This window comes from Haematobia irritans, chromosome 3, assembly GCF_050003625.1.
Source record: "Haematobia irritans isolate KBUSLIRL chromosome 3, ASM5000362v1, whole genome shotgun sequence".
NCBI lineage: Eukaryota > Metazoa > Arthropoda > Insecta > Diptera > Muscidae > Haematobia > Haematobia irritans.
The window spans coordinates 50,780,488-50,852,576 of NC_134399.1; the positions used below are offsets into that span (position 1 = coordinate 50,780,488).

Genomic DNA, 72,089 nt, shown 5'->3' on the forward strand with positions numbered 1-72,089 from the left:
GTAATTCAGTAAATTTCAAAAACAAGTAATTTTCAGAAATATCACTTTTCCTAACAAGTTCCTGTAACAAATATTTAAATCCAAAAACAATTTTTATTATTTTGTACAATGTATAGTTTAAGAAATGTCTCATATTATATAGTTTTAAGCTAAAGTTTTAAAATATTAATATAAGATTTGAATATTGATGTAGATAATATATCGTAAAATTTTTCTTTAATAAAAACATAACAAAAAATCTAGTCAGATTAAGCAAAGTTGTTTTTATTTGAATCTCGGATTTTAGGCAAGTTATCATAAATTGGAATACTGAAAAAAAAATTGGTTGGTACACCTTCTAAATCATTTCGTAATATATCATAACAACAACAAATGTAATATCCAGCTATATAACTTAAGAATACATGATTCCTGTTCTGATAATAGTACGATTAGGTTTAGTTGGTAGTTTATAATTTGAAATATTTATTTAACAGATGTTACTACACAGGCATGGCAATGGACTGCCTTCCGGGATACCACTGAGAGAAATTATTCTTTATAACAAGTTATGGACTATGAAAATTTAAAAAATTAATAATTTGATGGATATGGGAAAACCATAAAGTAGTCCCATGTTGTTGGGCGCCAAAATGTGACAACCTGCTGCGCAAGGATTTTGAATTTGGCGTAACGGCCAAATTCTTGTCCAATGCTAAGCGGATCCGGTACGGTGGTCAAGGCTGCGGCTTAGCTCGTCGGATGGGGTGGTTCTTTCCGTTTTATTGGTTGCACATTTAAATTTATTTGAATGTACCGGTTGTTCTGTTGCACCAGAGCTGGGAGTGGCGAAAAGTCTAAAATAGCAATTATGCTTAGACAGCCCTGGTGTTTTCTTATAATCTCCCCATGAGAGAAATTTATTATGTATAGATGTGTGTGTTGCTCACTCTACCAGGTGGTGCAGGGATGGGATGTTGAATCTTCAGAACTGGGTTATTGTCATGTTCTTTAAGACATTTTTGTCTTAAAGGCTTGTCTGTTTATTTTGTCCTAATCTGACTTAATCTACATCATTTTTGTGGGAGAAAAGAGATGTTGTTCTTCTCCCTGGCCGCCCGCCCCATATGACATATTTTGTCATCCGTGGTATTCTTACTGCCATGTTTAAAAATACCCCAAAATTCGAATTGCCTTTTTTTACATTACATGGCCGTTACTTTTTCAGCCTTGTTTGAAATATTTAACGCATATTTAAATTACTTTTAAACACGAATCATAACATTTATTAATAGTTGAAGTTTCTTTCCATATATAATATTCTTAAATTGATAACTAATAATCTTTTAACAATTTTAATATAAAACAAAAATATTTTTTTTAACAATAAAGTAGATATATCTTAGCAATGATTATTTAGTCTTTATGCTCTTTTTTTAGCTCAATTTCATAAATAAATCATCAAAAAAGAATTGTAAACAAATTTATCTAAATCTTTTTATTTATTTTATATATATAATATATATATATATATATATATATATATATATATATATATATATATATATATATATATATATATATATATATATATATATATATATATATATATATATATATATATATATATATATATATATATTATATATATATATAAATATAAATAATATATATATATATATATATATATATATATATATATATATATATATATATATATATATATATATATATATATATATATATATATATATATATATATATATATATATATATATATATATAGATTAAATCAAAAGGTATATATGAAAATGTGGAAATATTAATTTATTTTAATTTTACAGTTTTCTTTCTAAAAGTATTGAACTTTATAGACAAATAAATTGTCAATCAGTTGAATATTTTAATAATTTATGTAAATTATAATTTTTTTTTTTTGATGACAAGATTATGAAATAAGACAATATAAACTAAATTTTTAAATATTATATTTTTCTAATATTTATATTATATTACCCAATAAACACAAACGTTTGAAAAATACTAAAATTCAATAATTTTTCAAACATTTTTTCAAAGGATTAGGGTAATATTCAAGTTGAGAAATTGTTGAGAAAATCGCGTTCTCAACAAAAAACAGACATTACCCTCAACAGTAAAATTCAACACAATAGCAATAATTTCTCAATTGTAATCCTCAAATTGAAATGCATCGCTATTCAATAATTTCTCAAACAGTTTTCAATGTGAGAAAAATAAAAAATTACCATTGTTGCGAATACTTTCAAACCACAATTTGTATGAAAGTCAATCCTAGTTCTAACTGAAAGTCAATACTAAATTTCTAGGGATTTTGTAAATTTTATTATTTTTTTCGTTAACAAATATATAATCTTAAAATTAACATTAATAATATAAATAATAAACAATCAAAATGTAATTATCTTATTAAACGTATTAATAAATAAAACTATGAATACATCTTTAAATATCTTAAACATTTTTACATGTATAATTCCATTTCCTCCATAATGTTGGTGTCATTAATATGCTGGCAATTTGAAATAATTACTATCGAGGAACTTGCTGGCTTGTGTGTTAGAATAGATTCCAGCAAGAGGAAATCACAAAATATCAAACTGATGACGGGATGTAAATTGATGTAATGCACATTTTCATCCAGAAGTTCTTGATATAGGAATTGTTGCACTTTGGTTTAATTGATTGCACTTTGTAAGTTTTCTGAAAACTTTCTTTGTTGTTCCCTTTATCGGTTTTTCATCGGTCAACATCTTCCAAGAATATACCATCCAATGATTTTAGTTTTCTGCAAAACAATCGAGTTTTGTGATTTCCATTATGTTTTCATTTCACTTTTTATTTTGACTTACCAATTTGTATTTCTTCCAACTGACCACGTACTTCGTGATTTCCTCAAAAACGTTGGTCTTACAAAATTGTTGTTATTAAAATACTGGCAATTTTCAGGAACTTGATGTCCAGATAATTGGAATAAATTTCCAGCAATTTCAATTCACAAAATAACAAATTAAACCGATGATGCGATATAAATTAAACTATATCACATCGATAGTTTAATTTATATCGCATCATCGGTTTAATTTGTTATTTTGTGAATTGCGAATTATCATCCAGTAGTTGTTGATATGGAAAAGCATAAATACCAAGTTTTTTTGGTTGCACTTTGATTTATGGAAACTTTCTCTTCTCGATAAGCCACTACCATTTTTCATCGGCCAGCCTCTTAAGGTGTCCAAGAATCAGCATCCAAATATTTTAGTTGTCTGCAAAGAGATTTGAGTTTAGTGACTTCCTTAAAGTTTTCATTTCGTGTTTTAGTTTTACTTACCAATTATTATAAGCAATTTCAATTGATTATTAAACAATTTCCACATTTTTGTATTTTTTCCACGAACTTTGTTGTCCAAAGTAGTATTGAAAACCATGTGGTTTTTTCGTTGCATTTCAGGGTAGTGTTTTGTCAAAGTTTTCTCCAATTATCTTCAACACATTTTCAAAGTTTTCGTCAACATTTTGCCAAACTGGTTGTAATTCGCAAACAATTTGAAGATGAATTGAAGATGAGCTTTTTCAAGTCAAGTTGAATTTATGTTGAAAATGATATTTACCCTCAAACTGAAGAGGTGTTGCATTTGAAAAACGCTCATCCTGTGTTTATTGGGTATATATATAACGTTTATATTTTATCATTTTTAAATTAAAGTTATTTTTTTATATAATTATTTGTATCTAGTTTTTTTATGCCTCTTTTTTTTATTTCATGGGAGCAAGATTTTCTAAAGAAATCACAAAAGTAATGAAAAAAAATTTATTAAATTAATTTAATGTTGAATTCAAAATATTGAAAATTATTGGCATACGCTGTCAATAAAAATGAATATTTTATACGCAAAAGGAAAGTAAACTATACAAATTAAACAAAAGCTTTAAAGTTTTGTTTAAGGATTTTATCTTATATATTTTTTTTAATATTACTTTTTTGAGATTTGTAAAGTGATATTTTTGCATATATATTTTAATGTTTAAGTTTTTTTTTAAGGAACCCAATATTGAATTTTACTGACAAAAATAATCAATAAAATTGAATATTTTCAATATTAAAAAAATAAGTATTAAAATCATCTTTCTTGATTATACATTTACATTTAACAATTACAATAATAGAATAGTACAATATATAACAACAATATTTTTACTTAGATTTTTTTTAATTTTTCTTTTTTTTTGCATGTGTTTGAATAATTTTGTTACGTTACATATTATTTTTATTGTATCTTCGAATTTGTGCTCTGTTTCTGTCAATATAATGTTCTCTTCGTTTTTTTAGAGTGTAGTTAGTAATTATTTATGTGATTTTGAGGTTAGCGTAATTAAAATTTGATAAGGGGTGAGGATATACGTTAATTAGGTTATCACACACAACGACGTTATTTTTTTTAATATCATGATTTTTTTGGTAAAAATTGTTTTTGATTTGTTTTACCTTGATATTTTCCCTTTCTTTGCTGTGTATTGGCAACCACGACTTTTATACCAGTGTTGACCTTGTGCAACAACCAGTTTGGCAAACTCACCACGTGGATTGGGTTTCAGGGCATACAGTACAGGTGGCCCTCATGTGCTCATATTACCCAGACTCAGATGGCTCTCAGGTATTAAGCCAAAATTAATCTAGAGGAATAAAGATGGCTCTCATGTACTTGTGGCACATGTGGCCCAGATCTAGATGACTCTCCAGTGTATTGGCCAAATGTAGTCCTGAGGAATAGAGATGGCTCTCATATATATTCCTCACCCTAGCAAATATAGGTTTTTGAACACTTTACTTAAATCGAATAAATTAATATTTCTAAACAAGTTGCATAGTAAAATATATCTCCATCTGTGATCAAATGTGCAATATGTTATTCTCTTTATTTATTTATCTTTTAACTTTTTATTCATTTTAGCTTCTATTCATTTTCTTTATTCAACTTATTTTCCAAATCGCTATGTAGATATATATTTCAATGTTCATTTTTTTATATTACACGTGTTTCCCATTATTTGTCTCTTACCCTCGTTTAATTTCTCCAAATTTTTATCCTCTTAAATTCTTCTGCTCACACAGGTAAATAAAACTATTTTATATTTTTTTTATTTTTAATCTTCAAAATTTTCTTAATTGAGAGTTTTATAATGTTACTAATGATCGTCCCTTCAAATGGTGTGCACGCTTACGCTTCCCGAAACTGAAAGAGATCCTCTCTTGATAAACATAAAGCTCAATTACAACCCAACTCCCACGCCGGTCACATTAACGCCGTTCACATTAATGCCCCATTTAATTATCGATAAGGCAAATCGATTTTCTTTCTTATCGGTGACCAATTTTAAGTCCTGGGCGCATTATAAATCAAATTTAAAAAAAATCAACAGAACCCTTTACGAATGAAAATTCCATGTGTGAATGATACATAATGTAGGTGGCAATACCATCAATGTTCTACCTCTTTGAAGTTGACATGCTTCTATTGTGAATGACTCTTTTCAAAATATACCCAATAAACACAGGATGAGCGTTTTTCAAATGCAACACCTCTTCAGTTTGAGGGTAAATATCACTTTCAACATAAATTCAACTTGACTTGAAAAAGCTCATCTTCAATTCATCTTCAAATTGTTTGCGAATTACAACCAATTTGGCAAAATGTTGACGAAAACTTTGAAAATGTGTTGAAGATAATTGGAGAAAACTTTGACAAAACACTACCCTGAAATGCAACGAAAAAACCACATGGTTTTCAATACTACTTTGGACAACAAAGTTCGTGGAAGAAGTACAAAAATGTGGAAATTTTTTAATAATCAATTGAAATTGCTTATAATAATTGGTAAGTAAAACTAAAACACGAAATGAAAACTTGAAGGAAGTCACTAAACTCAAATCTCTTTGCAGACAACTAAAATATTTGGATGCTGATTCTTGGACACATTAAGAGGCTGGCCGATGAAAAATGGTAGTGGCTTATCGAGAAGAGAAAGTTTCCATAAATCAAAGTGCAACCAAAAAAACTTGGTATTTATGCTTTTCCATATCAACAACTACTGGATGATAATTCGCATCACATCGATAGTTTAATTTATATCGCATCATCGGTTTAATTTGTTATTTTGTGAATTGAAATTGCTGGAAATTTATTCCAATTATCTGGCCATCAAGTTCCTGAAAATTGCCAGTATTTTAATAACAACAATTTTGTAATACCAACGTTCTTGAGGAAATCACGAAGTACCTGGTCAGTTGGAAGAAATACAAATTGGTAAGTCAAAATAAAAAGTGAAATGAAAACATAATGGAAATCACAAAACTCGATTGTTTTGCAGAAAACTAAAATCATTGAATGGTATATTCTAGGAAGATGTTGGCCGATGAAAAACCGATGAAGGAAACAACAAAGAAAAGTTTTCAGAAAACTTACAAAGTGCAACCAACTAAAACAAAGTGCAACAATTCCTATATCAAGAACTTCTGGTTGAAAATGTGCATCATCGGTTTAATTTGTTATTTTGTGAATTGAAATTGCTGGAAATTTATTCCAATTATCTGGTCATCAAGTTCCTGAAAATTGCCAGTATTTTAATAACAACAATTTTGTAACACCAACAGTCTTGAGGAAATCACGAAGTACGTGGTCAGTTGGAAGAAATACAAATTGGTAAGTCAAAATAAAAAGTGAAATGAAAACATAATGGAAATCACAAAACTCGATTGTTTTGCAGAAAATTAAAATCATTGAATGGTATATTCTTGGAAGATGTTGGCCGATGAAAAACCGATGAAGGAAACAACAAAGAAAAGTTTTCAGAAAACTTACAAAGTGCAACCAATTAAAACAAAGTGCAACAATTCCTATATCAAGAACTTCTGGATGAAAATGTGCATTACATCAATTTACATTCCGTCATCAGTTTGATATTTTGTGATTTCCTCTTGCTGGAATCTATTCTAACACACAAGCCAGCAAGTTCCTCGATAGTAATTATTTCAAATTGCCAGCATATTAATGACACCAACATTATGGGGCAAATGGAATTATACATGTAAAAATGTTTAAGATATTTAAAGTTGTATTCATAGTTTTATTTATTAATACGTTTAATAAGATAATTACATTTTGATTGGTATAATATTATTATTTTCATATATTATTAATGTTATTTTTAAGATTATTATATTTGTTAACGAAAAAATAATAAAATTTACAAAATCCCTAGAAATTTAGTATTGACTTTCAGTTAGAACTAGGATTGACTTTCATACAAATTGTGGTTTGAAAGTATTCGCAACAATGCTAGTTTTTTATTTTTCTCACATTGAAAACTGTTTGAGAAATTATTGAGTAGCGATGCATTTCAATTTGAGGATTACAATTGAGAAATTATTGCTATTGTGTTGAATTTTACTGTTGAGGGTAATGTCTGTTTTTTGTTGAGAACGCGATTTTCTCAACAATTTCTCAACTTGAATATTACCCTAATCCTTTGAAAAAATGTTTGAAAAATTATTGAATTTTAATATTTTTCAAACGTTTGTGTTTATTGGGTAGAAGCAAAAAAAAAAAACAAAATAAACATCAGTCGAGGAAGGCTAACAAAATTTTAGTTTTTATTAAAAGCATTCATCACACAGATCAATTGCCCAAGGAAAAATAAAATGTTATTTTGTAAAAACAAGCAACAACCACCAACTTAATCCAATATCGCTTCCTGTAAAGTAGCGCTCCAAGATACCTAAAAAAACGCCGCTTTCTATGTGCGAAATAATGGTTTCCATAAAAATTTTTCGCAAGAATGAACATAGTACCGGCCTTAAACCAGTATTTTGGCAAAAACGTGGAAAAAGTCCACTTCCAATCAATGGGAAACCAGGCGACAAGTATTTTGAAATTCATCAAGTAATTTGTGATATATTAAATGTGGATTACTTCAGGAACCATTGTTTTGACACATATACAGTATGTCAAGAAAGTCTTTTGACATTGCCAAATATTTCAAATTCTAGAAATAATTGAAATATTAAATATTTTATTAAATTTTTAATTCTGTGTACGTATGTATACTTTGCAAAATACATAATAAAATATTTTTTTAAAATTTCATTATATTTAATTTTGGAACAAAACATAATTTTTATCCCATTGTCAAAACACTTTCTTGACAAACTGTAGCAGGATTTTTTTTATTATTTTCTTCCATTTTTTCAGTAAAAAATGGTTTCACCCATAAATCTTCAAACAACTTCATTGTTTGTTTATGCTTCTTCTTATTTTTCATGTTGTCATCACATTTGTTCGTGCAGTGAAGGGCAAAACTTGAACGAACACACAACAAATAGACGAACCTCTGTCGGAGTGTTTATCCGACCGTCTAAGGCGCTTAATGCGCTTTACAGACTATCAGTTATTCCGGACGGAATGTCGGTGTTTGTAAAGAATCTTACAGTGTGTCGGATCTATACGACTTGTCGGCGATGACTAAATAATCGGTAAAAGTGTTATCGATCCTATAAACATGCAGCAGTATCGTTTATGCCTTCGGACTTAACTTAAGCGGACCTTAGACGGTCGGATAAACACTAAGACCGAGGTTCGCCTATTTGTTGTGTGTTCGTTCAAGTTTTACCCTCACACTGCACGAACAATTATGATAACATGAAGAAATAAGAAGAAGCATAAACACAAACAATGAAGATGGACGAAAAGTTAGGTGTAAAGCCATTTTTTAGTAAAAATGCAAGAAACAATAAAAATTCCAAGCTGAATTAGCGATCCCTTATTAATTTCATTGCAGAAATGCTTGTTTTAATTATGAAAATAAATTAGTTTTTGCTAATGTTTGGCGAACATCCCCTTACACGTGAATATTTTTTCTGGTTCAATTACGAAATTAATTGATCATATTAATTTTTTTTTTTATTGAAATGTCACAAAAATTATAGTATCAATCAGTTTTAATTAAAAATTAAAAACGTTTCCATTCGCTTTGGTTTTAACTGACTTAAGTCTTCCGAGTTTGATTAAAAAGTTGATGGTATCAATTAATTTTTTGGGTGTAAGACGTACATGCACCCAACGGAACAATAAATCAAATAAGAATCCTCAAAAGACAGTGCTTTTTGACAATCAAGATATTTTACAGAAAAAACTTCATCTTTGTGGCTCCCAACCGGAAAAAATCAAAGTTGTTTTGATTTTATGCCAACACGTCCATGCAACACGCGAACATGACCTTATACTAGCGGATTTGTTGCCGCAACGTGTTGTGTCGCAGAGTTTATCCGACCGTATAAGGTGCCCTTTATAATGTGCACAATATATGGGGTATATTCGACACGAGCACTGTCGTCCGGAATAACTGATAATCTGTAAAGCGCACCTAGAAGTCACCTAGGTGACTTCTAGTTATCTCAATACTTATGCAGTTGTTAGTTAGTAGTAGTTTGTTCAAACTTACTTTTGCTCGATAAGTATTGAGTTTAGTTATTAGATAACTCAAAACTGATGCAGAAATGAACAAACAAAATTAATTTTTGCCAAGGATATTGTCTTTACATAAATAAAATTATTGAGTAAGATGATTTTGCCGAGAAGAGCAACAGCATTAATGAAGCCAACGTTTAATATCATGTAAGCATTTTGTTACTCTATCATAAATTTAAATAATAAAAAAATACTTATTATTGGAATAATTGGAAAACTGATAATAAAACAGTGTAGATCACAGATTGGTGTTTTAGTATGTATTATAGAAATGCAATCTATTATTTTATTTCTTATATAGAGTATTGTTTACATTTTAAAAACACAATTCTATGTTCTAATGGATATAATAGCGAATCCATTTGCTATTTTATTTTTTATATAGAGTTCTTTTTAATATTTTTTTTTTAATATTTTAATATTTTTTTAATATTATACATATACGATTCGATGTAATGGGAAATATGATACGGTGAAAGCACTAAGACATTTGGTTATAAAAAACGGCATATCCAGTCAGTGTGCGCGATGAAGAAAAACAAGTTTAAACCTAAAAGCAACTGAGCTAAATCAATAATTATTTTCACCAAAATATTTAATTTTAATTAGCGTATTTGTTTTTTGTTACAATGAATTGTTTAATTTTTTAACATCAATTCAATATAAAATCACTTAAATATATAAACATTAATTTTATTGACCAACCATCTTACCACAAATTACCTTACAATGAGTTAGTGGTTGATAATTTAAGAGGACGTTTACAGTTGTATAAAAATTAAAAAGGGCAGACGCAGTCACCGTCTTTTATGTTTACGAATTCATATAAAATGAACGTTTTTTTTGATAAAAGAAATGGGGTGTGCAATATATGCAGACGACATTAAGAAATATTGTTAAAATATGTGTTTCTCTTCCCTTCGTTTTCATAACAAAACAATTTCTTTGCAATATGTGTGGTTTTTTCTGTGAAAAATACATAAGCGTAGGTAGGCCTCTGGGTAGGGGGCTTAGACCCCCCAGAAAAATTTGTATGTTATTCCACTGCGTATCACTAGTCTGCGGTGTCCACACTGGCGCTGCATAGTTTACCACTGACCGGCCAATTGCCTTATAGGTAGCTAACAAGGTTTCTTTGTCCGCACCCCAAGTACTGCCGGCAAGTGACTTGAGGACCTTGTTTCTACCACGGAGCTTATTACAAATTGCAGTGGCATGGGCAGACGACCTGAAAAGGCTTTCGAATGTGACCCCAAGAATCTTGGGGTAATTTGTGGTCGGAATTATTTCGCCAATGACACTAATATTCAACTTCCTGCGCACTTCTGCCGTCCATGTAGTGAATAGTGTGGATGAGTATTTGGTGGGGGATATCCTCAAGTTTCTCGCAGTGAAATAACTGGTAAGAGTAGCTAAGTAGACATTTAAACGATCGCAGATGTCATCAACATTGGGCCCAGATGCCAAGATTGTACAGTCATCCGCATATGATACAATCTCGACGCCGTCAGGTGGGCGTGGAATCGAGGACAGGTAGAGGTTAAACAGTGCCGGAGATATCACCCCACCCTGGGGAACTCCCTGTTTAACTCTACGGGGTTTTGACTTTTTGTCCCTGAATTCCACGTACGACTGGCGTCCACACATATAATTCAGCACCCAACGTTTCACTCCTGCCGGTAGGGACGTATTCTCGATGTCCTCAAATAATTTGGCATGGTTGACCGTATCGAATGCTTTCGATAGGTCAAGCGCCACGAGGACCGTCCTATGACACGGCCTGGGCTGATTAAGTCCCTTATTGATATGTGTCGAAATGGCATGTAAGGCTGTCGTCGTACTGTGTACCTTACGGAATCCATGTTGATGGTGGGCAGCTGGAAAATTCTCCACAAGGCTAGGGAGGAGTAGTGCCTCAAGTGTCTTGGCTACTGGCGAGAGAAGGGATATCGGTTTGTACGATTCACCTTTACTCGAGTCTTTGCCTGATTTCAGTAGTGGAATCACCCTTCCCATCTTCCAGACATCGGGTATAATGAGTGATTCTAAGGACAAATTGAGGAGTCTGGTAAGGTACTCAACTCCCACTATTCCCAGATGCTTCAACATTAGCATTGAAATTCCGTCGGGGCCCAGCGCCTTGGATGGTTTCGCGCTGTTGATGACATTGGTAGCTTCGGCTGCAGTAAATTGTGGTGTGTCGTCGGCTCGGAGACCACGTATACGACGTGTGGCTCTCCTTTTCGCTCTATCACTCTCGGGATGCTCGACAAACTGTCGGTTGAAGGTAGTGGGTTGTGGTAGTAGTTGCCATTGGCAATGTTTGAAGTCTGATATTTATAATATAAAGCTGTGGTTAAACTTATGATTGGTTTAGTTTAGTCAGTTTAATTAAAAAACAAGTAAAGAAAGTCTAAAGTCGGGCGGGGCCGACTATATTATACCCTGCACCACTTTGTAGATCTAAATTTTCGATACCATATCACATCCGTCAAATGTGTTGGGGGCTATATATAAAGGTTTGTCCCAAATACATACATTTAAATATCACTCGATTTGGACAGAATTTGATAGACTTCTACAAAATCTATAGACTCAAAATTTAAGTTGGTTAATGCACTAGGGTGGAACACAATGTTAGTAAAAAAAATATGCGAAACATTTAAATCTGAAGCAAATTTAAGGAAACTTCGCAAAACTTTATTTATGATTTATCGCTCGATATATATGTATTAGAAGTTTAGGAAAATTAGAGTCATTTTTACAACTTTTCGAGTAAGCAGTGGCGATTTTACAAGGAAAATGTTGGTATTTTGACCATTTTTGTCGAAATCAGAAAAACATATATATGGGAGCTATATCTAAATCTGAACAAATTTGGCACGCATAGCAACAATGCTAATTCTACTCCCTGTGCAAAATTTCAACTAAATCGGAGTTAAAAATTGGACTCTGTGGTCATATGAGTCTAAATCGGGCGAAAGCTATATATGGGAGATATATCTCAATCTGAACCGATTTCAACCAAATTTGGCACGCATAGCAACAATGCAAATTCTACTCCCTGTGCAAAATTTCAACTAAATCGGAGCAAAAAAATGGGCTCTGTGGGCAAATGAGTGTAAATCGGGCGAAAGCTATATATGGGAGCTATATCTAAATGTGAACCGATTTGGCTGATATTTTGCAAGTTTTTCGAGACTCATAAAATATTCGGATGTACGGAATTTGAGGAACATCGGTTGATATACACGCCAATTATGACCAGATCGGTGAAAAATATATATGGCAGCTATATCTAAATCTGAACCGATTTTTTTCCAAAATCAATAGGGATCGTCTTTGAGCCGAAACAGGACCCTATACCAAATTTTAGGACAATCGGACTAAAACTGCGAGCTGTACTTTGCACACAAAAATACATCAACAGACAGACAGACGGACAGACAGACAGACAGACGGACATCGCTAAATCGACTCAGAATTTAATTCTAAGACGATCGGTATACTAAACGATGGGTCTATGATTACTCCTTCTTGGTGTTACATACAAATGCACAAACTTATTATACCCTGTACCACAGTAGTGGTGAAGGGTATAAATAGTAATTGATATTAAAACTATTCTTTCATATATTAATATCTTAATAATGCTGCAAAAACACGTCGCCAAAAAAGAAGTGAAAATGTTCTTTTTGGGTCCGGAAGTGGTGCAAAATTGGCGGAGAAGCATTGGATGTAATCAGGGATCCGGAGCGGAGCGGAGCGGAGCGGAGCGTGGAGCGGAGCGGAGCAAGCCCTGTTTTTGCCGGAGCGGGAGCGGAGCGGGAGCGACATTTCTAAAATCCGGAGCGGAGCGGAGCGGGAGCGGAGCGGTTTCCAAATGAAAAACCGCTCCGCTCCGAATAAAATATTACTTGAATGAAATGTGTAACTTTGAAATTACACTGTGTAGGTAATTTCAAATTTAGCTAGTACTTAGCGTAGTGTGAGTAAACGTTTAAAATGTACGATATGTATGTTTGTACGTACGTACATTGGGGAAAACACAACGTGTTTTTTAGTAATTGTTTTCAAAAACGGCAAATGTCAAAATATATATCTAGTATGTGTTGTAAAAGTAACAACAGTACTTTCGATCAATTTCATCCCGTATTACTACAAAGATGTTTGTAATGAACGTCAAATAAATGCAATTAAACGATCTTATTTATATTTAATTTTTTAGTTTTCTACACTGAAAAAATATTGTCGTGAAGTCAAAGATTCCATGTCCTTAGAATAAGAATGCAAATTTTGCTTAACATGGAAGACGCATTTCTCTAAAATAAAGTTTTTTATACCCATCACCATAGAATGGTGACGGGGGTATAATAAGTTTGTCATTCCGTTTGTAACACATCAAAATATCGATTTCCGACTATATATAATATATATATACATTTATGATCAGGGAGAAATTCTAAGACGATATAACGATGTCCGTCTGTCTGTCTGTCTGTCTGCTGAAATTTTGCACAACTTCGTCTTTTGTCTGCAGGCAGGTCAAGTTCGAAGATGGGTTATATCGGTCCAGGTTTTGATATAGTCCCCATATAAACCGACCTCCCGATTTGGGGTCTTGGGCTTATAGAAATCGTATTTTTTATCCAATTTGCCTGAAATTTGAAATCTGGAGGTATTTTATGACCGTAAAGAGGTGTGCCAAAAATGGTGAGTATCGGTCCATGTTTTGGTATAGCCCCCATATAGACCGATCCCCCGATTTTACTTCTTGGGCTTATTGAAACCGCAGTTTTTATTCAATTTACCTGCAATTGGAAATCTAGAGGTATTGTAGGACCACAAATACGTGTGCCAAAAATTGTAAGTATCGGTCCATATTTTGGTATAGCCCCCATAGAGACCGATCTCCCGATTTTACTTCTTGGGCTTATAGAAACCGCAGTTTTTATTCAATTTACCTGAAATGGGAAATCTAGAGGTATTGTAGGACCACAAATACGTGTGCCAAAAATTGTGAGTATCGGTCCATGTTTTGGTATGGTCCCCATATAAAACGACCTCCCGATTTGGGGTCTTGGGCTTATAGAAACCGTATTTTTTATCCAATTTGTCTGAAATTGGAAATCTAGGGGTATTTTCGGACCATAAAGAGGTGTGCTGAAAATGGTGAGTATCGGTTCATATTTTGGTATAGCCCCCATATAGACCGATTTCCCGATTTTACTTCTTGGGCTTCTAGAATCCGAAGTTTTTATCCTATTTGCCTGAAATTGCAAATCTAGAGGTATTTTCGGGTCATAAAGAGGTGTGCCGAAAATAGGGAGTAGCGGTCCATGTTTTAGTATAGCCCCCATAAGAACGATCTCCCGATTTAACTCCTTGGGTTTCTAGAAACCGTAATTTTTATCTGATTTGCCTGAAATTGTAAATATTCTGGTATTTTAGGCTCGGTCCATTTGGTAATGCCTCCATATAGACCGACTTCACTTGAATTGCTTGAAACTCAATGTAAAATTTCCAGATTTTACTTCTACATATTTAAGATTTCAAATCAAGACGTTATTTTATAATTTTCTTGCACACTTACAAGAGATGTTAATGATTCCTCTAAAACTCAAACAAAAATGGTTCTTATAAATCCAGAATCTGATATAGTCCTCATAGGTGAAATCTTTAAATTTATCTTCGGGAAGTGTCCTCAAGCCCTCCTAAAATTTCAAAGGAAACCCTAATATTTGGTTCATGGTGGTGGGTATTTAAGGTTCGGCCCGGCCGAATTTAGTGCTGTATATACTTGTTTTCTTGTCCAAAAGGCAATAAACTTTTGAATGAAGTTGTAATGTCCTTATAATTAAGTGATTTTACTTAAAAATGTGTATCATAACATGAAAGATAAAATTTTTGAGGTAAGGTCAACGTGACTTTAATAATTAAGAAAAATTCTTTAAAAATAATAAAATTGTCTTTAAATTTGTTTCCTTTTTGCATCTTGCCTCAAAGCAAAAAATCGTTAAAAAATAAGACATGTTTTTCAACACTTTATTTTAAAGACGCTTTTTACTTGAAACATAGCATAATTTCTACTGGAAGTCGAGTCTTAATATGAAAAAAAATAACTCGTTAACTCGTTTTTAAAGGATTTTGATAACAACTGACGAAAAAAATCTAAAAAAATGAAAAATTAGCATATGCTTCCTAGAATGCTTCCTTTAATGAAGTCAAAATGGATTTAATATTTCTGAAAAAATCTTCAAAATTAATAAAATATTTCAACACATTGTTTTAAAGTCATTATACCCTAAACCACAAAGTGGTTAGGGTATAACAAGTTTGATCTGCCAAAAAATGTGCCTAAAAGAAATATTGATTTTAGACCCCATAAAATATATACCGATCGACTCAGAATAACCTCCTGAGTCGATCTAGCGCTTGGCGTCCGTCCGTCCATCCGTCCGTCTGTCCATGTATTTGTTGTTCACAGGATTGCGGTCGCAATTATTAACCGATTTTGATGAAATTTGGTACAGGGAGTTTTTTTGGGCACAAGGACGAACGTTATTGAATTTGGAAGAAATCGGATCAAATTTAGATATAACTCCCATATATATGTATTGCCCGATTTCGACAAATGGGGTCACGTTGCACTTTTTTTACTAACCGATCGTCGTCAAATTTAGCACAAAATAATCTTCTGTATCACCCTTTAAGTCTGAAAATTTCATCGAAATCGGTTCAGATTTAGATATAGGTCCCATATATACGTATCGCCCGATTTTGTCAAATTAGGTCATAAAACCCTTATTTATCAACCCATCTTACTCAAAGTTGGCGAAATGTAATCTTCTATAGCACTAACTATATGTGCAAAAAATCATCGAAATCGGTTCAGATTTAGCTATAGATCCCATATATGTACCGACCGATTTTTCTAAATAAAATAAAACTCAATTGAACAAATAATACAATGTTTGTACTATAATTTTCTCGAAGAGGAGCGGAGCGATTTTTTTTTCTCGGAGCGGAGCGGTTTTTTTTTCTCCGGAGCGGGAGCGGAGCGGAGCGAAAAAAAATGGACCGCTCCGGATCCCTGGATGTAATATGAACTTGTCATAGGACGAATTTCCACCGTTTCAACAGCCGTTGCAATGAATTTGCATCACTTCTTAAGGTGAGATCCGAATTCAGTGTTTTGAATATGAATTAAAAAATTTTGTGATATTTTCCCAAATAAATAATTTTTATATTTTTTAATGTATTCTGACGCTTGTTTGAAACGTTTTCCTCGAATATTTTCAAAAATTATCGATTTTACTATAATGGATTTAGTTTTGTGGCAAAATTTGAATAATTTGTAATATTTTATTTATTCTTACTCTTCTTTAAACTATTTGAAAAAAGGAAAACTAAAAATTACACATTAAAATATGAAAAAAAATTAAGTAAAAAAACTTCCTGTGTAGTTAAAATAATTGAGGTAATTTGTGGAAGTGCTTTTAAAGTTGCTTTTAAGTTTTTTTTTTGCTGGGAAAAGTGTTGCTTTATTATAAATTAATTGTCGAGTAATTTTGATGTCTAATTTTTTATTCAATTTTATGAAATAAATCATTAATTTTTAGCTATAGCCCCCTAGGAAAAGTGTCTAGCTACTCTAATGGAAAAATAATAACAGTTTTGGGTTTTGGTAAAAGAACAATACAACAAATTAAACCCCTTTTTGTTTGTAAGTAAATGCCTAAAACATATTCATAGCTTCACATTAATTGCTAAATAAAGTGCACTTTTGTTAACTGTTTGTGAAATATGGGTAGAAAAAGCACTACGACCGAGCTACCTAAAATAGTATTAAAAATTTAATCAAAAGCGAAAATTCCTACAAGATACATATTATAAAAATATTTGGTATATTTAAAACCAATGGCGAAAATGCCAATAAATAGGTTACCAAGGGTGAAATTCGTGGCAGAAAACCTAAAACTACACCTACTATGAAGAGATTATCAATTTATGGGTAAAAAATCCATTTATCTCATCTAAATAAATAAATGATTTAATTATTGACGTTGATTCGAAAAACACACATTGGAAATGAATGTAGAGTCGGTACTGCAAGAAAAATTTAAATGCGCCTAGATTTCCAATAAATCAGCAGCCTGTGAGCTAAATTAGTTTTTCTGAAAGTAAACAGAATAATTCGAATTCAATTTTGTTCAATTAAAAGTTAATTTTGTAACATTACCTGCATAGGATATCAAGTTCAAGGTTGCATGTTTATAATCTTCATTTGCAGTAGTAGTCTTTTAGCATAAAAATGTGTATTAAGGAGCTCGGTAATTTAATTTTAGTAACAAATCCTTTCCATTACATAATTCAGCTCATTAGTTTATATATCAGATATACTGCTCTCTACTTGGGTTCAAACTGAAAAAGACAGGTAAAACAAAAATGCAATTTAATGCCAACGCTACTTCGCAACTTCCAGGTGAACTTCCAACAAACCCATACCGCTCTTGGTTTTAAGGTTTCATATTATACAATGACTAAAGTTTGCTAAAAGTCAAATCGATTGGCGTAAGCAAAAATGGCGCAAATATTTTGAGGGGCAATGAAAAAAAAAAAATAAACTTGTCTTCTTCTGATAGAGGTGTCCACTATGTAAGAAGACCTATCCATCAAGAATTCAATCCAAAATATACTTTGAAGACGGTACAAAACGGTGGTAGTGTATGCAGCTTATCTGTTTTTGTCAAAATACAATGATGTCGTATGCCAAAGAAAATATGCCACTCAAATAGGACTTCCAGCAGGATAATGACTACAAGTTTATGGTAAGGTACACAAAGAAGAGGTTCCAGGACAATAAAATCAATGTTAGAATAAGCGGTACAATTTACAATTACAATTTTTGTAAAAATTTGGTCAATTCAATGTCTGTTCTGGATAACAGAGAATCCGCAAATAAGTACTAATATAACACTACTGCTTTAAGGTAAAAAATTAGTGTAAATAAATATTTAGTTTTATTTAATTTAGTAAAAGTTTAAACTCTCATGGAGTGTCCATATTTTTTTCACACGTATATATAATTTATAACAAATCACAAAAATATCGAATTACTCGTACAATAGTAACACAAATTTTGTTTCTGTTTTGTCTCTTCCTTAAAAAAAAAATCGTTTAAACAAGAAAGAATTTTCGTTTTTTTCGGTTTTTAATGTTATCTAAATGTGACTTGGCGCTGTCCCTATTATTTTGCACATAACTGTAGTTATTCATTTAGTGACTATTTTATGGTAAGATGATGACAACTGTATAATTAGCTAGTCAGCCAATGTTACCTCCTGTATTATCAGCCAAAATCTAACTCAGTTTGATCTAACTTTTGGTTAGATGAAACTTATTCAGAGGTGAGTGAGAACTGACTCGTTCCATTCAGAGTTTTCGTTACTGCCTCTACACAGCTAAATTGGCTCTTTTTGTGCTGTTGGCCATTTACTGGCTCCAAAATTGGTTCTTTTTAATTTTTCTGCCCTTTCTAACTGGCTCATTTTTAGTAATTTCCTAATTAAAGTAACTACATTTAAGGCTAAATCAAAAAAGTGACAAGGGAAATGTAAAGCAGGTTATGAGGTTGGAAATATTTGTTGTAGCAACCTGTTAAAGAATAAAATCCTAAATAAATCAATATAGACCATAAGGGCGTTGGTTGATTAAATCTTTGACTACCGATGTCCACTTAGGAGGACATTCTAAAACGACACCAAACTATTTCTCCAATTAGTTTCGATTTAGTTCTCTATGTTATTTTAAAGTAGATGTTTTTCTACACGCAAAAAAATAATTCTTTCCTCCCAAACGAAATTTTAGACAAACAAAGTTCGTTTCTTATTTGCTTTTCGCTGTAAGGAAGTGTATTTGGAAGAAAAGTATATACTTTTTGTGATAAACATTTATTCTTTTCCTGGATGTAACAACAATTTCATAAAGACTAACTAAAAAAAATGTTTTCTTGCTAATTGCATTTTCCCTCACATCTTTCTCACATCCACGAGTTTTTTAGTTCTTAACACCTTTTCCTGTAATACCAACAATGTAGAAGAAATTATACGAATTTATAAATTTTTAATTTTTTTACCTTTCGCCTGGGCGGAGAATCGAACCGCGGACCATGCACTTTGTAAGCCAACACACTAACCACTGAGCTATGTACCTGTTATGGTCATCAATAGATAATTATCCATACACGCAAAGAAAAAAACGTTTGGAAAACGTCTACCGAAAACGTTTTTCTTTTGTTAGAGTTTTTTGAATTGATTCGAAAATTTTAAACTTTTATCACCAAAAAAATTCGTTTGTTACAAAATTTTTATTTTTTCAATAAAAAAATTATTTTTGAAATAACAACACAGTCCATTTCGTTTATATCAAACACTGTTCTTTTCTGACTTTAGGTCTTTAAAAAGACACATTTTACAGTTCAAAATTTAATATAGTACAATGTAATGTTGAACATTTTTTCGGAATCTTCCGAACATATCTAGAATATATGTTACAAAAAAAAAAAAAAAACTTTGGTCGAAGCAGGGATCGAACCCACGACCCTTGGCATGAGAGTCGGACGTAGCTACCACTGCTCCACGGTGCCAAACTAAATGTTTGTTTCTGTTAAATAAACTTTGTTTATTCGGTTCGTGGGCGCCGCAAGCTATGCTATATAAATATAACTTATATGGATATTTATCTATTGATGACCATAACAGGTACATAGCTCAGTGGTTAGTGTGTTGGCTTACAATGTGCATGGTCCGCGGTTCGATTCTCCGTCCAGGCGAAAGGTAAAAAAAATTTAAAAATTTATAAAATCGTATAATTTCTTCTACATTGTTGGTATTACAGGAAAAGGTGTTAAGAACTAAAAATCCTCGTGGATGTGAGAAAGATGTGAGGGACAATGCAATTAGCAAGAAAATAATGTTTTTTTTGTTGAGCTAGTCTTTATGAAATTGTTTTTACATCCTGGAAAAGAATAAACGTTTATCACAAAAAGTATATACTTTTCTTCCAAATACACTTCCTTACAGCGAAACGCAAATGAGAAACGAACTTTGTTTGTCTAAAATTTCGTTTGGGAGGAAAGAATTATTTTTTTGCGTGTATAAGTTATATTTATATAGCATAGCTTGCGGCGCCCACGAACCGAATAAACAAAGTTTATTTAACAGAAACAAACATTTAGTTTAGCACCGTGGAGCAGTGGTTGCTACGTCTGACTCTCATGCCAAGGGTCGTGGGTTCGATCCCTGGTTCGACCAAAGTTTTTTTTTTTTTACATACATTCCACATATGTTCGGAAGATTCCGAAAAAATGTTCAACATTACATTGTACTATATTAAATTTTGAACTGTAAAATGTGTTTTATTAAAGACCAAAAGTCAGAAAAGAACAGTGTTTGATATAAACGAAATGGACTCTGTTGTTGTTTCAAAAATAACTTTTATTATTGAAAAAATAAAAACTTTGTAACAAACGAATTTTTTTGGTGATAAAAGTTTAAAATTTTCGAAGCAATTCAAAAAACTCTAATAAAAGGAAACCGTTTTCGGTACACGTTTTCCAAACGTTTTTTTTCTTTGCGTGTACTGTACGTCTCTGCACACAAAAAATTATCACCGATTTTTTTTTTAATCAATTGAATTTGGAAACGGATTCAATTAATATGTTAATTGATTCAATTAATTATTTAATCAAATCCGTTTCCAATTAAAATATTAATTTATTCAATCAATTTGTTAATCAATTCGAAAATAATTTTCAATTACAAACGTGATTGCAAATTTTTCCGTTTCAATTACACATGTGATTGATTCAATCACCTTTGTGATTGAAATTGAATAATTTTGAGCGATGGAAAAGCGAAAAGAGAACAAGAGAGTGGGTATTTATTCAAAAATGTATAATGGAGAGATCAGTCTGTGAAAGTAATTCGTAACGAACGTTTGGGTTTTTGTTTTGTTTGGCGAAATTCTGTCTGCTGCGTCCGAAATGTGTGCATAAATATTTTGAATGCAACAACAAATGGCCACGTGGTAAAGGTTTGAAAAAATATATGACAGAACGCATTTGAAATTACCTGTGTTTGTGTGTTTTGTGGTATTGTAAAAATGGAAAACAATCTACGTTTATTGATGGTAAGCAATTGTGAATACAGTTTTCCATTGAAGCTTGTTTACATTAATATATTTTTTTATTCATTTCTTTTAGTGACGCGAAATTGACCAATTAATCCCATCAACTCCATCATTTTATCAAATATATAAGAATATGTTTGCAATCAAAAGGTGGGTACCGTATTGATCTTTTAAAATTATATATTTTTTCACTCCTAGTTTCCTTAAAACCAAGAGCGGTATGGGTTTGTTGGAAGTTCACCTGGAAGTTGCGAAGTAGCGTTGGCATTAAATTGCATTTTTGTTTTACCTGTCTTTTTCAGTTTGAACCCAAGTAGAGAGCAGTATATCTGATGTATAAACTAATGAGCTGAATTATGTAATGGAAAGGATTTGTTACTAAAATTAAATTACCGAGCTCCTTAATACACATTTTTATGCTAAAAGACTACAACTGCAAATGAAGATTATAAACATGCAACCTTGAACTTGATATCCTATGCAGGTAATGTTACAAAATTAACTTTTAATTGAACAAAATTGAATTCGAATTATTCTGTTTACTTTCAGAAAAACTAATTTAGCTCACAGGCTGCTGATTTATTGGAAATCTAGGCGCATTTAAATATTAGAAGGAACATGCTGGCATCGTTAATATGATAAGGAAGATAATGATTATATAGTTTATTTTTTTAACCTTTTAGTTGGCCTGTCAATAAAAGAAATGAATAAAAAATATATAATTTTAGTCCGTTTAGTGTAAACTGGCTTCAATGGAAAACGGTATTCACATTTCACAATTTCTTACCTTCAATAAACGAAAATTGTTTTCCATTTTTACAATACCACAAAACACTAACACAGGTAAAAATAAATTTCAAATGCGTTCTGTCAAATATTGTTTCCAACCTTTACCACGTGGCCATTTGTTGTTGCACACTTTATATATTTCAACCCTTTGCTATAATTTGTTCTTGCGTTTAAAATATTTAAGTACACATTTTGAATGCAGCAGAATGTCGCCAATCATGTTTTTCAATTTACGCGAAAAACAAAAACCCAACCGTTCGATACGAGTTACTTCCACAGACTGATCTCTCCATCATACATTGTTGAATAAATACCCATTCTCTTGTTCTCTTTTCGTTCTTTCCATTGCTCAAAATTATTCAAATTCAATCACAAAGATGATTGGATCAATCACAATGTAATTGGAAACCGAAAAATTTTCAATCACGTTTGTAATTGAAAATTATTTCCGAATTGATTAACAAATTGATTGAATCAATTAATATTTTAATTGGAAACGTAACAAATATCAATAATTTTTTTAATTGGTTTTTATTCGGATTTGATTAAATAATTAATTGAATCCGTTTCCAAATTGAATTAAGTGTTTAATTGAAAAAATGTTGGTGATAATTTTTTGTGTGTAATTGTATGTCTAAGTTGTGTTAGAACAAAACACACAAATAGCAAAAACCAAATTTTTTAGTCTATAGCATAATTCAGAAAAATAAAATATGTAGATTTTTTATAAGAAGCGCATATTTGCTTTTATTTCAAATAAAACTAAATGTAGGGTGGCGATCAGAGGTATGACATTTTACAACAACAAAGAGAACAGCGAATAGGTAGACAAACCATCTCACTGACTTACACATACATATGCACAAATAGTTATACTCATTGTAACGGTTCCTTTCCAGTGTCCTCTCACCGCTGGTTAGAGTTTGATGAATTTGTAAAAGAAGACAAGGAGTCAGTTGTTAACAAGAGTCGATAGAGAAAACGTGTACGGTCGTTTCAACTAGTTTAGTGTTAAATGAAACATTGTTAAAATTACCAAACATTCATATTCACATTGCCATCGTAATTTAATTAATAAAAACTATGAATTATAACGTTTAAGAAAACGTTCGGCTTTTCATTGGGTAAAATCTGGGTGAGATCCTACAAATTTGGTGGCTCGTCCGTCCCACAAAAACATTTACCCCTGAAGTGACATGGAAAATTCATGGCAGTGAATAGTGGATTAAAAAAAAAAAAACTTTGTTTGTTGTTCGCCAAAACACATAAATTAATACAGTGGGAAAAATTGAGTGGGAAAAATACTTTTTTACAAAAACGATATGGTGCATAAAAATAATTGAACTAGACGATATAAACATAAAAACTTGAGTTGTTTAAATATAAAAACATATTTATGGAAAATATAAGTGGTGTCAAAAACTGTGGAGTTACAAAAATTTCAATGCATAATTAAGTGATTTTGAACTGAAAAATTATGTAATCAAGACAATGCATTTTTGAAGAACATTGTGAAAGAGGAATAAGAAAATCCGTTATGATTTCGATGGTTGCAAAATATTGGAAGAAATTTGCATAAAAGAGGACAGAAAAAATCCGCTAAGATTTCAATGTCATTAGTGTAGGGACAATCGAGAAAAAGTGCAGTGAAGCGAATTAGAGGAAAGCACAAAGCAACGAGTGCCAGAGTTGCGCAGTGGCGTGAGTAAACGGTCAAGCGAGAGATCGTTCGAGTGAGCAGAGCAGAGAAGGAGGACAGAGCGAGCAGAGAAGGAGGACAGAGCGAGCAGAGAAGGAGGACAGAGCGAGCAGAGAAGGAGAAAGCATCAAAGAAGATATTTTGTATAAAGATGAGTACAATTGTTTTGATGTATGTTACTTTAATATTTTGATTTTCCCTTGTGAATAATTTATAAGTATTAAAGAGAGTGAATTAGAAGAATAAATTTTGAGCATCAATGAGAGTAAATAAGTGTGAGAGGTTATTTTTAATAAAGTAAATTAAAAATAATAAATTGAAGAGATTGAAGTAAATAAAATTAATTTGAAAATTCCAATTCAATTATTAGAGAATAATTTGGTCGTGAAATATTTTGTTAATTAACGAGAAAATATTTTGTGAGAAGCGACCTTACACTTGAAAATGTTATTGCGCGATATTTTGCTATTCTTTCAAATGGCGCTCCTGGCCTATACTCTTGCATAAGACCTCTACTTTTTCGTCTTGGCCCTTTCGCCTTTATGCACTTCTCACAATTTGCCACCCATTCAGCAATTGATTTCTGGCATCCAACCCAGTAGAATCGTTGCTTCACTTTCTCGGCTGTTTTGGTTATTCATAAGTGACCTCCACTAGGCCCATTGTGGAATTCCGTCAAAACATCCTTTACCTTGGAATCTGGCACGATTATCAAGTAGCGGCTATTCTTGCCATCTTCACTTTCCCATTTACGTTGCAGGTTTCCATTGACCAGACATAGACTGTCCCATTGAGCCCAATATGATTTCATAAGTGGACTTTCGGCTGCGACGTCTTTCTTGCTGAGTTTCTTATTTTCTTTTTTTTCCGAAATAATTTTTCTCAGAATGGGATCTTTACGTTGCTCTATTGACTAGTCTGTGCCAGATTCGATGTGTAACTGCCTGACATTTACAACTGTCTCCTTTGGTTCAGCTTTCGAGTAGTGTGTGCTTTCTAGATTGCAATGCCGTCGTGTCAAGGCTTGATCAATAACTTGTATGCCAACTTTTCTATTATCTGCAAAATTTAAATTTGAGTCGCTTGGCTTTGTGGTCGCCTTCTTATGATTATTGTTTAATGGGGATGGCGAGATTGACCCCGAAGGTTTACGCTACGCTTTACATTCCCGGGAAAGATGTCCAGTCTTATCACAGTTATAGCATTTTATTCTAGATTTATTTGCCTGCTGCTTCATTTCTTACATTATCTGCCTCAGAGCCTCTTTTATCAACTCAACCACGGATTTCGATTCTTCACAATCGGTCTCCACCTTGCATACACTCTGCATTTGTGGTTGTGCCAGCACTCTCGCAGTCTCTTGTACAAGTGCAAATGTTACTGTTTCTGTGAATGTAGCTTTTTGTGCGGCATATATTGCACATTTTATCTCAGGGTCTCGAATGCCATTCACAAAAGTCAATCTTGATGCGGTCCACAAGTGGATGACTTTCTCCTGGATATGTCAACTCAACCTCTGTTGCAAAGTCTTGTAGAGTCTCATTTGACTTCTGAACTCTTCCTCTTAATACCATTCTGAAGATGTCTTGCTTATGTTCTCCGCCAAGGCCATAGCCAGGATTTTAATTCGGGTGGGGTTCAACTTTAAAAAAAATTTTCATATAATCTCATGTGTAGAAAATTTTATTTATGCAAAGGTATGTATACAATATTTTTATAATAAAGGGTGATTCTTTTGAGGTTAGGTTAGGTTAGGTTAAAGTGGCAGCCCGATTAAGATTCAGGCTCACTTAGACTATTCAGTCCATTGTGATACCACATTAACTAAAAGTACCTATTACATATGGGCACTTCTAGTTTTAACCGCTGAACCTTCTTGATTATTTTTCTTTGTTGAACCAACCAGATTGTTCCAAAAACAGTAGCAGACTGCTTAAGTTAACGTTTTCCAGATCCGCCAGTAATCTGAAGCTATATGCTCCTAAAAGTTGCTTGCGCTTTACACAAAATGCAGGACACTCACACAAGAGGTGTTTAATTGATTCTTTTTCCTCCGCATCATGACAGCTCATACAATAGTCATTATACTTCGCGCCAATAGTTTTTGCAAAATCGCCTATCAGGCAGCGACCCGTTATAGCAGATATCAGGAGTGATATCTGACGTCTCGAGAACATTAGCATATCTAGTGTGCGGTTTAAGTTGAAATGGGGCCATATTTGCTTGGTGTCGTTACAACCCTTGCAATTCTCCCATCGAACATTTGCCATCATAACAGCCTTCTCACGCAGCATGAGCTTGCAGGTAGCTAGGGGCATACCAACAAGTTCTAGTTCCCCTGGAATATGTAAGGTAGTCCCTAGCCTTGCCAACTCATCCGCTTCGCAGTTCCCCGGTATGTTCCTATGGCCAGGCACACATATTAGGTGAATATTGTACTGCTCAGCCATCTCATTGAGAGATTTGCGGCAGTCGATGGCCGTTTTCGAGTTGAGGAACACAGAGTCCAAGGATTTTATTGCAGGTTGACTGTCTGAGTATATATTAATGCCCACATTTTTTGGAACATTACTTCTCAGCCAATTCGCCACCTCTCTTATTGCTAATATTTCAGCCTGAAAAACACTACAGTGATTAGGTAATATTTTCGCTATTCGAAGTTCCAGATCATTAGAATATACTCCGAACCCCACTTGTCCATCCAATTTGGAGCCATCAGTGTAGAAATCTATATATTCTTTATTCCCCGGGGTCTGTGTGCACCACGCCTCACTGTTGGGGATTAGAGTCTCAAACTTTTTGTCGAAAAGTGGACTCGCCAAAGTGTAATCCACTACGTTAGGCACATCTGGCATTGTTTTGAGGACAGAACTGTGACCGTAACCTTTTTCCGACCACAGCGATAGTTCGCGCAACCGCACAGCCGTTGTTGCAGCTGACTGTTTGGCCAAAATGTCTAAAGGCAATAGATGCAGCACGACATTAAGGGAATTTGTTCCTGTCTTGCTGAATGCGCCTGAAATACACAAACACGCCATACGCTGAACTTTATCTAAACAAGTCGGTTTCTGAAGTGCCGGCCACCAGACTACAACACCATATAGCATTATAGGTCTAACCACTGCCGTGTATAGCCAATGCACAATTTTTGGTTTCAGTCCCCACTTTTTTCCTATTGCCTTTTTGCACGAGTACAAAGCTACAGTTGCCTTTCTCGCCCTTTCTTCAATATTAAGCTTAAAGTTCAGCTTCCTGTCCAAAATAACGCCAAGGTATTTTGCACATTCACCAAAGGGAATTTCAATACCCCCTAAGGAAATAGGCCTAACCGTGGGAGTTTTGCGATCGTTGCAGTACATGACTAATTCTGTCTTTGCAGGATTTACCCCAAGACCATTGTCTTTCGCCCATTTCTCAGTCATCCGGAGGGCCCTCTGAATAATATCTCTGATTGTGGATGGGAATTTTCCCCTGACTGCCAGAGCCACATCATCTGCGTATGCCACCACTTTTATCCTTTCTTTTTCTAGAGTAACCAGAAGGCTATTTATAGCAACATTCCAAAGAAGAGGTGATAGGACTCCTCCTTGGGGAGTGCCTCTGTTCACATACCTTTGTATGTTTGCTTGTCCTAGTGTGGCTGAAATACGTCTCTTCATTAGCAGTTCGTCTAACAGCCTGAGTATACATGGATCAACATTCAGAGTTATCAGTCCATTTAATATCGAGCTCGGATGGACATTATTGAACGCCCCTTCGATGTCTAGAAACGCCACGATTGTGTATTCTTTGACAGATAGTGAGTTTTCAATAAAGCTGACTAGTTCATGTAGTGCGGTCTCAGTAGACCTGCCCTTCGAGTATGCATGCTGTCGTTTCGAGAACAAACTTGAATCGATGCTAGTTCTAAGATAAATATCTATCATCCTCTCCAGAGTCTTAAGTAGGAATGAGGATAAGCTGATTGGTCGGAAATCCTTCGCCCTCGAGTGAGAGGCTTTTCCCGCTTTAGGTATGAAAACGACTTTTGTTTCCCTCCACTTTCCTGGGATATATGATAAGTTGATACATCCTTTATATATCACCGACAACCAGGGGATAATTTTGTCAGTTACAGCTTGTAACTCCGCCGGAGTAATTCCATCAGGTCCAGGGGATTTGAATGGTCCAAAGCTATTTAGCGCCCATCTTATTCTAGTTTCCGATACAATTTCCTCGACAGGAAACGACCGCTGAGCAACTGTGGCACCGCCAGTACATGGTTCAACCGTCTGATTTCCAGGAAAATGTGTGTCCAATAGTACCTCCAGCGTCTCCTTACTGGACGTTGTCCAATTGCCCTCCGATGTTTTAATGAAACCTGGAGCGGAGTTGGTGGATGCTAGAACCTTCCGTAGTCTGGAAGCCTCGGACGTATTCTCAATACTGCTGCAGTAAGCATTCCAAGAGTTATGCTGAGCCTTTCCCAGTTCTCGCTTGTATCCTCTCAGATTCTTCTTGTAAGCGTCCCAGTCCTCAGGGGCTCTGGTGGACTTTGCCTTGTTAAAGAGCTTCCTGCAGGATTTCCTCATATTACTTAATTCCGTAGACCACCATGGTGGTCGATGTTTCCCCCTTGGCTTTCCTCTAGGGCATGCAGCTTTCAGTGAGATGTTGAAGGCCTTAGTAATCCGCTCCACTGCGTGTTCGATATCTTGCACATTTCTCATATTTGTCTCTGTTATTTCCGGTATCATCATATTGAACGATTCCCTATACCTATTCCAGTCAGCTTTCCTAACATTTGGCGGAAATATGATCTTGGTGATATGAACATCAAATTTGAAACTGATGTAGCGATGATCTGAGAAGCTGTGTTCACTTAAAACCTGCCACTCAGATATCATTTCATTTAGTTCTTGCGAGGCCAAGGTGATGTCCAAAACCTCTTGCCTGTTTTTAGTGACAAAGGTTGGGACATCTCCCTTGTTGCAAACTACCAGATTAGTACGCAAAATAAACTCTATTAGCGACTCTCCCCTTGCATTAGTATCACTACTTCCCCATATACTATGATGTGCATTCGCATCGCATCCCATAATGAGTTTCGCCTTTGTTTTCAGTGACTCCTCCACTAAGGTCTTAACGGCATATGGAGGCATCTCGACTGATCCTAACTTCTTTAGGATAAACAAAGCATTTCTGCGTTCCTTGAATCTCTTTCGTGAGGGATTACCTCCTTTTGATGTCGTTACCTTAGAAAAAGTTCGACTTGTCAGTGTGTCGCCACCTGTCGACCCGTCTACAGGTCGACTAATTGGGCCTAACTCTTGGTCATTGCCCAGATTTATAACTCCAGTCGATACCCGTCCACTGGGCCCTGAAGTTAGCAACCCAGTGGATGACTTGGAATTTCGCTGCATGGTGGCTTAATATCCCACCACACTTGAAATTCGTAGTAGGTACCTATTACTATGAGTTTATCCGCTATTGAAAAAAACACGTCCGTTCCGTTCGACGGTTGAATAGGAATGAGGTTAGGATTTTCATGCATTAGTATTTGACAGATCACGTGGGATTTCAGACATGGTGTCAAAGAGAAAGATGCTCAGTATGCTTTGACATTTCATCATGAATAGACTTACGATCTGCCACAACGTCGAATTTTCAGTGAATGGGCCCTAGAAAAGTTGGCAGAAAATCCGCTTTTTTATCGACAAATTTTGTTCAGCGATGAGGCTCATTTCTGGTTGAATGGCTACGTAAATAAGCAAAATTGCCGCATTTGGAGTGAAGAGCAACCAGAAGCCGTTCAAGAACTGCCCATGCATCCCGAAAAATGCACTGTTTGGTGTGGTTTGTACGCTGGTGGAATCATTGGACCGTATTTTTTCAAAGATGCTGTTGGACGCAACGTTACGGTGAATGGCGATCGCTATCGTTCGATGCTAACAAACTTTTTGTTGCCAAAAATGGAAGAACTGAACTTGGTTGACATGTGGTTTCAACAAGATGGCGCTACATGCCACACAGCTCGCGATTCTATGGCCATTTTGAGGGAAAACTTCGGAGAACAATTCATCTCAAGAAATGGACCGGTAAGTTGGCCACCAAGATCATGCGATTTGACGCCTTTAGACTATTTTTTGTGGGGCTACGTCAAGTCTAAAGTCTACAGAAATAAGCCAGCAACTATTCCAGCTTTGGAAGACAACATTTCCGAAGAAATTCGGGCTATTCCGGCCGAAATACTCGAAAAAGTTGCCCAAAATTGGACTTTCCGAATGGACCACCTAAGACGCAGCCGCGGTCAACATTTAAATGAAATTATCTTCAAAAAGTAAATGTCATGGACCAATCTAACGTTTCAAATAAAGAACCGATGAGATTTTGCAAATTTTATGCGTTTTTTTTAAAAAAAAAGTTATCAAGCTCTTAACAAATCACCCTTTATTAAATTGAGCCGACGGGCTTTTTGGGCAGCAAATAAATCAATGACTTCTTCAGTCGGCACATTTATTCGGCGATGAACCGACATTAATGCCAATCCACGTTCGGATGAGCACGTAGTAACTGCAGGGATGGAAAATGCAGTACTAAAATACTTTTTTCAATACTTTTTCACCCCGGTCAGTACCGTAGTACCCCCGCGAATGATTTAGTACCTTTTGTGTAGACATTTTTGAGTCGATATCAGATTTATGGTAGAATAGCTTTGACAAAATATCTTAATATTTTGAGAAAGTTTTTATCAACCTTATTTGCTAATAGTCTTTTACAAATATGGCAAAACAGACATGTTCATGTGGAAGAATTTTTTTTGCAAAATTTTATTTCCCTTCGTTTTGTTATTTAAGCATTGTTGTTGTTTTTTATTGCAGCTTAAAACCATACATTGACTTAACTACAAGTGTAGCTTAAGCAACAGAGGAAAAGAATGTTTGTCAAATTTATTTGGGCAAAGCCCTATAGACTGCAAGATGGTTGGATGGACGCACGTTTCGGAATTACCACATTCCTCATCAGCATCCCCTACTTGCAGCAAAAATTTTTTCAAAATTTTATTTTCTTTAAAATTCAGTCTCTTGACAATAATCTTCCAGTGAAATTTTTGTTGAAATTTAGTAAAAAGTACCTTTCCGCTCAAAAAATACCTTTTTTTGTACTTTCTTAAAAATTGTATTTTCCATCCCTGAGTTACTGGCAAAGTGACCAAAATTTTTAAAAGAATATGCACATTTGGAAATATCTCTTTATTGCACTCTCCAAGTGCTTCCATCGCTGAATTAGGCAGGTTCTTTTCGCAGGTTTTGCGCCATTTCATTTACACATGTGTGTTTGGCTGTTTCGTTGTTGTTGCTATGGCCAAACAAAGCGAGTCATGTTCACAAAAAGAACAACAAACACACATAAAAAGCAGAAATACATTTTCCAAAAATGAAATTTGTGGTGCGAGAACAAAAACAATTTGTTTTTTTCGACCGTCGTTTGACGGTCGAAAATGCTCAGCATAACTCTTGGAATGATTACTGCAGCAGTATTGAGAATACGTCCGAGGCTTCCTGACTGCGGAAGGTTCTAGCATCCACCAACTCCGCTCCAGGTTTCATTAAAACCTCGGAGGGCAATTGGACAACGTCCAGTGAGGAGACGCTGGTGGTACTATTGGACACACATTTTCCTGGAAATCTGACGGTTGAACCAGGTGCTGGCGGTGCCACAGTGGCTCAGCGGACGAACTGCTAATGAAGAGACGTATTTCAGCCACACTAGGACAAGCAAACATACAAAGGTATGTGAACAGAGGCACTCCCCAAGGAGGAGTCCTATCACCTCTTCTTTGGAATGTTGCTATAAATAGCCTTCTGGTTACTCTAGAAAAAGAAAGGATAAAAGTGGTGGCATACGCAGATGATGTGGCTCTGGCAGTCAGGGGAAAATTCCCATCCACAATCAGAGATATTATTCAGAGGGCCCTCCGGATGACTGAGAAATGGGCGAAAGACAATGGTCTTGGGGTAAATCCTGCAAAGACAGAATTAGTCATGTACTGCAACGATCGCAAAACTCCCACGGTTAGGCCTATTTCCTTAGGGGGTATTGAAATTCCCTTTGGTGAATGTGCAAAATACCTTGGCGTTATTTTGGACAGGAAGCTGAACTTTAAGCTTAATATTGAAGAAAGGGCGAGAAAGGCAACTGTAGCTTTGTACTCGTGCAAAAAGGCAATAGGAAAAAAGTGGGGACTGAAACCAAAAATTGTGCATTGGCTATACACGGCAGTGGTTAGACCTATAATGCTATATGGTGTTGTAGTCTGGTGGCCGGCACTTCAGAAACCGACTTGTTTAGATAAAGTTCAGCGTATGGCGTGTTTGTGTATTTCAGGCGCATTCAGCAAGACAGGAACAAATTCCCTTAATGTCGTGCTGCATCTATTGCCTTTAGACATTTTGGCCAAACAGTCAGCTGCAACAACGGCTGTGCGGTTGCGCGAACTATCGCTGTGGTCGGAAAAAGGTTACGGTCACAGTTCTGTCCTCAAAACAATGCCAGATGTGCCTAACGTAGTGGATTACACTTTGGCGAGTCCACTTTTCGACAAAAAGTTTGAGACTCTAATCCCCAACAGTGAGGCGTGGTGCACACAGACCCCGGGGAATAAAGAATATATAGATTTCTACACTGATGGCTCCAAATTGGATGGACAAGTGGGGTTCGGAGTATATTCTAATGATCTGGAACTTCGAATAGCGAAAAGATTACCTAATCACTGTAGTGTTTTTCAGGCTGAAATATTAGCAATAAGAGAGGTGGCGAATTGGCTGAGAAGTAATGTTCCAAAAAATGTGGGCATTAATATATACTCAGACAGTCAACCTGCAATAAAATCCTTGGACTCTGTGTTCCTCAACTCGAAAACGGCCATCGACTGCCGCAAATCTCTCAATGGCTGAGCAGTACAATATTCACCTAATATGGGTGCCTGGCCATAGGAACATACCGGGGAACTGCGAAGCGGATGAGTTGGCAAGGCTAGGGACTACCTTACATATTCCAGGGGAACTAGAATTTGTTGGTATGCCCCTAGCTACCTGCAAGCTCATGCTGCGTGAGAAGGCTGTTATGATGGCAAATGTTCGATGGGAGAATTGCAAGGGTTGTAACGACACCAAGCAAATATGGCCCCATTTCAACTTAAACCGCACACTAGATATGCTAATGTTCTCGAGACGTCAGATATCACTCCTGATATCTGCTATAACGGGTCGCTGCCTGATAGGCGATTTTGCAAAAACTATTGGCGCGAAGTATAATGACTATTGTATGAGCTGTCATGATGCGGAGGAAAAAGAATCAATTAAACACCTCTTGTGTGAGTGTCCTGCATTTTGTGTAAAGCGCAAGCAACTTTTAGGAGCATATAGCTTCAGATTACTGGCGGATCTGGAAAACGTTAACTTAAGCAGTCTGCTACTGTTTTTGGAACAATCTGGTTGGTTCAACAAAGAAAAATAATCAAGAAGGTTCAGCGGTTAAAACTAGAAGTGCCCATATGTAATAGGTACTTTTAGTTAATGTGGTATCACAATGGACTGAATAGTCTAAGTGAGCCTGAATCTTAATCGGGCTGCCACTTTAACCTAACCTAACCTAACCTAGCAGTCAGGGGAAAATTCCCATCCACAATCAGAGATATTATTGAGAGGGCCCTCCGGATGACTGAGAAATGGGCGAAAGACAATGGACTTGGGGTAAATCCTGCAAAGACAGAACTAGTCATGTACTGCAAAGATCGCAAAACTCCCACGTTTAGGCCCACTTCCTTAGGAGGTATTGAAATTCCCTTTGGTGAGTGTGCAAAATACCTTGGCGTTATTTTGAACAAGAAGCTGAACTTTAAGCTTAATATTGAAGAAAGGGCGAGAAAAGCAACGGTAGCTTTGTACTCGTGCAAAAAGCAATAGGAAAAAAGTGGGGACTAAAACCAAAAATTGTGCATTGGCTATACACGGCAGTGGTTAGACCTATAATGCTATATGGTGTTGTAGTCTGGTGGCCGGCACTTCACCAGCCAACAAGTTTAGACAAAGTTCAGCATATGGCGTGTTTGTGTATCTCAGGCGCATTCACCAAGACAGGAACATATTCCCTTAATGTCATGCTGCATCTATTGCCTTTAGACATTTTGGCCAAACAGTCAGGTGCAACAACGGCTGTGCGGTTGCGGGAGCTATCGCTGTGGTCGGAAAAAAGTTACGGTCACAGTTCGGTCCTCAAAATAATGCCAGATGTGCCTAATGTAGTGAATTACACTTTGGCGAGTCCACTTTTCGACAAAAAGTTTGAGACTCTAATCCCCAACAGTGAGGCGTGGTGCACACAGACCCCGGGGAATAAAGAATATATAGATTTCTACACTGATGGCTCCAAATTCGATGGACAATTGGGTTTCGGAGTATATTCTAATGATCTGGAACTTCGAATAGCGAAAAGATTACCTAATCACAGTAGTGTTTTTCAGGTTGAAATATTAGCAATAAGAGAGGTGGCGAATTGGCTGAGAAGTAATGTTCCAAAAAATGTGGGCATTAATATATACTCAGACAATCAACCTGCAATAAAATCCTTGGACTCTGTGTTCCTCAACTCGAAAACGGCCATCGACTGCCGCAAATCTCCCAATGAGATGGCTGAGCAGTACAATATTCACCTAATATGGGTGCCTGGCCGTAGGAACATACCGGGGAACTGCGAAGCGGATGAGTTGGCAAGGCTAGGGACTACCTTACATATTCCAGGGGAACTAGAATGTTGGTATGCCCCTGGCTGTTATGATGGCAAATGCTCGATGGGAGAATTGCAATGGTTGTAACGACACCAAGCAAATATGGCCCCATTTAAACTTAAACCGCACACTAGATATGCTAGTGTTCTCGAGACGTCAGATATCACTCCTGATATGAGCTGTCATGATGCGGAGGAAAAGGAATCAATTAAACACCTCTTGTGAGAGTGTCCTGCATTTTGTGTAAAGCGCAAGCAACTTTTAGGAGCATATAGCTTCAGATTACTGCATTTTGTGTAAAGCGCAAGCAACTTTTAGGAGCATATAGCTTCAGATTAGCAGTCTGCTAATGTTTTTGCAACAATATGGTTGGTTCAACAAAGAATAATAATCAAGAAGGTTTCAGCGGTTAAAACTAGAAGTGCCCATATGTAATAGGTACTCTTAGTTAATGTGGTATCACAATGGACTGAATAACAGGTTGGCTGATAAGTCCCCGGTCTGACACATAGATGGCGTCGCTAGTATTAAATGCATATTATTTTTATATAGTATCAACTTTTGTTATTGTGAAAAAAATGGAAAAATAGGAATTTCGTGTTTTGATAAAATCTGTTTTCTGAAGGGGAAAAATACGGTGAAAACAAAAACTTGGCTTGATAATGAGTTTCCGGACTCTGCAATAATTGATTGGTATGCAAAACTCAAGCGTGGTGAAATGAGCACGGAGGACGCTGAACGCAGTGGACGCCCGAAAGAGGTTGTTACCGACGAAAACATCAAAAAAATCCACAAAATGATTTTGAATGACCGTAAAATGAAGTTGATCGAGATAGCAGAGGCGTTAAAGATATCAAAGGAACGTGTTGGTCATATCATTCATCAATATTTGGATATGCGGAAGCTCTGTGCAAAATGGGTGCCGCGCGGGAGATGATTCTGAGCGGTGTTTGCAGCTGTTAACTCGTAATACACACGGTTTTTCCGTCGATATGTGACAATGGATGAAACATGGCTCCATCACTACACTCCTGAGTCCAATCGACAGTCGGCTGAGTGGACAGCGACCGGTGAACCGTCTCCGTAGCGTGGAAAGACTCAAAAGTCCGCTGGCAAAGTAATGGCCTCTGTTTTTTGGGATGCGCATGGAATAATTTTTATCGATTATCTTGAGAAGGGAAAAACCATCAACAGTGACTATTATATGGCGTTATTGAGCGTTTGAAGGTCGAAATCGCGGCAAAACGGCCCCATATGAAGAAGAAACAAGTAAAGAAAGTCTAAAGTCGGGCGGGGCCGACTATATTATACCCTGCACCACTTTGTAGATCTAAATTTTCGATACCATATCACATCCGTCAAATGTGTTGGGGGCTATATATAAAGGTTTGTCCCAAATACATACATTTAAAAATCACTCGATTTGGACAGAATTTGATAGACTTCTACAAAATCTATAGACTCAAAATTTAAGTTGGTTAATGCACTAGGGTGGAACACAATGTTAGTAAAAAAAAAATATGCGAAACATTTAAATCTGAAGCAATTTTAAGGAAACTTCGCAAAAGTTTATGTATGATTTATCGCTCGATATATATGTATTAGAAGTTTAGGAAAATTAGAGTCATTTTTACAACTTTTCGAGTAAGCAGTGGCGATTTTACAAGGAAAATGTTGGTATTTTGACCATTTTTGTCGAAATCAGAAAAACATATATATGGGAGCTATATCTAAATCTGAACCGATTTCAACCAAATTTGGCACGCATAGCAACAATGCTAATTCTACTCCCTGTGCAAAATTTCAACTAAATCGGAGCAAAAAAATGGGCTCTGTGGGCAAATGAGTGTAAATCGGGCGAAAGCTATATATGGGAGCTATATCTAAATGTGAACCGATTTGGCTGATATTTTGCAAGTTTTTCGAGACTCATAAAATATTCGGATGTACGGAATTTGAGGAAGATCGGTTGATATACACGCCAATTATGACCAGATCGGTGAAAAATATATATGGCGGCTATATCTAAATCTGAACCGATTTTTTCAAAAATCAATAGGGATCGTCTTTGAGCCGAAACAGGACCCTATACCAAGTTTTCGGACAATCGCACTAAAACTGCGAGCTGTACTTTGCACACAAAAATACATCAACAGACAGACAGACAGACACACAGACAGACAGACGGACATCGCTAAATCGACTCAGAATTTAATTCTAAGACGATCGGTATACTAAACGATGGGTCTCAGACTTTTCCTTCTTGGCGTTACATACAAATGCACAAACTTATTATACCCTGTACCACAGTAGTGGTGAAGGGTTTAAATATGGCAAACATTTCAATCTGAAGCAATTTTAAGGAAACTTCGCAAATGTTTATTTATGATTTATCGCTCGATATATATGTATCAGAAGTTTAGGAAAATTAGAGTCATATTTTCAAATTTTCGACTAAGCAGTGGCGATTTTACAAGGAAAATGTTGGTCGAAATCAGAAAAACATATATATGGGAGCTAAATCTAAATCTGAACCGATGTCAACCAAATTTGGCACGCATAGTTAAAATGCTAATTCTACTCCCTGTGCAAAATTTCAACTAAATCGGAGTTAAAAATTGGCCTCTGTGGTCATATGAGTGTAAATCGGGCGAAAGCTATATATGGGAGATATATCTAAATCTGAACCGATTTCAGCCAAATTTGGCACGAATAGCTACAATGCTAATTCTACTCCCTGTGCAAAATTTCAACTAAATCGGAGTTAAAAATTGGCCTCTGTGCTCATATGAGTGTAAATCGGGCGAAAGCTATATATGGTAGCTATATCTAAATCTGAACCGATTTCAACCAAATTTGACATGCATAGCTACAATGCTAATTCTACTCCCTGTGCAAAATTTCAACTAAATCGGAGCAAAAAATTGGCCTCTGTGGGCAAATGAGTGTAAATCGGGCGAAAGCTATATATGGGAGCTATATCTAAATCTGAACCGATTTGGCTGATATTTTGCAAGTTTTTCGAGACTCATAAAATATTCGGATGTACGGAATTTGAGGAAGATCGGTTGATATACACGCCAATTATGACCAGATCGGTGAAAAATATATATGACAGCTATATCTAAATCTGAACCGATTTTTTCCAAAATCAATAGGGATCGTCTTTGAGCCGAAACAGGACCCTATACCAAGTTTTCGGACAATCGCACTAAAACTGCGAGCTGTACTTTGCACACAAAAATACATCAACAGACAGACAGACGGACAGACAGACAGACAGACAGACGGACATCGCTAAATCGACTCAGAATTTAATTCTAAGACGATCAGTATACTAAACGATGGGTCTCAGACTTTTCCTTCTTGGCGTTACATACAAATGCACAAACTTATTATACCCTGTACCACAGTAGTGGTGAAGGGTATAAATATTGGAAACATTTAAATTTGAAGCAATCTTAAGGAAACTTCGCAAAAGTTTATTTATGATTTATCGCTCGATATATATGTATTAGAAGTTTAAGAAAATTAGAGTAATTTTTTCAACTATTCGACTAAGCAGTGGCGATTTTACAAGGAAAATGTTGCTATTTTGACCATTTTTGTCGAAATCAGAAAAACATATATATGGGAGCTATATCTAAATCTGAACCGATTTCAACCAAATTTGGCACGCATAGCCACAATGCTAATTCTACTCCCTGTGCAAAATTTCAACTAAATCGGAGTTAAAAATTGGACTCTGTGGTCATATGAGTGTAAATCGGGCGAAAGCTATATATGGGAGCTATATCTAAATCTGAACCGATTTCAACCAAATTTGGCACGCATAGCAACAATGCTAATTCTACTCCCTGTGCAAAATTTCAATTAAACCGGAGCAAAAAATTAGGCTCTGTGATCATATGAGTGTAAATCGGGCGAAAGCTATATATGGGAGCTATATCTAAATCTGAACCGATTTCAACCAAATTTGGCACGCATAGCTACAATGCTCATTCTACTCCCTGTGCAAAATTTCAAATAAATCGGAGTAAAAGATTGGCCTCTGTGATCATATGAGTGTAAATCGGGCGAAAGCTATATATGGGAGCTATATCTAAATCTGAACCGATTTCAACCAAATTTGGCACGCATAGCAACAATGCTAATTCTACTCCCTGTGCAAAATTTCAATTAAACCGGAGCAAAAAATTAGGCTCTGTGATCATATGAGTGTAAATCGGGGGAAACTATATATGGGAGCTATATCTAAATCTGAACCGATTTCAACCAAATTTGGCACGCATAGCTACAATGCTCATTCTACTCCCTGTGCAAAATTTCAACTAAATCGGAGCAAAAAATTGGCCTCTGTGGACAAAGGAGTGTAAATCGGACGAAAGCTATATATGTGAGCTATATCTAAATCTGAACCTATTTGGATGATATTCTGCAAGTTTTTCAAGACTCATAAAATATTGGGATGTACGGAATTTGAGGAAGATCGGTTGATATACACGCCAATTATGACCAGATCGGTGAAAAATATATATGACAGCTATATCTAAATCTGAACCGATTTTTTCCAAAATCAATAGGGATCGTCTTTGAGCCGAAACAGGACCCTATACCAAGTTTTCGGACAATCGCACTAAAACTGCGAGCTGTACTTTGCACACAAAAATACATCAACAGACAGACAGACAGACACACAGACAGACAGACAGACGGACATCGCTAAATCGACTCAGAATTTAATTCTAAGACGATCGGTATACTAAACGATGGGTCTCAGACTTTTCCTTCTTGGCGTTACATACAAATGCACAAACTTATTATACCCTGTACCACAGTAGTGGTGAAGGGTTTAAATATGGCAAACATTTCAATCTGAAGCAATTTTAAGGAAACTTCGCAAATGTTTATTTATGATTTATCGCTCGATATATATGTATCAGAAGTTTAGGAAAATTAGAGTCATATTTTCAAATTTTCGACTAAGCAGTGGCGATTTTACAAGGAAAATGTTGGTCGAAATCAGAAAAACATATATATGGGAGCTAAATCTAAATCTGAACCGATGTCAACCAAATTTGGCACGCATAGTTAAAATGCTAATTCTACTCCCTGTGCAAAATTTCAACTAAATCGGAGTTAAAAATTGGCCTCTGTGGTCATATGAGTGTAAATCGGGCGAAAGCTATATATGGGAGCTATATCTAAATCTGAACCGATTTCCACCAAATTTGACACGCATAGCTATAATGCTAATTCTACTCCCTGTGCAAAATTTCAACTAAATCGGAGCAAAAAATTGGCCTCTGTGGTCATATGAGTGTAAATCGGGCGAAAGCTATATATGGGAGCTATATCTAAATCTGAACCGATTTGGCTGATATTTTGCAAGTTTTTCGAGACTCATAAAATATTCGGATGTACGGAATTTGAGGAAGATCGGTTGATATACACGCCAATTATGACCACATCGGTGAAAAATATATATGACAGCTATATCTAAATCTGAACCGATTTTTTCCAAAATCAATAGGGATCGTCTTTGAGCCGAAACAGGACCCTATACCAAATTTTCGGACAATCGGACTAAAACTGCGAGCTGTACTTTGCACACAAAAATACATCAACAGACAGACAGACGGACAGACAGACAGACAGACGGACATCGCTAAATCGACTCAGAATTTAATTCTAAGACGATCGGTATACTAAACGATGGGTCTCAGACTTTTCCTTCTTGGCGTTACATACAAATGCACAAACTTATTATACCCTGTACCACAGTAGTGGTGAAGGGTATAAAAAGTGTTGTTCCACCAAGACAACGCACCGTGCCACAAGTCATTGAGAACGATGGCAAACTGGATGGAATTGGGCTTCGAATTGCTTCCCCACCCACCGTATTCTCCCGATCTGGCCCCCAGCGACTTTTTATTGTTCTCACACCTCAAAAGGATGCTCGCAGGGAAAAAAATTGGCTGTAATGGGGTTATCGCCGAAACTGAGGCCTATTTTGAGGCAAAACCGAAGGAGTACTACCAAAATGGTATCAAAAAATTGGAAGGTCGTTATAATCGTTGTATCGCTCTTTAATAATAAAAACGAATTTTGGCAAAAAAATGTGTTTTTCTTTGTTAGACCGGGGCTTATCAGCCAACCTGTTAGTCTAAGTGAGCCTGAATCTTAATCGGGCTGCCCCTTTAACCTAACATAACCTATGGTCCACACGTTTTTCCATGCCTTCAGCAATTTGTTGAAGATTCTCATTTAGAATTCTAGAATTTTCGTCCATCTTTCTGAAGTTTTCCTCAATAATTTTTCTAGAATTCGCTTCCATTTTTAGAGAATTTTCTTCTAATTTTCTAGAATTCTCTTCCATAATTTTTCTAGAATTCTCCTCCATAATTTTTCTAGAATTCTCCTCCATTCTCCTAGAATGTTCTTCCATTTTTAAAGAATTATCTTCCATCATTTTGCTCAAAACATTCAGCATTGATGTGTAGTCCATAACACTCGAAGCCACAGATTGCGCTTCTACAGTACTGGTGTTGGCGAGAATTGATACGTCAATGTCTTCCTTATAATCAAACTCATGCGTCCCCATATCCATTTTCGCGTTCCAGTAGACGCCTTTGCAGCTGAGCTTTGTTTCCTGTAGTCGTCTGCTCCAGTTTGCTCAATTCCTTTTTTAAGTCTTCCACTCGAAGTTCATTAAACTTCATTGTAGACTTTTTTCCCGTTATTTCACTTCTGACACCAACTGTTACGTATTTATATTGAGGCGTATTTAATTACCCGATAATTAAAACAGTTCTTTTAAAATAACGACAATCTACAATTTATTTGTTTAACTGATTGGTTTCACTTATTTGCTCTACGATGTGTACTGTATAAACTTTAGCTTACGACTGACTTTTCAGCTCTCTCCGCTAGGGGTTTATATACCGAGATATGACGATTTCGAATGTTCTCGCTAATTGGCCTACGACCTTCTAGATTAATCTACTACTATCTGGTACGCACATATTTATCGGCTTATGTTCATTGCTTTGGCTTATCTACACCCAGAGAAATGATTGGTTGGAATTCGAGTACGACAATAAATAGATAGTGGAGACCTACAATTTTTAGTTGTTTGGAATAAATGTTAGTTACTTCTCTTGTTTAATGGTTTCTATAACCAATATAATAGCCGTGTGACTAAAAGTTCGTACACCCGACCAAATATTGGTCGTTATTTATATATTGAAGTAAGCAACCATTTCAATTTATTCCATATTGTTGTGATAACTAATTTGTTTTGCCAATGTGTCACCAAACCCAACAGAAAGTCTGTCTGGCCAATAAGTTGGTTGTGTTAACAGATTTGATAGTTATAAAGGAACTTGTTGCTACGGACTACATATATGACAACAAATAATCTTTTGTTTCATTAATTACATAAAATTGTAAAAATCAAGTTAGATTTTTTTCAAGGTAAGTAAGATAAACATCAAATTGCAACTCACTCTTCACCATTTCTCTTAATTTCCATCAAATATGTAGAGATATCTTAGCAAATGTGACCATTACCGAGGTTGGGAAAGGTAAATATATGGTTTGTCTGCCTCATCATCGGTCTCAAAATCTCAACATTCCCCTGCTGCCGATATATAAGAAAAACTACATGAGCCTGTTTGAATCCCAAGTCATACTGAAAATTGATCACGTGATTGTGAGTGGTCGAACTAACAAAGTTAATGTATGGGCGTGAGTATTGGCGGAAGTTGGGAAAATCAATGTTATTCATTTGCTATGGGACGCTTCTAATAATGATAATATGGTACTACAACAACAACTGGAAATATTTGATAGTGCTTTTGAAGATTTTGCAAATCTCCACCTTAGCTATTTCATGGGGTTATCTTTTACCCTTCATAAAAGGCTTTTTACAAGATCCTTTTTGGTCAATAACTACAATATACATTAATATATAATAAAAAAAAAAACTAAAATGAATTCAACGGATTTTTTCTTTAAATTCGCAAGCATTGGTTATCGGGCAAATAGTTAGTTGTTTTAACAAACGAATGCAATTTTATTGGTTGTGATTGCCAATTAGACTGTTAATGTGCCCAAAATGTAGTTCTTCAAACTATTTTATATACTGTTGTGTCAGACAACAATTGGTTGCTTCAACAAATTTTGTCGGTTATATTCTGATAGTAGATGGGACCAAATAATTTGGTTGGCAAAAAAATTGGTTGGCACAACAAATTTGTTTTCTGTGTGTAGAACATTCTACCTATTGGGCGTTATTGTACAGGTGATATGGCACACATACTTTTAGGCTTATGCTCATTGTCTTGGCTAAGAACACAAAATATGCTTAGGAAAGTCCTAGAAAATAAAGAAATGACTCTAACAAGTTATGATGTCCAAGAAAGTAGAATTGCCATTTTCGAATTTCGGTTAATCCCATACATAGGGGGTATTGAAATTCCCTTTGGTGAGTGTGCAAAATACCTGAACTTTAAGTTTAATATTGAAGAAATGGCGAGAAAAACCACGATAGCTTTGTACTCGTGCAAAAAGACAATAGGAACAAATATATACGGCCGTAAATTCGGCCAGGCCGAAGCTTATATACTCTCCACCATGGATTAAAACTTCCTAATACCGTAATATATACCACGTAGTTCATACGTGGTATATATTAAACTTAAAATGGCCGTTTAAATACGTATATAATTAAGTTTGACAAAATTTTCTATAAAAATAAAATTTTGAAAAAATAAAATTTTGACAACATTTTCTATAGAAGTAAAATTAGGACAAAATGTTCTATAGAAATACGATTTTAACAAAATTGTCTATAGAAATAACATTTTGACAAAATTTTCTAAGAAATAAAATTTTCAAAATATTTAAAATTTCGACAACATTCTCTATAGAATTAAAATTTTGACAACATTTTCTACAGAAATAAAATTTTGCCAAAATTTTCTATAGAAATAAAATTTGACAAAACTTTCTATAGGAATAAAATTTCGACAAAATTTTCTATAAAAATAAAATTTTGACAAAATTTTCTATAAAAATAAAATTTTGACAAAATTTTCTATAAAAATAAAATTTTGACAAAATTTTCTATAGAAATAAAATTTTGCTAGATTATTTTTCTCGAGTGGCAAGCATGATTATGAACCGATATGGACCAATTTTTGTGTGATTGGGGATCGGCTATATATAACTATAGACCGATATGGACCAATTTTGGCATGTTTATTAGCGACCATATATTAACACCACGTTGCAAATTTCAACCGGATGAATTTTGCTCGTCCAAGTGGCTCCGGAGTTCAAATCTGGGGATCGGTTTATATAGGGGCTATATATAATTATGGACTGATATGGACCAATTTTTGAATGGTTCTTAGAGACCGGCTGAAATTTACTTTCTTAGAGGATACGCAAACTAAATCTGGGAATCGGTTTATATGGGGGCTATATATAATTATGGACCGATATGGACCAATTTTTGAATGGTTGTTAGAGGCCATATACTAATACCATGTACCAAATTTCAGCCGTATCGGATGAAATTTGCTTCTCTTTAAGGCTCCGCAAGCCAAATCTGGGGATCGTTTTATATGGGGGCTATATATAATTGTGGACCAATTTTTGCATGGTTGTTAGAGACCATATACTAACACAATGTACCAAATTTCATCCGGATCGGATGAAATTTGCTTCTCTTAGAGCAATCGCAAGCCAAATTTGGGGGTCCGTTTATATGGGGGCTATACGTAAAAGTGGACCGATATGGACCAATTTTTGCATGGTTGTTAGAGACCATATACTAACACCATGTACCAAATTTCAGCCGGATCTGATGAAATTTGCTTCTCTTAGAGCAATCGCAAGCCAAGTTTGGGGGTCCGTTTATATGGGGGCTATACGTAAAAGTGGACCGATATGGCCCATTTGCTATACCATCCGACCTACATCAATAACAACTACTTGTGCCAAGTCGATAGCTTGTTTCGTTCGGAAGTTAGCGTGATTTCAACAGACGGACGGACGGACATGCTCAGATCGACTCAGAATTTCACCACGAGTTTTCGAGAAATTCTAAAATTTCGAAAATTTTCCAGAATCGCCATTTTCGAATTTCGAAAATTATAATATTGTATCAAACCGTTATCGACTTGTGCTAAGTTGTGCTGTTGAGATCACCTTTCTATCTCAAGCCGTTTCCGAGAAACAGCCAAATTAAGTTTTTAAAAAAGTTCAAAAATAAAGGGTGGATAAATTGTAAGGGCCGATGTTGAATGTGAACCACACCTAAACGCCAAGTTTTTTTTCGAATTTTATTTGACATTTCTCTATTTCAGACTTACTCAATTTGAACCATGGACGTCGTGAATGGGCAGAATGGTTCCAAGAAATGGCAACAGTGGATGATCAATTTTCGAAGAAAATCATCTTCAGTGATGAGGCACATTTTCACCTCAGTGGATTCGTCAATAAAAAGAATTGCCGCATTTGGGCGAATGAGAATCCAAGAGTGATTGTCGAAAAATCAATGCACCCACAAAGAGTGAGTTTGGTGCGGTTTATGGGCTGGCGGCATCATCGGGCTGTATTTTTTCCAAAATGAGGCCGGTCAGGCAGTTACTGTGAATGGTGTTCGCTATCGTGAGATGATAACGAACTTTTTATGGCCCGAATTGGAAGATACGGATGTGGACGATATGTGGTTTCAGCAGGACGGTGCCACTTGCCACACAGCTAACGAAACAATGACTCTTTTGCGCAACAAATTCAATGGCCGTGTTATCTCACGTAATAGCGATGTCAATTGGCCGCCAAGATCATGTGATTTGACACCGTTGGACTTTTTTCTTTGGGGTTATTTGAAAGAAAAGGTGTACGTCGATAAGCCAGCAACAATTCAATAGCTAAAGGATGAGATAATTCGGCATAGAAACTCCATTATGCCTCAGCGTCATCGAAAATTTGGACCATCGGATGAAGGTGTGCCTCGAGGTCGCGGCGCCCATTTGGCCGATATTTTGTTCCATACATAATTGAGTAATACCAATAATAAAATAATAAAATAAAATTACAATAATTTCCTAACTAGTTTGTGTTTTATTCAAAATCAACATCGGCCCTTGAAATTTTAACCACCCTTTATATGTTTGAAAAACGCCAAAATTTAAATTTTCGAATTAAAAAAAACTGAATGTTGTGCCAATTTGTGCTAGGTTAGTACTCATTTTTGCCGTTTGAATCAACTTTCTATCTCAAACCGTTTTGCAGATATTCGCAAAAACTTTTTTTTAAATGCCAATTTATGCGAAAATAGTAACAATTTAAAATTGTCGAATTTCAAAAAACTGAATGTTGTGCCAACTTGTGCTAGGTTAGTACTCATTTGTGCTGTTTGAATCAAATTCTATCTCAAACCGTTTTGGAGATATTCGCAAAAACTTTAAAAAAAAATAGTAAACATTTAAAATTTTCGAATTTCAAAAAACTGAATGTTGTGCGAATTTCTGCTAGGTTAGTACTCATTTCTGCCGTTTGAATCAACTTTCCATCTTAAACCGTTTTGGAGAAAATGGCGAACACATTGTTTAAAATGGTCTTACAATTTTATTATCAATTATCGTCTCCTATTTTTGTATGATCACGTGTTTCAATGACTTATTTCGTTGGTGATAACAGGCAATTTCTGACGTTGTCATATACAGGCAAAATTTAGGTCGTAGTCATATACAGGCAAATTTGGGAAATCCGTGCTCCGTACCACTGCAATACAGGTAAGAATCCTCCGATTCATTCAAAAATTCTGAATCGACACCCTTATCTGTGAATGAATAAGAGGTTACAAAACCCTGTATTGAATTATAGGATTTCCCAATAATGCGAGAGTTGAGAACACATGTGTTCTACCACGTATAGAATGTACCTGTACTCATTAATGATTTCTAAGAGTATATCCTATTCAATGAAGCGTGGTTTACATTTTCCCAATCAAATAAAACCGTAACCTCAAACTACCTATCCTACATAGTTATATCAAAAGTGCTTATATTCGAAGTTTCTGTGCCAATTTTTGTATCAATTTTACATAAAATTGAAATCTAAAATGAGTTCGGGAAAGAGTACGATCAATAGTGAAAATCCGTTGATAACAATCGTCTGCAAATCAAGCTCATAATAAAATCGAAAATTTAAAAGAACTTATGCGTGAACCCAAATTTTCCAACGTGATTGATTCAAAAGGAAATGTAGCCCCTCCGTCCGAAAACGTGTATAAAAATTTAAGTGGTTCGTTACAAAATTGTAATAAAATGAAACCGACGTATATTTATACTTTTTTCAAAGCGAACCGTATTTGGTCTCGATCCTTAACATTGACTGTCCGTGCAACGAATCAAACGAGGTTAACAATTCATCCGATACATCATCTAACATCGTTGAATTCAATATTGACATTACGGATCTAGTTTAAAATCAGAAAGTAGTTTACATATTTTCAAAAATCGTGATCGTACCATAAAATCGTTGAAAAAATTATATGGACATACGTTCTTTACGAAGAGATTCATAATGTAACTAATATTCCATGCCCATTCAGTTTTAAAAAGTCTCAAGTGTCCGAATCGGGAATATATGTATCGGTATCTGGTCAATGTCACAAATGAGTACTAACCTAGCACAAATTGGCACAACATTCAGTTTTTTGAAATACGAAAATTTTAAATTTTGACGCATAAATTGACATTAAAAAAAAAGTTTTTGCGAATATCTCTAAAACGGTTTGAGATAGAAAGTTGATTCAAACGGCACAAATGAGTACTAACCTAGCACAAATTGGAACAAAATTCAGTTTTTTGAAATTCGAAAATTTTAAATTTTATCGCATAAATTGTCATTTTTTAAAAAAAGTTTGAGATAGAAAGTTGATTCAAACGGCACAAATGAGTACTAACCTAGCACAAGTTGGCACAACATTCAGTTTTTTGAAATTCGAAATTTTGGCGTTTTTCAAACATATATTTTTGAACTTTTTTAAAAACTTAATTTGGCTGTTTCTCAGAAACGGCTTGAGATAGAAAGGTGATCTCAACGGCACAACTTAGCACAAGTCGATAACGGTTGTATTATATTAAAAATTTCGAAATTCGAAAATGGCGATTCTGGAAAATTTTCGAAATAGGGATAGAATTTGGATTTAAACGGCACAATAATGTACTCGGCTAGCACAACTGCCAAAATGTCGAATTTCGAAAATGGCGATTCCGGCAAAAATTTTGTTGAAAAATGTTTTTTTAAAATATCTCGGCTATTTGATAAAATTTAAAAAACCAAATTACAGCACAAATCGGCACAAACCTTGCACAATCCAGCACAACTTTCAAATTTTCGAAATTCGAAAATGGCAATTCTACTTTCGTGGACATCATAACTTGTTAGAATCGTTTCTTTATTTTCTAGTACTTTCCTAAGCATCTTTTGTGTTCTTAGTTATCCATTATTAGCCAAGACAATGAACATAAGCCTAAAAGTATGTGTGCCATATCACCTGTACAATAACGCCCGATAGATAGAATGTTCTAGATAAGCCAAGACAATGAACATAAGCCGATAAATATGTGCGTACCAGATAGTAGTAGATTAATCTAGAAGGTCGTAGGCCAATTAGCGAGAACATTCGAAATCATCATATCTCGGTATATAAACCCCTAGCGGAGAGAGCTGAAAAGTCAGTCGTAAGCTAAAGTTTATACAGTACACATCGTAGAGCAAATAAGTGAAACCAATCAGTTAAACAAATAAATTGTAGATTGTCGTTATTTTAAAAGAACTGTTTTAATTATCGGGTAATTAAATACGCCTCAATATAAATACGTAACAGTTGGTGTCAGAAGCAGAGAATGAAGCCGACCCATTTTTGTCGGCGGCGGCGAACACTAAATTTTTGCCTCCGGCGGCGGCGGCTTGACGGCTGAGCCGATATAAATTTGTTCACTCGGCGGCGGCCAATTATCCATTATAAAATCAATTTGAAGTTGATCGAATGGTAATGAGATTAGTTGTACAACCTATCTTACAAACAAATTTACTTTTCGTTCAAATTTTCTGAGCTAAATTTTTGCTAAATTACTATAGCAGCTTAAATATGATTGGTTGTGTTCAAAATTTTGGAAAAAATACGACAATTATACATAATTTTTTCTGATTTAAATCGACATTTTGGATTACTTGGCGGCTAAATTTGAGTCGAGATGAGTCGACATATTCGGCGGCGGCGTTGACTGGCAAAAAATGGTCGGCGGCGACTGAAATCGGCGGCGCGACTCGGCGGCTTCATTCTCTGGTCAGAAGTGAAATAACGAGAAAAAAGTCTACAATGAAGTTTAATGAACTTCGAGTGGAAGACTTAAAAAAGGAATTGAGCAAACTGGAGCAGACGACTACAGGAAACAAAGCTCAGCTGCAAAAGCGTCTACTGGAAGACATTGACGAACCAATTCTCGCCAACACCAGTACTGTAGAAGCGCAATCTGTGGCTTCGAGTGTTATGGACTACACATCAATGCTGAATGTTTTGAGCAAAATGATGGAAGATAATTCTTTAGAAATGGAAGAAAATTCTAGAAGAATGGAGGAGAATTCTAGAAAAATTATGGAAAAGAATTCTAGAAAATTGGAAGAAAATTCTCTAAAAATGGAAGCGAATTCTAAAAAAATTATTGAGGAAAACTCCAGAAAGATGGACGAAAATTCTAGAATTCTAAATGAGAATCTTCAACAAATTGCTGAAGGCATGGAAAAACGTGTGGACCATATCGAAAGCCAAATTGGGGAACTGGATAAGAAGATTATTTCTGTGGATGAGAAAATTATGGTTCATGATGAGAAATTTCTATACATTGAAAGAAAAATGTCAGAGCTGGAAATTAAAGGTGGACCAGTGCGCGGCACAAACCTAGCACAATCCAGCACAACTTTAAAATTTTCGAATTTCGAAAATGGCAATTCTACTTTCTTGGACATCATAACTTGTTAGAGTTATTTCTTAATTTTCTAGTACTTTCATGTCCAAGAAAGTAAAATTGCCATTTTCGAAAATTTGAAAGTTGTGCTGGATTGTGCTAGGCGTGTGCCGATTTGTGCTGTAATTTGGTTTTTTAAATTTTATCAAATAGCCGAGATATTTGAAAAAAAAAAACATTTTTCAACAAAGAGAAATTCTAAAATTTAGAAAATTTTCCAGAATCGCCATTTTCGAATTTCGAAAGTTTTAATATTGTATTATCGTTATCGACTTGTGCTAATTTGTGCCGTTGAGATCACCTTTCTATCTCAAGCCGTTTCCGAGAAACAGCCAAATTAAGTTTTTAAAAAAGTTCAAAAGTATATGTTTAAAAAACGCCAAAATTTAAATTTTCGAATTTCAAAAAACTGAATGTTGTGCCACTTTGTGCTAGGTTAGTACTCATTTGTGCCGTTTGAATCAACTTTCTATCTCAAACTTTTTTTAAATAAATACCAATTTATGCGATAAAATTTAAAATTTTCAAATTTCAAAAAACTGAATGTTGTGCCGTTTGAATCAACTTTCTATCTCAAACCGTTTTGGAGATATTCGCAAAATCTTTTTTTAATGCCAATTTATGATTGAAAATAGTCAAAATGTAAAATTTTCGAAAAAACTGAATGTTGTGCCACTTTGTGCTAGGTTAGTACTCATTTGTGCCGTTTGAATCAACTTTCTATCTCAAACCGTTTTGGAGATATTCGCAAAAACTTTTTTTAAAAAAGGCCAATTTTTCCGAAAATAGTCAAAATTTAAAATGTTCGAATTTCAAAAAACTGTATGTTGTGCCAATTTGTGCTAGGTTAGTACTCATTTGAGCCGTTTGAATCCACTTTCTATCTCAAGCCGTTTTGGAGATATTCGCTAAAACTTTTTTTAAAAAATGCCAATTTATGCGATAAATTTTAAAAATTTCGAATTTCAAAAAACTGAATTTTGTGCCAATTTGTGCTAGGTTAGTACTCATTTGTGCCGTTTGAATCAACTTTCTATCCCAAATCGTTTTGGAGATATTCGCAAAAACTTTTTTTAAAAAATGCCAATTTATGCAATAAATTTTAAAATTTTCGAATTTCAAAAAACTGAATTTTGTGCCAATTTGTGCTAGGTTAGTACTCATTTGTGCCGTTTGAATCAACTTTCTATCTCAAATTGGAGATATTCGCAAAAACTTTTTTTAAATGTCAATTTATGCGTCAAAATTTAAAATTTTCGAATTTCAAAAAACTTAATATTGTGCAATTTGTGCTAGGTTAGTACTCCTTTGTGACATTGACCAGATACCGATACATATATTCCCGATTCGGACACTTGAGACTTTTTAAAAATGAATGGGCATGGAATATTAGTTACATTATGAATCTCTTCGTAAAGAACGTATGTCCATATAATTTTTTCAACGATTTTATGGTACGATCACGATTTGTGAAAATATGTAACTACTTTCTGATTTTAAACTAGATCCGTAATGTCAATATTGAATTCAACGATGTTAGATGATGTATCGGATGAATTGTTAACCTCGTTTGATTCGTTGCACGGACAGTCAATGTTAAGGATCGAGACCAAATACGTATACAAGCTATAACGGTTCGCTTTGAAAAAAGTATAAATATACTTCGGTTTCATTTTATTACAATTTTGTAACGAACCACTTAAATTTTTATACACGTTTTCGGACGGAGGGGCTACATTTCCTTTTGAATCAATCACGTTGGAAAATTTGGGTTCACGCATAAGTTCTTTTAAATTTTCGATTTTATTATGAGCTTGATTTGCAGACGATTGTTATCAACGGATTTTCACTATTGATCGTACTCTTTCCCGAACTCATTTTAGATTTCAATTTTATGTAAAATTGATACAAAAATTGGCACAGAAACTTCGAATATAAGCACTTTTGATATAACTATGTAGGATAGGTAGTTTGAGGTTACGGTTTTATTTGATTGGGAAAATGTAAACCACGCTTCATTGAATAGGATATACTCTTAGAAATCATTAATGAGTACAGGTACATTCTATACGTGGTAGAACACATGTGTTCTCAACTCTCGCATTATTGGGAAATCCTATAATTCAATACAGGGTTTTGTAACCTCTTATTCATTCACAGATAAGGGTGTCGATTCAGAATTTTTGAATGAATCGGAGGATTCTTACCTGTATTGCAGTGGTACGGAGCACGGATTTCCCAAATTTGCCTGTATATGACTACGACCTAAATTTTGCCTGTATATGACCACGTCAGAAATTGCCTGTTATCACCAACGAAATAAGGCATTGAAACACGTGATCATACAAAAATAGGAGACGATAATTGATAATAAAATTGTAAGACCATTTTAAACAATGTGTTCGCCATTTTCTCCAAAACGGTTTAAGATGGATTGATTCAAACGGCAGAAATGAGTACTAACCTAGCAGAAATTCGCACAACATTCAGTTTTTTGAAATTCGAAAATTTTAAATGTTGACTATTTTTTTAAAAAAAGTTTTTGCGAATATCTCCAAAACGGTTTGAGATAGAAAGTTGTTTCAAACAGCACAAATGAGCACTAACCTAGCACAAATTGGCACAACATTTAGGTTTTTGAAATTAGAAAATTTTAAATTTTGACTATTTTCAATCATAAATTGGCATTTTTTAAAAAAAGTTTTTGCAAATATCTCCAAAACGGGTTGAGATAGAAAGTTGATTCAAACAGCACATATGAGCACTAACCTAGCACAAATTGGCACAAATTAGAAAATTTAAAATTTTGACTATTTTTTTAAAAAGTTTTTGCGAATATCTCCAAAACGATTTGAGATAGAAAGTTGATTCAAACGGCACGAATGAGTACTTACCTAGCACAAATTGGCACAACATTCGGTTTTTTTGAAATTCGAAAATTTTAAATTTTGACTATTTTCGCATAAATTGGCATTTAAAAAAAGTTTTTGCGAATATCTCCAAAACGGTTTGAGATAGAAAGTTTATTCAAACGGCACAAATGAGTACTAACCTAGCACAAACTGGCACAACATTCAGTTGTTTGAAATTCGAAAATTTTAAATTTTGACTATTTTCGCATAAATTGGCATTTAAAGAAAATTTTTTGCGAATATCTCCAAAACGGTTTGAGATAGAATGTTGATTCAAACGGCACAAATGAGTACTAACCTAGCACAAATTGGCACAACATTCAGTATTTTGAAATTCGAAAATTTTAAATTTTGACTATTTGCAATCTAAATTGGCATTTTTTAAAGTTTTTGCGAATACCTCTAAAACGGTTTGAGATAGAAAGTTGATTCAAACGGCACAAATGAGTACTAACCTAGCACAAATTGGCACAACAGTTTTTTTGAATTCGAAAATTGAATTTTGGCGTTTTTCAAACATATATTTTTGATCTTTTTTTAAAATTTAATTTGGCTGTTTCTCAGAAACGGCTTGAGATAGAAAGGTGATCTCAACGGCACAAATTAGCACAAGTCGATAACGGTGTAATACAATACTAAAATTTTCGAAATTCGAAAACGGTGAATCTGGAAATTTTTCAAAATTTTAGAATTTCTCGAAAACTATAAGAGATAGAATTTTTATTTAAGCACAACTCAACACAACTGTCAAAATGGCGATTCTGGCAAAAATTTTGTTGAAAAATGTTTTTTTTTCCAAATATCTCGGCTATTTGATAAAATTAAAAAAAAAACAAAGTGCAGCACAAATCGGCACAAACCTAGCACAATCCAGCACAACTTTCAAATTTTCGAAAATGGCAATTCTACTTTCTTGGACATCAAATTTGGATTAGAACATATTGTCAGGCGTAATATAAATCAAAGATTCGTTTTTATTCAACCTAAAACAATATGTTTTTAACTCAATTGTATCTGTAGATATTGTATTGTAATACGAACATTTTCGTTGAAGTGTTTGAAATAAGTGATTCAACACCTCGAAATTCTTGGAGGCGAAACTTCAGCCGATTATGATATTGGACCTTGAGAAAGATCCCAGAACCATCAAGAGAGCTAGGACAGTATTTTCCAAAATGCTTTGGCGGGAAATATCAGAGGGACACCCCGTCTTTCAGACTCTCCCTTATGTTACAATTGCTCGATGAACGTTTTGAGAAGCTGAGCAACAGACTTGAGGTAGAAACGGGCGAAAGTTTTGAGAAACTTGGTATCAACCTAGAGCAACGCATGAAAGGAATGCTTAGAGTGACTGAAAATCGCATCTTAAATGAGATAGACAAAAAGTTTTGTGAAGTTAGAACGGAGATTGCGGATATCAATGATTGAGTAACCAAGACAGAATCGGTCTATGATGAGATAGATGTGCTTAAACTTGATATAAGAGAACTGAAATTTAAATCCCTCAGACAAGAAAATGCAACAGTTGGTGCCGATATTAGAATGGGGTACCTTACCATGTAAACGAAAACTTGGCCAACCTTTTGGAGAAAATATGTAACAGCTAAAATATTCCCATTACGAAGCTCAACTCTATCCATTTGAAGAATAGAAACAACACTAAGGATAAGATTCTAATTCATGTCGCTCTATGACAAAAAATTTTTTCTAAAATCACTTTCCGCTCACAAGAAGAAAAACAACAACATGCTTATCCTCAAACTAACTTACCAACATAGAATATCAATTCTTGGAAATATATTATAAAAATTATTATGAATTCTGTAACTATTATTGTAACTTCAATTTTTCTATATTTCGGATTATTTAACTTCGTTCTTTATCCGCCTTTCATTCACTATTCATATTTAAACCGCAGAATATATTTTTATAGACGTTACTGTATTGCCGGGGGATATCTATTTCTTAAACCATGGTTGCTCCTGCTGATATTGATTCCAGAGACGTAACGGCGAACCCATCAATCTACACAAACGGCTCACTTCTGCTAAATGTGCTATCCATTCCTAAGCTGAGAAAAAAGCACTACCATCGGCTTATAACTAGGGCAGCAATTCTAAAGGGAAAACAGATCGAATTGCCCTTCACTGAAATACTCATCAACCAAAACGAAACATTTGGAGTAAACACCCTTAGCATAAATGACGCAATTGTATGCCAACCATCATCGCTTATTCCCATACCAGAAGATATTTGTATACCTCGTCTACTCAAAGGTGGATACGCTAACTGCGAGTACAAAACGATAATGAATCCAGTGGTGGAAAGATAACATCCGATACGTTTTTTGTGACAACCTTTGAATGATTTTTAAAGACTTCAAACCACATAGAATTACTCAATGGAACCTACCTCGTGAAAATACAAAACGAGACCATTATACTTGGCAATGAAACGTTCTCCAGTACTGCCATCTCCAAACTACAGCCATGACAACTGAGAAACTACTTGTGGACATTACAGAAGTCCATAACATCACGTTCCGCAATGTGGACCACATGCAATCTCTCAACAAAATTTTCAAAATCTCAACAAGCATCCACTTTGGTACTATGGCGGCAATTATAATCTCTATTGGTATAATATGGTATAGACTAACCATAAGAGTGAACCTGCCCACAATCCAGGCCCTCGGCTTTGCAAATCCTACCAGTCAACCAATCCACACGATCTGCGGGACGCAGACCAATGAACCAATAATCGTAGAGTCATCAATTAATTAATGGACCAATTCTTACACGCGTAAGAATTGCAACACACTAAATAAAGCAAACTAAGTGCCAGCGGACTTCACAAAACTACGTAAATATTTTTTAACAAAATCAAAAAAAAAAATGTCTTCAAAAATTTTCAGAGTTTGAGGGAAAAGTGGAAGAGTTCGAAATTGCAAAAATGTCTTTGATAACAATAGCTAATTACCAATGTAAAAACTTCTAAATTTGCTGAAGGCATATTCACTTCAAAAAGTACAAGACTAGCATACTGTAATATATAAATAAAAATGACTTTTATTGGTTATATTCGCTTTTAAAATTCTTTATTTCGCACTTGTAATTTGTTGTAATATGCGTTTTGTATAAGTTGTTTTAAAATAAGTGTTCGATTGATTCAGAAAAATTAATTGGATATGAATTGTTAAAATATACGTAACTGTAAGGTCAATAGATAATTGTAGTTACTATTACTTACTAAATGAGTAAAATGTATTAAATAAAAAACAAATTCTATATTATACATACTAATTATATATATATATATATATATATATATATATATATATATATATATATATATATATATATATATATATATATATATATATATATATATATATATATATATATATATATATATATATATATATATATATATATATATATATATATATATATATATATATATAACTGATGATTGGTTGAGATGGTTTATAATGGCAAATTTCTTTTTAACCGTTTATATTTCATTTATTCGAAAAATTTACAAGGTATGTCAAAATCAAACCATATATTTAAATGGTAATCTTTTCTCATTTATACATTTTAAACGTATTTTCTTAACCCTTGTTGTGATTGCACAAAATCACATAATTTGTTAAGCACACAAGTCTTGTTATACTTGGTAAACAGATGCCTTATTTGAAATACTGTTTAGTACATCTTAAATTTATAACTATAAGTTAAATTTTTTAAAATAATTTTGAGCAAATGTTTAAGAGTTAAACATATTCAAAATAATAGTAGCGAGATTTGTTCTCACCCTAATATTTAAGTCATGTATATGGGTTGGTCTAATTAAGATTTGGCTGGGTCGTTGTAGGCCAAGCTATTTTTGCATCGATACGTTTATAGGCTAACATGCAGTGTTTGCCTTTAGCAGTCAGGCGTATGTCTTGGGGGCATTCGGTATCGGTGAGTAGGGTCTCTTCACCATCGACCAGTTTGAAGAGAGCATAGTCTTGAGGATTGGTGATTCGGGCTTTATGTGCAATGATGCGACATACTTCACGTGTGGTCGTATGAGGTCTCACAGGAAGTGTCCGTGTCTGCAGAGAGCCATTACATTCATCGGGTATTATTACCCTGAGGACTGAAGAACATGCTGGTAAGGATGACGAACGCCACTGTAATAAAGAAATGTTTATGTCGTTTTCTTTATATATTAGTTAGGGTGGTAGTTGAATACTTACATCTAAAGAACCAGTTCCAGTTTCATTTTCGGATGTCATAAAACTTTTCAAGACATGAACAGCGCTACATAAAGCGGTCAAATAATAGCCAGGCTCTCCATTTAAAAGAGTCGGTTGCAGTAGACCCCACATAAATTCAGCTTCTATTTCAGCGCCCACAAACCCACATTTGGCTACAACATATACCAAAATGGGTAAGAAATCATCTGCACCTAATTGCTGCCCTCTGGGACAGCCAGTAGCGTCGAATATGGTTGAGATAACACATAAGAACAATTCTAATTTTTCTAATGGCAACTCAGCCTCTTGCAAGCGTAATAAGAGATTGGATATAATTTGTAGAGAAGTTGGTGATGGAGGCGTTACAGCAGACCTAATGCCGAAATCATTTGCAGTTCGCCCACAGGCGTATTTCACATTCTGCGCCAGTAACTGGATATCTTCAGACCTTGTATAGTAATCCACGAACATGCCATACAAATGTTCACGTAAAGGCAACACAACCAGTTGATGCATTACAGTTTCTAAAATGGCATCGAGGTTTAAAAACTCGTCGGATTTCAGGCGTGATCGTGCCGTTTGTACTTCTTGGTGAAATTTTCCTTCGCCATGCTTGACCAAATAATTCTTCATGCCATTCATAAATTGACGCATGTTTCGCATGACAACTTGGGGTGCTGCTTCACGGGATTCCTTAGTGCAGCATATGAAATTCTCAATATTGCGGGAAAAGGTGGTTCCCTGATCGGAGGCTAAAAGTAAAGCATAGTCGCGCACTGTATCACCTGGTCCACCATTTTGTAGATTGATTTTATTGCAAGGGTGGCCTGAAAAGAGAAGGGGAAAATTAGCTGCAGCATACACAGGATTGTGCTTAAATTTTCTTATTGAAAATCTACTTATAGTACCTATAATATCTACAAGAGTGTTCTGTAGCGAGAATAACTTACATTTGATTTTATACAACAATAAAGTCAAGATACGTTTGAGAATTTGCATACAACATTTTCTGTTGCACTCTTCAGCAGAACATCCCTCTTTCAAATAACGTTTGTAAAGCCAGGGGTTCCCTCTCGCCACCAAAGCAATACCTTTGACTTCCTCAATGTGATTCATATTTAAAAGGATGTTTCCATTATCATCGAGTCGAAAAAACTGCTTGATATCATAGTGATCACAACCGTTCAGAGGATGGCATATATCTGTAGTCTGTTTGAAGAGATCATTAATAGAGGAACGAGGGGTTTTGTCCTTGGCCGGACATTTGCCTATTGCACCCATTATCGAGCAAGCCAAAGCTTCAGTCTTTAATTGGGAACGGTCGATTCCACAATGTTTAAATATTCGATTGGAACAAGTGGTGGGATATAACGAATATGGCTTTTCATTGACAATATATATATTGTTACCTAACGCCTTCAATCGTCTACGTTTTTTAAGTAGCAAAGGCGTAGAGCAATCCGATGATGATGGCGGTGTCGAAGAGTCCATTGGCGGCAACAGGCCAATTTCAATTTTATCAGCAAAAAATATTTCCGTTAATGAACGTTTGTACGACCGTTTTCTTGCTCCCATACCAGTACGGCTGTTATTGTACGTCTCAGTCGTTGGGCTTTGTAGATTTGCCGCCAAATGAGTAGTTGTCGAGTCAGCTGTATCGGCTTTTAGTTGCAGCTGCTGCTGTTGTTGGCTTATCATTTGCACAAAATCCTCTTCAAAATTCGCCGAGAAATAGTTACCCATGGTAGTTGAGGGATTTTCAACTATTTCCCATTCAGCCATGATCTTGAGAAATATCTCCTCTTCTTTGTAGTTGCGTACATGTTCGGGATCTTGAAAGAATATTTCCGGATCCAATATCTCGACGTTAGCAAAGTTCAGAACACTTAGTGATTTTTGCATACACTTGGCATTTTCGTCTTTGGCGTTGCCGTCATGTTTGGCGGGTACGCTATTTGATTTTTTCAGTGGATGCGTATTGTTTTTTTTAACGCGTATATGCATCTGATTATGAGGGCTCACGTGGTTTACAGGCAACGACTTTTTGAACCACTTCATGATTTATATAATAACGGTTTTTACCGGATAAAACAAATTGCCGAAAACGAAAGTTTCTCATGAGCACGTCCGAAGAACAGCTAACAGACGAACACACAGGTCGTCGACCGTTAATAGCAACACGAAACACACTTTTTGCAAAAGCAACAACGAACCACAAATATATAAAATATTCTGGACAGTTAACAATTTCCTACTTTCAATAAAACAAATCCAGTGTTATCTGCGAGAGTGCCAAACTCGTACTATTTGAATTTTCAAATGTTGTTTTGTTTTTATATATCGCATATACATGCATAGTATGGATGAGATATTTGTAGCAGAAACTAGTTTATTTATTTTTATAAGAATACTCTCTCTCTCTCTTATTCCCGATGGCCTACTCTGAGTTGTCTCTCGATAAGGGAAGTTTGTTTACATCTGTCATTAAACGGTATATCGCTCGTGCCACATGTACATTCTCCAATGTTCACGAACAACAGCACTTCCGCTAGTGTTTTCTCTCCCCATCTGTTGTCGTAGTATCGGTTTTTACATATCCCATGTATATTCATTGTTTTTATGTTGAGATTGGAGGGTTGATAAAAATGCCTTCGAACTATTTAAATATGCTTTGTTACACATGGGCGTATGTTCACCTGTCGCAAATCGTTGGATTACGACAAAGACGTAAAATAAATAATTGGTATTTAGGTAGATAGGTATTGGTAGGGTGCTTTTCAGGTAATGAGAGGTGAAGTACAGTTTTCTAAGTCTCGAATAAAATCACGGATATTTTTGGTACCTGTTATAGTAATGAAATATTGTTGCAATTTCATCTAAAGCGATGGCTGGGCTTGAGAAATTTCATGTGGTTTGTTTTATGACATACGCATGTACATTAAGAGGTAATAAAAATGCTTGATTCATCCGTCCACTACTAATGAATGCAAGGGCAATAACAGACATTTATGTCAGCATAAGGAAACGAGTGATCGTAATGAACAAAAAGAACAGCTAGGATGTCTTATCTCTATGGATGATACCATTGAACCGAGAATATACAAATTGTATATAATGCTTACTCAATTATTTTCAACTATTGCATCATCAGACATTTGTATAGATTTAGAATGTACATTATGTATATACAGTGCTGTTCAAAAATTGAAAATAAAACGTAATGATGATGAAAATAAAAATATTGAAACCCATGTTGTTGTTGCTTATTACGTCAGTTTTAAAGATTTTAAGGAATGATGAATCTAACGTCAGTCCTTTTGTTAATTTGTAAAATTAGTTAAAAAATAATACCCATATGCAAAACAATTTATTGACAGTTTATCGAATGAATTTATATGGAAAAAGTTGGCTTGAAGTTTTCTTTAACTTTATCGTATATGTACTGAAAAATATGTACGTAATATTTAATAGATAACGCAACCTAAGTTTTAGTATGAGCAATTTACAAAATATTACGGACAAATTTCTTTAAAGTAATGAAATTTTTATTAAAATAAAGTTTATAATCTTTACTTCAAAAATCGTTTTCAATTAATGTATGATAAAAATTTTGTAACTAAGGAAAAATGTCCTTAATGTAAGTTTCTTTACATGTTTGATTTAAAGAAATGGTTTTTAAATTAACTAAAATATTGAATTCGTAGATTTAAGATAAAAATGCTTCAAATATAGACCAAGACTTATTTTGAGGATTTAGCATCCTTTGTTTAAAGTTTTTTTTTTTTAATTAAAAAAAACATTTTTTATTTTGAAATATCCGTTTTAATTTGGATTTTTAAACTGGTGTTTGTTTGTACGTGAATAGCTTTCTTAATATACCGCGAAAAGAGAATGAAAATTTCTATAAATGAGATCTGTATCCTAATTTTATTTTATTGAATTTATTTAAAGGAGTCGCATCTTTGGCTCAGAATCAATACCAAAATTCTTAAGAGAAGGACAAAATCTTTGGATCCAAGTAAACTTTTTTTGAGTGTGGGGGTAAAAGAGTTTTGCTCTGTTCTAAACATTTGCAATTAATTTAGGTGTCCCATATATTAAAAAAATTAAAGTTTTTGTTTGCTTTTAACGTTAAATGTTAATAGTTGTTACTTTTGCCATGCATTTCCCTGGATGCTTATATCAATACAATATCGGGAAAATGTTTTGGTAATCTTCCGATTCTATGAATGGACAGAAAAACACTCTCAGACCATAATATTTGGACGGAACTTCTTGGGTATCATGCAAACAACGCAAGTTAAACTTTGATTCGTCGGAAAATTGCTGCTCAGATGCCCCTTTTTAATCCTCTTTTAAGTCCTTATACACTTAAAAAAGTAAACACTATATTTCACTAAAACTGATTTAATTCTATTTTAGCTCATGTAATTATTTTAAGAAAGTTTCCATGACTTAATAATTTTTTGTGTGTGTTAGTTAAATTAATTAAAACAGAGGAAAAATTATATACAAATGATAAATAAATTTTCTTGAGTTTGTCGAAAATTATTTACTTATTATTGTGAAATCGGCATGACATCTGCATTTCTAATACAGTTTAGTTAAAATTATCAAAAATTAATCTATTTTTTCTAAAATTAACTAAAATTTTCTTTCTTGGTGGGTTCACTGTTTTTCAGTGTAATTTTTCAGATAAAATAAACATCAAAGCCATTAAGGAGAAAATGATACATGATTTAAGGGAGGTTTTGAGCCAAATCTCAAAAATCCCTATTCAATAATCAATAAACAAAATGCTTTACATAATGCGCTTTACAGACTATCAGTTATTCCGGACGGAATGTCGCTGTTTGTAAAGAATTTTACAGTGTGTCGAATCGAAACGACTTGTCGGCGATGACTAAACAATCGGTAAATGTGTTATCGATCCCATAAACATTCAGCAGTATCGATTATGCCTTCGGGCTTAACTTATAATGTGTCCAAAATATATGAGATATGTTCGACACGAGCACTGTGGTCCGGAGTAACTGATAGTTTGTAAAGCGCATAAAACATCAAGTCATTTTAAAATAAACAAATTAGTCATTATTTGTTTGACTTAAATTGATGCTCATTGCAGTTATTTACTTCGAGAACGGGTTTGTCTGGTCTTTGATGTTCCCATTATAGAATATATCATTGAAGCAAACTCTATACAGATGCAACACGTCATTTGCTTCCTTGTCCTTGTTTTCATATGGTGTCAAGTCACAAAAACATAAACATGGAACAATAGTGGTCCCTAAATGACATAACCGCAAACACATACAAAAACACCACAATGACCTTATCAGACACATTACAAATGCCGAACTCGAGGTGGTGCTGCCCTTTTATTAAATAACGTTACAGACGTGTGGTAGTGCCCTCATTCTGTACTGTCAATTGTTAATTCTGAAATGTGTCAAGTGTACCAATAGGGTTTATGCAAAGGAATCTTTCAACTAAGATACTCAGAAAAAAGTAGCTCGTAATTTATGACAAGTTTTGATCTTCAATTTAGTTTATCGCACTTCCACCCAGTTAATTCAAATTTCAAAAATTTTATGAAATTCTCGTAATAATTACACTAAAAAAATAATTCTTTCTTCCCACACGAAATTTTAGACAAAGTTCGCTTCTAATTTGCTTTTTGCTTGAAGGAAGTTTATTTGGATGAAAAGTATATATTTTTTGTGATAAACGTTTAGTCTTTTCCAGGATGTAGAAACAATTTCATAAAGACTAACTCAAAAAAGCAATGTTTTCTGGCTAATTGCATTTTCACTCACATCATTCTCACTTCCACGAGGTTTTTTAGTTCTTAACCACTTTTTATACCCTGCTCCACACTGTGGAACAGGGTATTATAAGTTAGTGCATATGTTTGCAACACCCAGAAGGAGACGAGATAGACACATGGTGTCTTTGGCAAAAATGCTCAGGGTGGGCTCCTGAGTCGATATAGCCATGTCCGTCTGTCCGTGAACACATTTTTGTAATCAAAGTCTAGGTCGCAGTTTTAGTCCAATCGACTTCAAATTTGGCACAAGTATGTGTTTTGGCTCAGAATAGCTATTGATTTTGGAAGGAATCGGTTCAGATTTAGATATAGCTCCCATATATATCTTTCGCCCGATATGGACTAATACGGTCCCAGGAGCCAGAGTTTTACCCCAATTTGGTTGAAATTTTGCACTAGGAGTTCAATTAGTGGTGTAGTCTAGTGTGCCAAATTTTATTGAGATCGGTTCAGATTTAGATATAGCTCCCATATATAGCTTTCGCCCGATTTACACTCACATGACCACAGAGGCCAATTTTTTGCTCCGATTTAGTTGAAATTTTGCACAGGGAGTAGGATTAGCATTGTAGCTATGCGTGCCAAATTTGGTTGAAATCGGTTCAGATTTAGATATAGCTCCCATATATAGCTTTCGCCCGATTTACACTCATATGACCACAGAGACCAATTTTTTGCTCCGATTTATTTGAAATTTTGCACAGGAAGTAGAATTAGCATTGTAGCTATGCGTGCCAAATTTGGTTGAAATCGGTTCAGATTTATATATAGCTCCCATATATAGCTTTCGCCCGATTTACACATATATGACCACAGAGGCCAATTTTTTGCTCCGATTTAGTTGACATTTTGCACAAGGAGTAGAATTAGCATTGTAGCTATGCGTGCCAAATTTGGTTGAAATCGGTTCAGATTTAGATATATCTCCCATATATAGCTTTCACCCGATTTACACTCATATGACCACAGAGGCCAATTTTTAACTCCGATTTAGTTGAAATTTTGCACAGGGGGTAGAATTAGCATTGTAGTTATGCGTGCCAAATTTGGTTAAAATCGTAAAGATTTAGATATAGCTCCCATATATAGCTTTCGCCCGATTTATACTCAGAGGCCAATTTTTAACTCCGATTTAGTTGAAATTTTGCACAGGGAGTAGAATTAGCATTGTAGCTATGTGTGCCAAATTTGGTTGAAATCGGTTCAGATTTAGATATAGCTCCCATGTATGTTTTTCTGATTTCGACAAAAATGGTCAATGTTGGTAACATTTTCCTTGTAAAATCGCCACTGCTTAGTCGAAAAGTTGTAAAAATGACTCTAATTTTCCTAAACTTGTAATACTTATATATCGAGCGATAAATCATAAATAAACTTTTTCGAAGTTTCCTTAAAATTGCTTCAGATTTAAATGTTTCCCATATTTTTTACTAACATTGTGTTCCACCCTAGTGCATAAGCCGACTTAAATTTTGAGTCTATAGATTTTATAGAAGTCTATCAAATTTTGTCCAGATCGAGTGATATTTAAATGTATGTATTTGGGACAAACCTTTATATATAGCCCCCAACACATTTGACGGATGTGATATGTTATCGAAAATTTCGATCTACAAAGTGGTGCAGGGTATAATATAGTCGGCCCCGCCCGACTTTAGACTTTCCTTACTTGTTCTGTAATACAAACAATGTAGAAGAAGTTATTCGGTTTTATACATTTTTTAAATTTTACCTTTCGCCTGGACGGAGAATCGAACCGCGGACCATGCAATTTGTAAGCCAACACACTATCCACTGAGCTATGTAGCTGTTATTGTCATCCATTATACATATAAGTTATATTTATATATAGCTTGCGGCGCCCACGAGCCGAATAAATAAACTTAATTTAACAGAAACATACATTTAGTTGGGCACCGTGGAACAGTGATTGCTACGTCCGCCTTGCATACCAAGGGTCCTGGGTTCGATCCCTGCTTCGTCTGAACACCAAAAGGTTTTGTTTGTTTTTTTTTTTACATATATTCCAGATATGTTCGGAAGATTCCGAAAAGATGTGTCTTATTAAAGACTTAAAGTCAGAGAAGAACAGAGCTTGATATAAACGAAATGGACTGTGTTGTTGGTTCAAAAATATTTTTTTTGATTGAAAAAATAAAAATTTTATAACAATACTATGTAGCTGTTATAAAGTTTAAAATTTTCGAAGAAATTTAAAAACTCTAACAAAAGAAAAACGCTTTCGGTACACGTTTTGAAAACGTTTTTTTTTCTTTGCTTGTATTTAACTCCTTTGCAGTCAGGCGACTACTTAGGTAAGGTTAGGTTATGTATCAGGCTCACTTAGACTATTCAGTCCATTGTGATACCACATTGGTGAACTTCTCTCTTATCACTGAGTGCTGCCCGATTCCATGTTAAGCTCAATGACAAGGGACCTCCTTTTTATAGCCGAGTCCGAACGGCATTCCACATTGCAGTGAAACCACTTAGAGAAGCTTTGAAACCCTCAGAAATGTCACCAGCATACTGAGGTGGGATAATCCACCGCTGAAAAACTTTTTGGTGTTCGGTCGAATCAGGAATCGAACCCACGACCTTGTGTATGCAAGGCGGGCATGCCAACCATTGATTCCTTTTCTTCCGCATCATGACAACTCATGCAGTAGTCATTATACTTCGCGCCAATAGTTTTTGCAAACTCGCCGATCAGGCAGCGACCCGCTATAGCAGATATAAGGAGAGATTTCTGACATCTTGAAAACACTAAAATATCTAGTGTGCGGTTTAGGTTTAGATGGGGCCATATTTGCTTAGTGTTGTTGCAACCCTTACAATCGTCTCATCGGGCATTCGCCATCATAACAGCCTTCTCACGCAGTATGAGCTTGCATGTAACCAGAGGCATACCAACAGATTCTAGTTCCCTTGGAATATGTAAAGTAGTTCCTAGCCTTGCCAACTCATCCTCTTCGCAGTTCTCCGGTATGTTCCCATGCCAGGCACCCGTATTAGGTGGATATTGTACTGCTTAGCCATCTCGTTGAGAGATTTGCGGCAGTCGATGGCCGTTTTCGAGTTAAGGAACACAGAGTCCAGGGATTGAGTATATATTATTTCAGCCAGAAAAACACTACAGTGTTTCGGTAATCTTTTCGCTATTCGAAGTTCCAGGTCTTTAGAATATACTACGAAACCCACTTGTCCATTCTATATAACGTTTATTCTCAGGGGTCTGTGTGTTCCACGCCTAGGCTTGCCAGATCCAATTTGTCAAAAAGCTTGACATTGACCAAAAGACTTGATTTTGAAAATAAAACTTGATAAATAAAAACACTCATACTATTGGGTTTAATTACATTTTTTATATTTTTTTTTCAGAAAAATTATTAGAATAAAAGCAAATATATCATAAAGAGAATAATCTTTATATATTTTAAAGAAAACTTATTTTGTCACATATAATTCGTATTCCTAGGGCCTGTTCGAAGCCGAAATTTTTACTACCATTGGTAAAAATTTGATGTAAATCGTGGTGAATATAAAGGGTGATTCTTTTGAGGTTAGGATTTTCATGCATTAGTATTTGACAGATCACGTGGGATTTCAGACATGGTGTCAAAGAGAAAGATGCTCAGTATGCTTTGACATTTCATCATGAATAGACTTACTAACGAGCAACGCTTGCAAATCATTGAATTTTATTACCAAAATCAGTGGCAGAAAATCCGCTTTTTTATCGACAAATTTTGTTCAGCGATGAGGCTCATTTCTGGTTGAATGGCTACGTAAATAAGCAAAATTGCCGCATTTGGAGTGAAGAGCAACCAGAAGCCGTTCAAGAACTGCCCATGCATCCCGAAAAATGCACTGTTTGGTGTGGTTTGTACGCTGGTGGAATCATTGGACCGTATTTTTTCAAAGATGCTGTTGGACGCAACGTTACGGTGAATGGCGATCGCTATCGTTCGATGCTAACAAACTTTTTGTTGCCAAAAATGGAAGAACTGAACTTGGTTGACATGTGGTTTCAACAAGATGGCGCTACATGCCACACAGCTCGCGATTCTATGGCCATTCTGAGGGAAAACTTCGGAGAACAATTCATCTCAAGAAATGGACCGGTAAGTTGGCCACCAAGATCATGCGATTTGACGCCTTTAGACTATTTTTTGTGGGGCTACGTCAAGTCTAAAGTCTACAGAAATAAGCCAGCAACTATTCCAGCTTTGGAAGACAACATTTCCGAAGAAATTCGGGCTATTCCGGCCGAAATGCTCGAAAAAGTTGCCCAAAATTGGACTTTCCGAATGGACCACCTAAGACGCAGCCGCGGTCAACATTTAAATGAAATTATCTTCAAAAAGTAAATGTCATGGACCAATCTAACGTTTCAAATAAAGAACCGATGAGATTTTGCAAATTTTATGCGTTTTTTTTTTTAAAAAAGTTATCAAGCTCTTAACAAATCACCCTTTAATTTCACTAGCCCTAGCCCCCAGGGCTAGTGCATCACTGGAAGCTGGAATAAATAGATTTTTCAATACTAGTTGCAGGCTTTCTTACCATTTGTCTCTAAATCGTTGGAGTCAGTCAAGCTCATCTAATGGCAGATTTCTAGTTCCTTAACCATTTTGTTATTGTTGAGGATTAGTCAGTTTACCTCTTACCAATTTCCATTTATTTTTCAAATATTGACCACTAAACTCGTCGATGGTAAATGTAACGGCGACAAAAAACGACGATATTTATACTCAACAAAAAACGACACCAGGAATACCGATTTTCGCTGATAGCAGAATATATCGACGAACGGAATTCCAATTAGTGGCGACAGAGGAAAAAATTTATCATAAAAAAGTCCCCAATAAATTGTTGACACGTTTTTATGAAAGGAAAAATAGAGAAATAATCTCTGCTGTAGAAAGTTAGCAATAAGTTAAAAATTGAAAAAAATATTAAATCTTAGGGCTGCAATAAGATTATGATTTCGAAACACAAAACCAGGGGAGTTGTGTCTTCCGAATGCTTACAAAATTAAAATATTTTCGTGAACGAAAACTTGCATCCAAATACTCAATGCCTTAAAAGTCCTCCCGATGAAAGGGAAAGTGGTTCTTATTCAAGAACCCTACACACAAAAACGTAACTGCAAACAAATATTAACAACTTTATAAGTATGTATGTAAAACCTGCTGATGCTCAACAAATTTGTTCATTGAATATGTGACATTTGTTGTTAAAATGTGTTTGGAAATAGTAGGGATGTCCAGAATTTCCAACAAATTATGTTGTTGAGAAGACAACTATAGATAAGAAACCATAAATAACAAGACCGGTGACATGCACATCGTTGAGAATATGTAAGAATATGTATGCGAAGAATACCGTTATGAGAGAACTCTCATTAGTAACGTGCACGAAGGGCTGTCAATTTTACCGATTTATCGGTATTTTGACGGTTTTTGACTCAAAATAGCAGTTTCCGATTTTTGCCTTGATAATGACGTTTTTTACCCCATTTAAACTTTTTGGGAAAATCGAGTAAATTCGAAATGTGAACCGATTTCGATTAAATTTTCCTTACTTTAAGGGTGCTTAATTACCTTATATTAAATTTTAAGACGACCGGTTAGTAAATAGGATCAATACGACCCCATTTGTTGAAATCGGGCAATACATATATATGTGGGGTGTATCTAAATTTATCCGATTTTTTTCCAAATTCACTAGCGTTCGTCCTTGTGCCAAAAGAAGCACTGAACCACGTTTCATAAAAATAATTGCCACCGGCATTCTGCGAACAATACATAGACAGACCGACCGATGAACGAACGATCAGTATGTTTTATGGAGTCTAAAGTCAATAAAAGTTGTTATACCCTAACCACTATGTGGGTTACGATATAAAATCTGAATGCATTTATTGTTTTTAATGTTTGGAGCTGAGATTTAAAATAAGCAAATAGTTACTGGATGGCGTTCGCGTACTTTTCGGCTATGTCATACTCAGAATGCATAGTACAAACCTGTATTAATTGTAATGAAAATGGAATGAATACCTTTGTTTCGTTTTTATCCAAAATATATGTTTTATTTTAATATTATTTAAATTCCCGATATTTGGACTATTTGTAAAATGCAAGTGCTGATTGTGACGATTTTTTCGGGAAAAAGTGACGATTTTTCTTAAAATTTTATTTTCAGCCCTGCGTACACGTGTATGACAGCAAGCAAAGCCCTTGCTTAGGAGAGAATACAGAAAAGCATAATACATACGTTTAAATCAATGTTATTCAGAGCAATTTGCAAAATCATTATTGTTGTTTTGATTTCAGATTAAAACCACGCGTTGACTAAACTACAAGAGAAGCTTAACCAACAGAGGAAAAGTACGTTTGTCAAATTTATTTGGACAAAGCCCTATATACTGCAAGATGGTTGGATGGACGGCTGTTTCGGAATTGCCACATTCCTCATCAGTATCCTCTACTTGCAGTAAAACTATCAACCAATTATCAGAATAAATTCGGATAATTCACTAACCCCAAAGTGAATTACACTCGAACCTTCCGAAAAAAAAGGTTTTTGATAGTCGGCTTTTGCCTTAATAAATCGTTGTACGAACATCTCTTTTTTCCTTTGACAAAGTCAAATCATCGATGTGAGTGCATTTGGCTGGATTTGTTGTGAGTGTGCTTCATCTTACTTCATTCCTTCTGTTTGTTATTGTTGGTTTACTATTCAATCATTATTTTTGTTTTGATTTCAGCTTAAAACTCTGCATTGACTAAACTACAAGAGTAGCGTAACCAACAGAGGAAAAGTGTTTGTCAAATTTATTTGGGCAAAGCTATAGACTGCAAGATGGTTGGATAAATCTAGAATCCGCGTGAGCGAGAGTCAAGGGACACGGACATAAAACGCTTACGAGATTAATTAATTTATTCATTATTCGTGAGTCACGATATTTTTCGTGACTCACAGTATTTTTCGTGAGTCACGATATTTCGTGCGTGAGTACAAATGTTCTTTTTGTGAGTGTGCGTGAGTCCTACCAAACAATAAACTGCTAAACATGCTAAACTGATTAAATATTCTATAAACTTTTAGACAAAAAATTGAATTTGTTTCTATGGGCATGTTGCTTGAAACTTTGTCTTCAAGTGTGGGAAAATTGGGTTAGGTTAAAGTGGCAGCCCGTTTTATTTGCAGGCTCACTTAGACTATTCAGTTCATTGTAATAAGTAGAATAACAAAAATTAGTTGCTCCATGTACCGTTAGGAACTTAGTTGAGGAGTCACTCAAAACAAAGATAAAATTCATTATGGGATGTGATATAAGTGCACAAATTAGGGGAAGTAGTGATACCAATTCAAGGGGAGAGTCGCTAATAGAGTTTATTTTGCGTACTAAGGCAGATACACCAACTTTCGTCACCAAAAATAGGCAAGGTTTTGGACGTCACTTTGGCAAGTTTTAAGGGAACATAGCTTCTCAGATCATCGCTACATCAGTTTCAAATTGGCTGCCATTTTCCGCCAACTGTGAAGAAAGCTCATTGGAATAGGTACAGGGATACGTTCAATATGATGATACCGGATATACCAGAGACAAATATAAGAACTGCGCTGCATGTCCTAGAAGTAAGCCAAGGGCAAAATCGACCGCCATGGTGGTCTACGGATTCTATGAGGAAATCCTGCTGGAAGGTCTTTAAATAAGCAAAGTTCATCAGAGATGAATCTGAGAGGATAAAAGTGAGAAGGTCTCAGCACAACTCTTGAAATGATTACTGTAGCCGTATTGAGAATACGTCCGAGGCTTCCAGAATACTCCGCTCCAGGTTTCAATAAACCGAAGGCCAGTTGGACAAAGTCCAGTGAGGAGACGCTGGATGTACTATTGGATACACATTTTCCTGGAAATCAGACGGTTGAACCATGTTCTGGCGGGGCCGAAGAGGCTCAGCGGTCATTTCCTATCGAGGAAATTGTATCGGAATCTAGAATCAAATGGGCTTTAAATAGCTTTGGACCATTCAAATCCACGGAATCTCATGTAATTACTCTGGCGGAGTTACAAGCTGTGACTGACAGAATTATCCCCTGATTGTCGGTGATATATAAAGAATGTATCAGCTTAGCATATGTTCCAGGAAAGTGGAAGGAAACAAAAGTTATTTTCATACCTAAAGCGGGAAAAGCCTATCCTTCGAGTGGGAAGGATTTCCGACCAATCAGCTGATCCTCATTCTTTCTTAAGACTCTGGAGAGGATGATAGATCTTAGAACTACCGTCGATTCAAGATTGCTCTCGAAACGGCAACATGCTTACTCGAAGGGCAGGTCTACTGAGACCGCTTTGCATGAACTAGTCAGCTTTATTGTAAGCTCACTATCTGCCAATGAATACACAATTGTGGCTTTTCTAGACATCGAAGACGCATTCAGTAAGACAGGAACATATTCCCTTAATGTCATGCTGCATCTATTACCAAACAGTCAGCAACAACAGCGGCTGTACGTTTTGATTACACTCTGGCGGTCCCTCTCTGGAGGTCCCTTGTCATGGAGCTTAACATGGAAACGGTCAGCACTCAGTGATGAGAGAAGTTCACCAATGTGGTATTATAATGGACTCAATAGTCTAAGTGAGCCTGATACATCGGGCTGCTACCTAACCTAACCGAACCTAATTTTTAGATAGGGGGCTAATAGACTGAAGTTATAGGTTCAATTAATGTTTTATTTTATAAAAATTAAAAAAAAATCAGACTTCAGACTTTAAAAATTAATTTATAATAAGTATAAGTAGTTCCACACTTTTTTCCAGCAAAGAAAGTTGGGAGTTGTTCTAAAGGCACAACTTTAAAAGCACTTCAAAAAAGAATTTCTTTATTTGAACTACACAGGAAGTTCGCTTAATAAAATTTTTATAACTGCACGGATGAAAAAGACTGTTTTTCATATGTTTGGCTATAAACATTATATGTTTGGAACACCAATTTTTAAACACAATATTTTTGAGTGCAAGCATATAATGTTCATAAACTAGCAT

The 72,089-nt window shown here is 35.1% G+C and overlaps 1 protein-coding gene and 3 long non-coding RNA genes across 14 annotated transcripts in view; 1 reads left to right on the plus strand and 3 right to left on the minus strand.

Annotated features, from left to right (window-relative positions):
• Window positions 1-2,618: 2,618 nt before the first annotated feature.
• LOC142229224 (uncharacterized) lies at window positions 2,619-3,687 on the minus strand. 2 transcript variants are annotated; one of them, XR_012720358.1, is made up of 4 exons: window positions 3,630-3,687; window positions 3,350-3,542; window positions 2,871-3,284; window positions 2,619-2,806 (listed from the first exon to the last, which is right to left on the minus strand). It is a non-coding gene; the product is annotated as an uncharacterized LOC142229224 (long non-coding RNA). The 2 variants fall into 2 exon arrangements; XR_012720357.1 differs by having other exon boundaries at window positions 3,350-3,677.
• Window positions 3,688-5,562: 1,875 nt separating this feature from the next.
• LOC142230473 (uncharacterized) lies at window positions 5,563-7,281 on the plus strand. The gene is made up of 4 exons (XR_012720700.1): window positions 5,563-5,894; window positions 5,960-6,323; window positions 6,388-6,719; window positions 6,784-7,281. It is a non-coding gene; the product is annotated as an uncharacterized LOC142230473 (long non-coding RNA).
• A 9,798-nt stretch (window positions 7,282-17,079) lies between these two features.
• On the minus strand, window positions 17,080-41,882 carry LOC142231820 (uncharacterized). Its single transcript, XR_012720929.1, has 3 exons — window positions 41,786-41,882; window positions 17,785-17,966; window positions 17,080-17,719 (listed from the first exon to the last, which is right to left on the minus strand). It is a non-coding gene; the product is annotated as an uncharacterized LOC142231820 (long non-coding RNA).
• Window positions 41,883-56,453: 14,571 nt separating this feature from the next.
• spri (Src homology 2 domain-containing protein sprint) overlaps window positions 56,454-72,089 on the minus strand; it is a 996,502-nt gene continuing 980,866 nt past the window's right edge. For 9 of the 10 annotated variants that reach the window (XM_075299532.1, XM_075299534.1, XM_075299533.1 and 6 more), the window contains 2 exons: window positions 57,202-58,028; window positions 56,454-57,135 (listed from right to left, as the gene is read on the minus strand). In XM_075299532.1, the coding sequence (XP_075155647.1) occupies window positions 56,803-57,135; window positions 57,202-58,028 (1,160 nt within the window). In that variant the 3' untranslated portion in view covers window positions 56,454-56,802. Of the gene's footprint in view, window positions 57,136-57,201; window positions 58,029-58,151; window positions 59,513-72,089 lie in introns of those variants that run through there. The other variant, XM_075299541.1, reaches the window with a different exon arrangement.